Here is a 72,089-nt window from a genome sequence, read left to right on the forward strand (position 1 = left end):
ATGCGGGTGTGTTTGTAACAAACATCATACGTTCAAGAAATGTTTTTCATTCATAGCGTGCATTCCATCTACGTTAGACAAACGCCAGGCATACGCAACCATACGTTTCTTGAACGCCCAATAAACGATTAGGTATGCTTCTCGTACGCCCAATACACGCTTTAAGCTTGATTTGCACAAGTTAGAGATATTATTGACAGGTTGAATACATAAAAAATTAATAGCGTATTGGCAGGGTACATGAGTTTTTGACACGCCCGGCATACGTCGGAGCTATACGCTGATGTGTGACTCCCGTACATGACTCATCAGTGACGTTGCAGATCAAAATAGTTATAATGTCAAGCAAATATAAAGTTGAAGAGCATTGAGGACCCGAAATTCCAAAAAAAAAATATGCCATATACGGCTAAGGTTATCTATTCCTGGGATAAGAAAATCCTTAGTTTTTCGAAAAAATTTAAGTTTTGTCAACAGGAAATTTAATAAAATGACCATATAATTGATATTCTTTCAACACCGAAGTGCTTCTCAACTACTGAGCTGGTGATACCCTCTGGAACAAAACGTCCACCAGCAGTGGCATCGACCCAGTTGTGTAAATAGTTATCAAAGGTATCATCGTTTACATAAGACTCATCAGTGAAACTCAGATCAAAATAGTTATACAGCCAAAAAAGTACAAAGTTGAAGAGCATTGAGGACCCGAAATTCCCAAAAAAGTGTGCCAAATACGGCTAAGGTAATCTATTCCTGGGATAAGAAAAATTAAAAGTTTTGTCAACAGGAAATTTATATCTAGACAGAATCAAATCTCTATGCTTTAAATTACTCGTTCAACTGTAATTATAAATGTGTTAAAATTTTATTAAAAAGTCTTCTATTAAAAAAAATAATGATAAAAAAAAAAAAAAAAAGATAATAATAATAGATTTAAGAAAAAGGTATTTTTTTAGAAAGTCAGTGTTTGAACTTAGTGGAAAATCAGGATATGTAAATTTGTAAGAGCCATCTTTAAATTAAACTTACCTGTTACTATGGAAACAATATATCAGAGGTTCAAAGTTTTTGCAAAGTCCTAGAATTCATTGAAGTCTACATGCACATGTTAATATTATGAAGTCCGTAGAGTTTTTATCCCAACATAAGTTATCCTCAAACAATAATTTCTTATCAATAATTAAATTTTTTACAAAAAAAATGCAACATGTGCTTAAAATATGGAGACTAAAATGCAAAACCGGTTCAAGTTACTATGGGATAATGTTTAAACATAAGATCATCAACAAATATTCAATTATCACCGTCAAATCAAATTAACACAATGCCGGTAGTTTGTTGTATTGACTGATATCTATAATACACTGACAATAGACTTGATGATAGGCTTTGATATACAAGAAGTATATACAAGGTTGTCACGGTATATAGCCTATTTGTTTTCCGATTCATTGTTCATTTTGTATAATTTAAATTTGTGAAGATTGTTATTTGTACATACCGTAATTCTATTCTTGCTGAGGAAACTTTTCACATATATCCATACAATAGCCCAATGTAAAGCATACCGTATATAGGTGTTCACAATGGTGTTTTTTTTATTCATGGTATTGAAGTAATTCATTATTGTAAGAATTGTTTAGATATGAACGAATTTTCGATTGTAACTGCTTTAAAAATTTAAATTTTAAAACGTTACAAGTGATAGAAATATATATTTAAAAAAGCAATAGATTTTGTGTTTTAAGTTTTCGGGACTTATTTACAAAAAAACAATTTACGATACTTTCCGATTCCAATATGCTCTAAAGTAGAATGTATGAATTTGAAAAGGAAAAGTATCATTGGCTTATCTATCATATCAGTGATTTTGTAAAATTCCCGATAAAAACTTACGAATAATTTGATATTGTGTTAATATTATTGTTCAGAGTTTTGTGTAAAGATTTTAATGAACTGGATAGTCATTATTAAAACTCATTAGAAACACAAAAAATTAAGGATTTAATTTTGATACTATTTAAAATATTACATAAATACTATCCGACAAAGAATCTTTGACCAGGCATATCGAATTATGAATTGTTCTATCCATAGATGAAAAAAACTAAATTTATTTTGTAAGACTAAAAAAATATGGAACTTGAAAAGGCCCCTGTATATTGATATATGTAAACTCAAAACTGACATCGTTGACAATGTAATGGAATTTGATGCAACTGTCATACAAGTGAGAGGTTTAGCTAGCTATAAACCCAGGTTCAATCCACCATTTTCTACATTAGAAAATGCCTGTACCAAGTCAGGAATATGACAGTTGTTATCCATTCGTTTGATGTGTTTGGACTTTTGATTTTGCCTTTTGATTTTCAGTAAATTTAAATTCAGTGCATATTCCCTAGCAATTAAAACATGTGAAAGGGGGCGTTATAACAACCTCGAAAAATGTAAACACTTTTGCTTTTATATCCTGTAATAGAAAAGAAACTGAGGATTAATACCATTTCTTCTCAGTCTGTCCATGCTATATATCATTGAGGGATACCTATATACGGCAAAACATGTCTTAATAAAAAATCGTAATTTCAATTTTATCAAATTGCAGTCAGGTATAACATTGAGGCATATGACCGGACTTATCAAATCAAATCAAATCAAATAATTTTATTGGTGTAAATTCCTATACAGAAATGATACCAACTGACATTTACAAAATACAAATACAAAAATTAACAAACAAACAAACAAAAACAAAAAAACAAACCAAACATATTTTCTCAATGATAAGAGATACATATTTTATATTTACATTGCGTGGAGGTGTTATTAATTCATACAATATTATTAATTCAAGCCATTACAATTAGCTTTAATACTATAAAAGCTCTTAACAACATTATGTTTGCTTTAAATGAATGTTCAAATCATACATATCGCTTATTTCAGCTACATTTACAGTACTAATGTCCGTATCATTACTTTTCAAAATGAAACTAAACTTATCTTGTTCACACATATTAGCAAAAGATGGAACTATATCACTTAAATTACAAAAGAGTACATTTCTATGTAGTTCTAACGCTTTACATTGAACGAGGAAATGGAACTCAAAGACATCTTCAATTCCATCCTTACAAATTGGACAAATTCTCTGTTCTAAAGGTGTTCTAGTATATCTACCAACTTCTATTAGTAATTTACTATTACTAATTCTGATTTTTACCATTTTAGAAATAACACTTTTGTTAAGGTCCAGTAGAAGATATTTTTCTAATTCAAAATTATTTTTAACTTTGCGATATGTTCTTAGTTTATTACCATGACTATTACCATTATTAGAGTCACAAAAAAAGCTTGTTTCCAGTATTTTATGAATTCCTCTTCTAATTTCTTTTGAAATGAAAAAAGTAATTTTCTCTTTGACATAGTATTTTGATTTTCCCAGACAAGCTGAAGACCAAGTTTACTTAATAACACTTTTAATTTACTATCAGACATTCAGGGATTAAATTTTGTACTTAAAAATATTGTAGTCCCGCGTTTTCAAGACAATCCTTGACCAACCTGAGTTCAATCATGGTTACAAGCATGAATATGAATTCATGACACGACTCAAAGTCAATTTTATCAGAGTATATACATTATAAAAAAGAAGATGTGGTAAGATTGCTAATTAGACAACTGCCCACTAGAGACCAAATGACACACACTTTTAAGCAGGGAAAGTAATCATCAACCAGTTGATGTTTTTTCTGTATATAAAGAAGAAGACTGAATTAACAACTATAGGTCACCGTACTGACTTCATCAATGAGCAAAACGGGCCAAAACTTATACCGCATAGTTAGCTATAAAAGGTCCCAAAATGAAGGATAATGAATGAGTTCAGTTTTTTTTTCAAAGCAGTAATTAAAAGCATGATATGAAAATGATAAATAAAGTAATTCAAAAAGCGATTTCCGAAACGGGACGTTGTATACTCTTTATTATCAAAGGTTTTTATGGTTTTAAGTGAAACCAAAAGAATACTCTCTTGTAGAAAGGGAGAAAAGTGTATTTAAAAGAAATAAAAATAAAACCATGCAATCGTTCAAAGATTTGTCAAGAATAACTTACAGAAGAAACATATTTCGCCGGTTTGAGTTAATTTATTTCAAGAATTAATTTATATAAACACTTCTCTGTTCCAAATAAGCTGTCATCGTAGAACATTCAAATACACATTGGGAATCAATACAAATCTCCCTTAATTTAACCAAAATTATACCAAATCGCCCCACTTTTCAACGTACTCGCCCCACTTATTTATATTTAATAAGTGTGCTTGAATGAATTCTTTTTTCGTTCATCGGGCAGTAAGCAGACCTTTTACACTGAACCTTTTTCATAATAAGTGCATATGCCAGTTGACAGGACTAAAATTATATATCAAGATTTTACCCTTTTCAAAAGTGAGGGTGGTAATGCCCTTTTCCCTAAGGCCTCAAATGGTCATTTTCAGCTATTATTAGTGTCAAATTGATTAAAATTTTACTGGGATTCTTCAAAATATCCTTCTTCTGGGTCCAGGGTTGGCAAAAACTCGGGTTTTATGAGTATTGCCCAGCCTAGTCATGCTAGTGGGAAATATTTTTTTAAAAATAAAATATAACTCCTATTTAGAATGAACAGAGACATATATACATATACACATATGTGTATTACACATATGTGTATATATGTCTCTGGAATGAACAATAGCATGTTAGAAAAATTACACTAAATAGTAAGATATTATTCATATTAGATTGCAGATTTGTTTATATAACAATAATCAGCCCTTTAAATAGGGCTCTTCACGGTTAGTTCGGCCATATTGGAAAGGGGGCAGATTTTCATAATGGAGGTTAAAATGGTGTGAAAAATGCGAGAAAATATCATTAATACGAGCTGTTGTTGGAAACACACATAGGATTTCCCATACTTTCATACTATTTCCACCTCTTTCAAAAAAATCTGCCCCCTATCCAATATGGTCGAACTAACCGTGGAGAGCCCTATTCCAATACACCAAGACTTTACTATTTTGTGTTAAAATAAGCTTAAAAAATCATATCGCCCAGCAATGCCCAGTATTCCCCATTTCTGGGAGTATTGCCCAGCCCGGGAAAACCCAGGCGGGAAATACTTTGCCAACCCTGCATGGATCGTTAGATGTCTCAAATAATTATCGTCATCGTTAGTTTTGGAAAAAAATAGAGTGATTTGTCAAATTCAGCTGATTTTTTTATTGTCTAAAAGAAAGTGTACATTTTATTGTCATGCACCAGCACTTAAAACTACCATTAACGTCATTTGACAATTTTTTTTTACCGTTATATATATGTCATACAGGTACATTGTACCCCAACTATTACCCTCATAAGTGGGGCAGGTTGGCAGAATTTAAAGGGGTTTTACCCTTTTTCAGAAGTGGAGCATGTTAGTAAAAAAAAAAGGGGGGGGGCAATTTTGCAGAGGGACAAGTTGTCATAAATTCACCTTTTTGCTATTCACACAGCAATCACTTCATCTGTAACAGAAGAGGCTGATTCTATTAAAGAGTATTGCAAGATTATGGAAGCAGCCTTCTTTGAGCATGTTGAGCATGTAAATCATACTTAACATTCAATGTATGTAAAATGTTTGTTTGAATGGTTGGCATGAAGAAAGGCAACACCAAAGAGGCCTTGTAAAATCCTAAGTTGAAGAAAGGCAACACCAAAGAGGCATTGTAAAATCCTAAGTTGAAGAAAGGCAACACCAAAGAGGCATTGTAAAATCCTAAGTTGAAGAAAGGCAACACCAAAGAGGCATTGTCAAATCTTAAGTTGAAGAAAGGCAACACCAAAGAGGCTTTGTAAAATCCTAAGTTGAAGAAAGGCAACACCAAAGAGGCATTGTAAAATCCTAAGTTGAAGAAAGGCAACACCAACAGTCAGGGATATAACTCTATAGGGTTATTACAGGAAAATAACAAACATGTGTTATTGTGGACTGAAAAATCAAAGAACTGTGATAACAAATGTATGTTACATGTTTCAAAGGGACAATATACATCATAAGTTTAGTTAAAATTTATACAAGTTCTATTAATATTACTATTGTCTTTATGTATACTTAACTATTGAAAGATGTAGCAGTTCATAGTATTCCAATTTTCAATAGTACACCTATATGTTATTACAGAAAAAATATGCCTGTAATAACTAAAGGGTGTTATCACAGCTTCTCTATATCACTTCAAAGCATTTGCTCAGACATAAATCATGCTTAATTACAATGTTTTTAGATTTATTGTAAAAAAATAATGACCAGAGCATGTAATGAGGTTCTGCGCAAGTTTCTCAGTAATTCCCAAGTGTCTTACATAATAAGTTTCATTTCTTTAATAACTAAGCCTTGTTATCACAGCTAAGTTAATTCCTTAATAGCCTTGTCTCATTGATTAACCATGGATAATCAAAAATGTATTAATTCAATTTAAAAATAAATTATCAAGGCTATGCATTTAGTTTCTGCGCAAAGTCTCAATTGTTCCCTAGAGTACACTATAGTTTAACTAATTTTACAAATAACAAACATATGTTATTACAGATTTAAAAAATTTAAGGAAAAGTATCTGTAATAACACACACTAGTTATTTTCTGTAATAACCCTATAGAGTTATAGCTCTGACTGACCAAAGAGGCATTGTCAAATCTTAAGTTGAAGAAAGGCAACACCAAAGAGGCATTGTAAAATCCTAAGTCGAAGAAAGGCAACACCAAAGAGGCTTTGTAAAATCCTAAGTTGAAGAAAGGCAACACCAAAGAGGCATTGTAAAATCCTAAGTTGAAGAAAGGCAACACCAAAGAGGCATTGTAAAATCCTAAGTTGAAGAAAGGCAACACCAAAGAGGCATTGTAAAATCCTAAGTCGAAGAAAGGCAACACCAAAGAGGCATTGTAAAATCCTAAGTTGAAGAAAGGCAACACCAAAGAGGCATTGTAAAATCCTAAGTTGAAGAAAGGCAACACCAAAGAGGCATTGTAAAATCCTAAGTTGAAGAAAGGCAACACCAAAGAGGCATTGTAAAATCCTAAGTTGAAGAAAAGCAACACCAAAGAGGCATTGTAAAATCCTAAGTTGAAGAAAGGCAACACCAAAGAGGCTTTGTAAAATCCTAAGTCGAAGAAAGTCAACACCAAAGAGGCATTGTAAAATCCTAAGTCGAAGAAAGTCAACACCAAAGAGGCATTGTAAAATCCTAAGTTGAAAAAAGGCAACACCAAAGAGGCATTGTAAAATCCTAAGTCGAAGAAAGGCAACACCAAAGAGGCTTTGTAAAATCCTAAATTGAAGAAAGGCAACACCAAAGAGGCATTGTAAAATCCTAAGTTGAAGAAAGGCAACACCAAAGAGGCATTGTAAAATCCTAAGTTGAAGAAAGGCAACACCAAAGAGGCATTGTAAAATCCTAAGTCGAAGAAAGGCAACACCAAAGAGGCATTGTCAAATCCTAAGTTGAAGAAAGGCAACACCAAAGAGGCATTGTAAAATCCTAAGTTGAAGAAAGGCAACACCAAAGAGGCATTGTAAAATCCTAAGTTGAAGAAAGGCAACACCAAAGAGGCATTGTAAAATCCTAAGTTGAAGAAAAGCAACACCAAAGAGGCATTGTAAAATCCTAAGTTGAAGAAAGGCAACACCAAAGAGGCTTTGTAAAATCCTAAGTCGAAGAAAGTCAACACCAAAGAGGCATTGTAAAATCCTAAGTCGAAGAAAGTCAACACCAAAGAGGCATTGTAAAATCCTAAGTCGAAGAAAGTCAACACCAAAGAGGCATTGTAAAATCCTAAGTTGAAAAAAGGCAACACCAAAGAGGCATTGTAAAATCCCAAGTTGAAGAAAGGCAACACCAAAGAGGCATTGTAAAATCCTAAGTTGAAGAAAGGCAACACCAAAGAGGCTTTGTAAAATCCTAAGTCGAAGAAAGGCAACACCAAAGAGGCATTGTAAAATCCTAAGTTGAAGAAAGGCAACACCAAAGAGGCATTGTAAAATCCTAAGTTGAAGAAAGGCAACACCAAAAAAGCATTGTAAAATCCTAAGTTGAAGAAAGGCAACACCAAAGAGGCATTGTAAAATCCTAAGTTGAAGAAAGGCAACACCAAAGAGGCATTGTAAAATCCTAAGTTGAAGAAAGGCAACACCAAAGAGGCATTGTAAAATCCTAAGTTGAAGAAAAGCAACACCAAAGAGGCATTGTAAAATCCTAAGTTGAAGAAAGGCAACACCAAAGAGGCATTGTAAAATCCTAAGTTGAAGAAAGGCAACACCAAAGAGGCATTGTAAAATCCTAAGTTGAAGAAAGGCAACACCAAAGAGGCATTGTAAAATCCTAAGTTGAAGAAAAGCAACACCAAAGAGGCATTGTAAAATCCTAAGTTGAAGAAAGGCAACACCAAAGAGGCATTGTAAAATCCCAAGTTGAAGAAAGGCAACACCAAAGAGGCATTGTAAAATCCTAAGTTGAAGAAAGGCAACACCAAAGAGGCATTGTAAAATCCTAAGTTGAAGAAAGGCAACATCAAAGAGGCATTGTAAAATCCTAAGTTGAAGAAAAGCAACACCAAAGACTTACTTAAAAAAACAGTTCACAAAACACTACTTAAAAACCAAAGATTAAGCACTATGAATCCCAGAAAATTAATGGATGATATCAGTTAAATTAAGTAATAATTTGAGGAGCAAAGGTCAAATTTATATTGACAGGTTTTAAAAAATATTTTTCTACAATATTGTAAGATACTTATTATTTGTGTTACATTTCAGGTTTTACTGTTCTCATCCACAAGACACACTTGGACCTCCAGGAAGATTGAAGAGATATTTAGTTAACAAGTTTGTAAAGACAATTGAAAAATGTGAAAAATTTGTAGAAACTAACAATCCTGCAGCATTTAAATTTTACAAGACTTTTAAAGTTGGTAAGTTTATAATAATTTGAAGATTCACATATTAAGATGAATTAAAAGCAAACATTTTCAATGTACATTCTTAATATTAAATTCTGCTGTGTTTTCTGTTGCTTAGAGGATAAAAATGTAAAGATTATTAGGTTTTCTGCACATTGATTACAGTAAATTCAGAAATTAATGCGAGGGTTTTATTATTGCGAAAATTGCGACAGAGTTGAAACGCAAAAAAAATAAACGCGCATTTTGAAATATTTTATTTGAATTTAACAGGAATTTTCTCAAAATCGTAAAAATTAAAATCGCATTTAAGTCTAAAATGACACAATCGCAATATTAAATGCACGCAATAATTTCTGAATTTACAGTATCATTAAATATCAGCCACATGAGACAATGCAAACCTTCTTGTTGAGTTGGTATAGAAAATGACCTCGCCTCAGATTCACATTATTTGAAGTAACCAATATTACATTTACAAAGTAAAATATTTATATACAGATAAATAATTTCATGCTTGCTGAAAGTAAACTTGATAACTTCTTCTAACATAGTGTGAAGCCACTGATAAGTTCTAGCTCATGTCCTATAGCAGATTCTTACTTAAAAAATTCAAGAGTTATCTTTCTTGGGTTTTTTTTGCCTGCTGACACAAGAATCCAGTGGGAGCCATTGCTATCATGCATCACTTGCAATTTATGGTCTATTGTCTTGACAGAAATTCTAAAAATCAACAATAACAATAACATGGTAATTCAGGCCATGCATGATGATGATCTGCATAATCAATAAGCTTCAAGGAAATGCATTGAAAACAAAAACATAAATCCTTGGACAAATTCCTACTAAACCTTTTTTGAAAATTATACATTTGTGATCACCTTGAAATGTTGCTGATGTATAGAATCAATGTATTTTTCATATTTATCTGTGTTTCTTTTTTTAGGATTTAATGATTTATTAGGGGATACGAAGACATATTATCAAGTTAGTAAAGATATTTGGTATAACAACAGGGAACTACATACATTTTCCCGTAAAGAGCTTGTAATTTATCAACAGGTAAGGTTTTTTTTAAATTTTTGTATCTTTTTAGTCTGCACTAGCCTGTTTCTTATCTTAACTTTTCGTATCAATGTACACAATGTAAGACCAGTAAGAAAAAATGAATGTACAAATGTTAGACACGTACATGGTTAAGTTTCTTTATCGCACCACGGGTAACTTATCACGTTGTGATTTGTTCAAAGACGTCACATGGTGACCCCCTATGAAACCGTTGGGGGTTCATGACGTGTTAATGGTGACGTCATCTATTGATCTTGTTGTGTTTCATTGGTTATTTTTCAACATAACGCAGCAGAAAAGTCCAGGGTGCGATAAATTTGTTATACGGTTAACTACTAACCCCCTAAGGATCTCATCCCCTATGGATTTTACTAACCCTCTATGGATCCATAGGGGGTCAGTAGCGAACCGTATAACTTATAATATGAGTTTTGTTGAAGGCTGTACAGTGATCTATTGTTGCTAACATCCATTTGGTCTAGTATAGTATTCCTGAAAATTAGACAATAAACACAGTTTGATCTATTGCATAGATGATTCCTACATGTAGCAGAGGTTAAACAATACCCCATAATAATGCCCCTATAAATAATGTTCTCTAATTTTAGTTTAAAATTGCAAAAAAAAACCCAACTAATGCTTATTACTACAAAACACAGGTCAAGTTTGAATTTTGGTAGTGTTACATTTACCATTATAGAGTTATGCCCCTTTACAAATAGAAAAATTGCTGAATGTTTAATTTGTTTCTGTTTTCCAACTTAAGTTTGCCTAATTCAAATGTTATAAAGTTATATACAAAACCCTGTATTTGTACAAATTTGGGTACTGCCATTTTACAGTTCTTGAGTCATGCCCCTTTATAATGTTATATGAAAGTGTGGCTTCATCTGTGTCTCATGGACACATTTCCCATTTATTTTTTCTCTAATTTAAAGAATTATTTTTGACAGTTATGTTACATCCAATATAAGACTTGATTTTATATAACAGTTTGTTCTATATCAAAGGTCTTGGATGAAAAAAAAATAACAGTATTCAGATGTGCAAATAGTTTATTATTTTTGTAGATGCCAAGTGAGATGATAAAAGCAGCCCCTATGCTATTAGTAGCAATGATGCCTGGTGCGTTTGTTATCTTTCCAACCATATTACCTGTGGCGTAAGTAATGATTATGATTGCTTTATGATTTTATAAATGGGTTTTGATTATATTATTATGTTATTATGGTTAAAAGTTAGTAAGTCTTTTAAGTTTGTTTTCTATGAAGTTGTGATTACATCAATTTAAAACTAATAAACACTGAACATGGTATGATGTCCATTGATCAAGTCCTTGGCTATGTTAACTAGAAAAACATATTTTTATCCCCCTTATGACATGTACATTTGTATTAGATATACAGGAATGAAAATATGTTTTTATGAACAACAGGTAAAATTAGTTTAAAAAAACCAACTGTCATATTAAACTTCTTTGTCACATATATTCTACTCCTGACCTTTATAATGTATCACTTAGTGTCAGAAATTAATAACAGCCCTTGATCAGCTCTTGATATTAACTTTCCAGGTGACAAATGTTAACGAAGGGAATAAACTGTCTTGGTTCCTTTCAGCAGAAAGTGCTTGAAATAAAGGGACTTAATTCCTGATAGTGGTCAAATAAACTCTTCATAGATACCAGGATTAATGTTTTGTATTTGTGTCACACACATGTTTCATCTACAAAAGACTCGAGGGAGACTAATACCCTTTAAAAACATTTCACTCAATTTGTGGTTTTTTTTTCAGTTACCTTTATCCGAAATTATTATTGACAAGTCATTTCTGGACAGAAGAAATAAAAACAGAAGTATACAAACAAAGACATAAAGATAGAATAAAACATTTGCCAATAATTCTAGATCATATGGAAATAGCATGTAGACATATACCTCATACAGATTATAAACTTAAAATGGAGCAAATATTTCAGAAAGTAAGTACATCTAATAGTATAAATCAAATACCTATGACAGTATCTTATGCATGATATAAGTAAAAATATATCAAATATAACAAAATGTAAGTATCTCATACATTAGGAAAAATGAACTTCGATTGAATAGTAGAAACACTTACTTATATTCATATCACCGCATATTTTTTAACAACATGATAATATTTATTTCAAATATTGGCTTGTTACAATATCCTTCAGGAGTCCATGCTCCTCCTGATGTTCCCTGTTATAATCCACTAATCATCCAGGGTAGTGATTAGTTGTAAAATACATATAATACATTTTGTACATCAAATGTATATTAAATAATATCACCTACTGTGAATTCATTTATTTTCGTGGGTCCAAATTTTCGTGGATTGATGAAAACTTGCATGTTTGTGGATATTTAAATTCGTTGATTTGACATGTTTTGCATACATTCCTTTAGAAAATGTGTATTTCGTCAGACAATTAAATTTGTTGTTCCCCTGTACCAACGAAATCCACGAAAATTGGTATTCAATGAATAATAATGAATCCACAGTAATATGACTATTCATATGTTTTCTAATAGTTGCTAAAACATTACTTTTTATTTTCAAACATACTCTTCTATTGACAAGATTGAACTCATTGAGTATAATTGAGAAAATATTGTCATTCTTTGTCTTTTGATTAGATATGTAGTAGGCATGTAGTAGGCTTTGTAAATTGAAAACCCACAACTGAATTTTATTGCATGCAAACAGATTCAAGAAATAGTTTGAAAACAATTTAAGTATATGATTAACAATATTTTAGGTCAAAATAAAACAAAATAACTTAGGTTAGGGTTTTTCTACTAACCCCTTTGTTATACCTCTTAATGCCTCCTACCTGAAGACTATATTGGCACTTTTTAAAAGTATCTTCATAATTTGTCTCTGTACCATTGTACTTTTGTTTATGAGAATAAAGATACATATAAAATTTACAGGTTTCCAAAAATGATCAATGTATTGATATTGACCAATATATAAAAAATATTTACTATCAAAAATTAAACTTCAAAATTACTGAACTCAGGAAAATTTAAAACAGAAAAATCCTAATCAAATTGCAAAATCAAGGCTCAAATGAATGGACACAAATATCATATTCCTGACTTGGTATTGGCATTTTCTTATGAAGAAAATGGAGGATTAAACCCAGCGTTTTTTTATAAAGAGGAAACCCGTAACACACAGGCACTTTAGTAATGATATGATATTGTGTTATATATAGTTTCAAAATTATTGCCTTGTATCCCTGAAAGTTAAAAACTTTTTAGAACCTTGCTTTTTACATTTTCAGCTAGAAAATTCCTTGCATCCTACAGTTGAAGAAATATTAGAAGTAAAGCCAGTATTTGAGACTTATAACTTTAAGGCAGAGAAATTATCATTTGCCTTTTCTGTAAGTTCATAAAACATTAAGTACACAGTATTCATTATGCAAGAATGGTGCATAGATATAAAAAGAACTGTCAGTGGCATGAAGAACCACTGATGGGTCTTATTTCTGAAAAAAAGGGATGTCTTTCTTCAGGAACTATGTTAGGAATTTAAGTATATAGCAGTTTCATACTTTTAGCAATGATATAGCTAATAACTATTTTCTTTCATGATAATTATTGTGCTTTGAATTAGAGGTCAAACATGGGATGAATATACTATCTAGGGTTTAAAAGTTAATAGGTTTCAGGAACTGAAAAAAACCTGAATTCGTTACATGAAAGTAACATTTGTCAAGAACATGGAAATATATCAATGAATGATATCATACCTGTGTTTTTAACTGGATTTTTGTGTCAAAAATGTTGGTTATTGATTTGGAGATGTACAGCAAGCCCTGTCAGTTGGTTTTGTGGGCAGGCGCCAGCCAAATGTTGTGCATGCATTTACTCATCAACCCTTCAATCCAAAGCTTTTAAAATTTTGATATGTTGTTACTGACACCAAAATAATGATGATTTTGACTTTTACCGTTCGGGAGTAATATGGTTCTTGAAAGATTGAAAAATGGCGTTTCCAGTCGTGTCCCTGCATTTACTCATTAAGTGTTAACCCAAGTTATTAAAATTTTTATATGTTCCTGATGACAGAATGGAGGTCAAGTTTGATAATGATGACTTTTACCTTTTAGGAGTTATGGTTTTTGAAAGATTAAAAAATAGTGTTTCCAGTCTTGTCCATGTTTTTAATCATGAACCGTTCAACCTACGCTTTTGAAATTTAAATATGTTGTTACTGATGACAATATTGAGGTCAATTTCAATAATGGCGATTTTCACTTTTTCTGTTCAGGAGTTATGTTTCTGGAAAGATTGAAAAATTGTGTTTCCAGTCATATTGTTGCATTTACTCATAAACCATTCAAAGCTTTTCAAATTTTGATATGTTGCTACTGATGGGAAAATGGAGGCAAAATTTGATATTGACGACTTTTACTTTCAATGTTCAGCAGTAAGGGTTCTTGTGATATTGAAAAATGGCAGGACAAAATAAATGTTATTAAATCCCGTTTGCTGTTGCTCTGACAGCCTCTTGTTTTGAAGTGTTGTGTCCTCTCTACTTATTCAATTAGGATTTTTATATTAGAAAATGTCAGTAATCTTATAAGTGTATCTTTGAACGGATTTTATCAAATTTGTATTTGGATTCAAGAAATTTATACTGATTTTATAACAAATATACCAATCAGGGTGTCTTGACATTACATAGTCTATTTAACATGTTTAATATTTTGACAAAGTCTTTTGTATTTATATTTGTCATAACAAACAATCTCCTTACTTGTCTAAGCATAGTAACATTTATAGACAGGGAAAAAGAATACAAAGTTTCCATCACAGATCTGTAAATTCACAGCAGGCCTTTTTATGTTTTTGTAGAAACGTTGATTTAGTATGCTTCACAGATCTGTACATTCACAGCAGGCCTTTTTATGTTGTTAACATTGTGTAGAAACCCTGATTTAGTTTGCTTGGCTGAACATACCAAATACTATAAAAAAATAATATTACAACAATAACAGTAATCTTTGATAATCTATCCACTGTCTCTTGAATATGTATTTGTCATAACAAAATTTGTTTCATTACAATTTTATCTTGAATGCTTTAATTCTATTTTTGGAAAATTGTAATTGAACTTTTTTTTATACATTTTCAGAGACATCTTGCCAAAACATTTGGTTTTTCATTACGTAGATCAAAGTTAGTACAGGAAGGACTGTTATTACTGCATACAGACCGAGCTATTGTCAGGGAGGGTTTTAACTCTATGACTGAGGAGGACATCAACATGGTAAGTAGTTATATATAGTAAGATTAAATAGTGAGTAAAACTTATTATGTTGACATGTGGTTATCTAATGGCTTGAATTGTTCACTACAAAGTAATTTCAAACTCAAATACTTTACACTTTAAATATTTATTGAACACAGATGTAAGAGAAATTGTACATGGTTCATAATAAGACTGGTTTATCCATGACCATGATGACTCATTGAATAGGAATCTTTATTAGAGTTCAAATTAGCAATTTTATTTGATGAAGCACATAGAAGCTTCATGGCAAAAGCTACAAAATTTTTGCTCTTATAATCCTTTTGATTTTTTTAAGAAGGTCCCCACAAATCAGCAAATAAAAGGAATGTTGCACAGGTATAAAAAAAGATAGTATTTTGAACAGATATATCATGTTAAGGAGGGGTATTGAGAATGAATTTCCCTCACCTTACTGCTCGTGAAATTTAACATTCTCTCGACTGGTATTTTTCGCAAATACCCCTCAATAACATGATATATCTGTTTAATTACACCGAATGTTAATGTACTAAAACGCATTGATGATCGTGACGTTACAAGTGTCCAGTCGGATAGAGTATTTTTTGGCAAATACCACGGCAGAGAGGATAAAAGAGGCATATCCTTTTAGCAAATACCCCGGCGGCATTAAAAATGAACAATATTCATTTGATAACAGTAAATTGGTGAAAAATACACTGGCTATTAACCAATCAAAACCCCGGATTCTTACATAAGGTGTAATTAATGTTGAAATAATATCTATTTCTGATTATGTGATTGACATCTTCAGTCAAGAACAGAATGTAGCAGGTGAAATAGTCAACCATTAATGATAGCTAAAGTAATTAAGGCCACTGCATTTAGCTCTCAGCAATCCAAAAGTGTGTTTTTTTCTATTGCAGTCATGTCTAAGTAGGGGATTAAATCCCTATGGAATAAAGAGAGATGAAAAAGAAAATTATTTAGAATCTTGGACTCAGATCAGTAAAGAAGTAGATGGTATGTTGTAAAAATAGAGCACATATTGTGGATTCATTATTATTTAAGGGATACCAAATTTTGTGGATTTTTTTGTTAGGTGGTGCACCATGAAATTAAATGTTTAACAAATATCAGATATCCTTAGACCAGCAAAACTACAAAATTTAATATCCACAAAAATGCAAGTTTTCCTTAACCCATGACAATTGGTACCTATGAAAATTAATGAGTCCACAATATTGCAAGAATTGAAAACTATATAAGTGCAGTTAAGGTTATATTCTCAAATTACTTATAGAAGAATGATTTTTTTACCTGTCAATGCTTTTAAACATATGTTTGGGAAGGGGCTCCATTTGGGTACCCTGCTAAGTCACAAGGTAATGTTTAAACAGTGCCAGAAGTCACCAAGTGTCTTAAAGCTTATTGACAAGTCTATGTTTACCAACACATTAAAGGTCACAGTTTCTCTAAAATAAAACATCAGGCCACAAGGGTGCAGATAAAATTTGATCCTGATGGAACCTCATTTATATTGACTTAAGTTTTTTAACTTACTTGGCATTAGCAAGTACATTTGAAATTCTTAAAGGTCAGAAGCAAAAATGTTTGAGTCAGAAACAGATGCATTATTGTTATACACTAGTTATATACTAGTAAACTTAATAAAAATACAGCGAAATTTTCTAACTTTTTGTAGCATTTGAAATTCTGATTTAATACACAACTATACGACTATAGATAGAAACAACACATTGTATAAAAAGTAAACTATTATAGGTCAAAGTATGGCTTTCAACACAAAGCCTTGGCTCACACCGAACAGCAAGCTTTAAAAGGCCCCAAAATGACTAGTTTTTAACAATTCAAACATAAAATACAACAGTCTAATCTATATTAAAAACCCAAGAAACACTTACGAAGCACATCAATAAATGACAACTACTGAACAACAGGTTCCTGGACAACAGTAGTTGTGAAAGGGAGTACCATAAAGTACCAAAATATCAAATAATCAGATAATAGTATATCAAATTGTACATTTTTAATACATGACCTTTATTTGTGAAATATTGAAAACAGGCAGCTTATAAATTTATGACAATGTTTGAGCTTTTGATTTTGCCATTTGATAAGGACCTCTGTTTTGAATTTTCCTTTATAATTTTAATAGTTTTGTTATTTAACTTTTTATGTATCTTTCAGAACACAGTATGTCCTTGTTATTACACGGACCAGTATTATTAGCTTTAAATCATCCATCTAATAGACATATACTTGGCGGTCAAAAATTCAGATGGAGGCGGAAAAAGAAAAAAGAAGTAGTTTGAATCCAAACATCTAAGTACAAGACCACACGACACGTAAAAAGACCTGCTGTGACTGAAGAGATCTATGATGATGGAAGCTGTCTTATTTTGTTCTTTGTCTTTAAACATTTACATACTAAGACAACTCAGATCATGGTTATGACAAATACATATTTAAGAGACAGTGGCTAGATTTTCAAGGATTACTGTTATTGCTGTGATATTATTTTACTGTTGCATTTGGTATGTTCAGTAAAGTAAAGTAAATCAGTGTTTCTACATGATGTTAACAACATAAAAAGGCCTGCTGTGACTTTACAGATCATATTCTTTTTCCCTGTCTTTCAATGTTACTATGCTTAGACGAGTAAGGAGATTGTTTGTTATGACAAATATAAATGCAAAAGACTTTATATTGAATTTGGTATGTCCAGTCAACCAAACAAAAAACATTTTTTGTATAAAATGTTGTTTTTATTTGTGAATCAGAAAAAAGGCATTATTTGTGAAGCAGTGAGTGATAAAGAAAAACATACAAAATAGCATCCATAGTTTAAAGATATTGAAATTACCATTTTAGGGACATTTTGGAGTATTGCAGGGACTTACTAACAGTTCTGCTTTAAAAGTTGATGGACAAATTAAAAAATCATTATCATAAAGTGGTTGGTTTACTTTTAAAACAACTTTATTGTTAATCCCAGATGGCCACTGTAAATATATTTATAAGATGCAATTGAACTTACTATTAACAAATCATAATTTAAATTTTATTCTATATTCATTTTCTAGCCAGTTGATAAAGGCTGAGCTCAAATAATTGCCAAATGTGCAGATGAATAATGAAATATTTGTTTCCTTAAGATATCTGAATGTGTTGCGTTTTTTTGTTGACTCAAAGATTCAGAATTTAAATATATTTTTTTCTGCTTTAATGACAAAATCTTTTATGTTTTTGATTTTGAAACAAGCCTGATTTTATGTCATAATATTGATTATTATTTTGTTTTCATTAATGTATTTTAGTATCCTTATTTGTTTATTCTAATTCCATTAAGCATATTTTATTTATGGTAAAAATGAATGTTGAGTTTTTAAACATATATAAAATCAGACATAATAATAAATATGTTACAATCACAATTTCTCTGATATATGAACATTTTTATATAGAAATAAGAAGATGTAGTATAAGTGCCAATGAGACAACTTCCATCCAAGTCACAATGTGTAAATAGTAAAAGATTAAAGGTCAAAGTACGGCCTTCAAAAATATCTAAAATAAATAGCCAAATTCATCTAAAGCCAACTTTGCCTGAGGGAGTTGAAACCTTAGTTTTATAATAATTTCAAAATTTATAAACAGACAATTTAGTAAAGTTTGTTAAATCATGTCAGTACCTAAGCACTGACTACTGAGCTGATGATACCCTCGGGAACTGATAGTCCACCAGCAGAGGTATCTACACAATGAAGAAAAAAAGGGAAAACAGCACGTTCGATAATTATTGCGTCTGAAGCGCTTTTCTGGATTTACCTTCATCAGGAACGCTCAAAGCCAAACATTGAACCACATCTAATAAACCTGGGATGGAAATTGGGGATATGTTAATAAGACAACAACTCGACCAAAGAGGAGACAACAGACAAAGGCCACCATAAGTCTTCAACGCAACAAGAAAATCTGCATCCAGAGGTGGTCCTTAACTGGCCCCTAAATAAAATTGTGTACTAGTTCAGTAAACATGGACATAACACTAATCTCTAAAACATAAAAATGAATTAAAATTGAAAAACATATAAGACTAACAAAGACCTATTGAAAATGTAAATTTAGTATTCTCGCCCATTACTTTTAATCAAACAAGTTTTGTAGCTAAAAACAATTCAGGCAACTTTATAGATCAGAAGACTTTGTTTATCATTCTAGCCTAGTATCTTGAACACTTTAATATAACCTATAGTATTAATATCGAAATTTGAGATAGCAAAAAAAATCAGAAAGACAAAACCTTCGAATAGGTTAATTCTCTTTTGAAGGAGTTATTACCTTTAAAATTTTTTGGTTTATTGCCTTTTTTTTAATGTGATCTACGGAATTTGACTTATGAGTAACATTACAGATTCCAAATTGTGCAGCAGGATTGGCTTACCCCTTCCAGAGTCCTGTTCTTGTAATCTCAACTCCTCTGATACCAGACAACAGAATTTCACGAAACTTTATAGATAATAAGGACATACTATGTAGATGTTAATATCGACAGGAACTTATGATTATTTTTTTCTTCTATGAGTTATATATGCCCTTTGAACATTAGAACAGTGGCCTTAATATGCTACTGCAACCGCTTGTAATCGCATCTCCTCTGAAACTTCACAACAGAAGTCCATGAAACTTTGTAGTTAATGAGGACATCAAAGGTTAATGTGCATATTCACAAGAACTCTTTTATCAGTTGTCTTTTGTAGAGTTATGAGTCTTAGAACTTAGGAATCTGTTGAGATTTTGTTTGTAAAGTGACAAAGTTGTGGGGTATGTGAGTGTGCTAAATATATCCTTCAACTGTTGTTCGCTAAGAGTAACGGAATCTTAATTTTACCTGATGTGCAGGTGCATGATCTCTGTATGAGATGTATCAAAAATCCACTCAAAAGTTGAAGACGTTGAAATTGCAAATATTGAATAAATAATACAGTGTGTTAAAATAGGTAGAAAGCATTCGATATATGTGGCATCGATAGAGTTACCCTTTCACCTATATGCGGTGTAAAGATATGTAGAAATGGAATTCACTAAAGATACCAGGCTTATAAAAAGTAAAATTACAAAAATACTGAACTTACAGGAAAATCAATTCGGAAAGTCCATTGTCACATGGCAAAATCTAATAACAAAACGCATCAAAAACGAATGGACAAGAACTATCTTGGTACAGGCATTTTCAAATGTAGAAAATGGTGGATTAAACCTGGTTTTATAGCGCTAACCCTCTCAATTTAATAACAGTCTCATGAAATTCCGTTATATTTACATTAATGCGTTAAATAAACAGACACAATAAAAAAGATAGTCAAAATATGGGTACATCAGTCATCATCGTATAACAATTTTAAAAGGAACAATTTAACACTACAGAACACAAAAACATCTACTATTTACACACACATTCATTGATTTGAGTGTCTGACGTCAGATTTTATACGTCACATAGATTTGTCCTTCAATGTGCATACAAACAATTTTAAAATTTACATAGGCAATGTTAGCATACAGGGTTAAAAAATCAAAAGTGTGTAAGAATAAATTTCAGAAATAGACCGAGATATAAACTAGTCAAAAAGTTATAAATACAATTTATAAGAATCCACAAATAGTTAATTCCACGACGCGATTGAATGATTTTGATAATTTGATCACAATAGAATCGATCTTGAAAAAATGTTGGAAGGTCAAGAATTTTGGAAGTTGAGGAGCAATTTTAGCTCTAAATTTTAAAACACATATGCCAAGCACGAATTGGTAGACAGAAGCATAGTGTTGTGAGCAATTCCAAATTTTAGAACAGAAAAATTTAGATGATATTGCATGATTTCTATTTGATAAGGTACAGTCCGTTTTGTATTTTCCTTTAAGTTACTAATTCATGTTATTAAACTTTTTTTCTGGGCTGGTAATACAAGTTACCAGGCTTATCCCTAATTCATATATTTGGTTTTGATGTTATATTTGTTATTCTCGTGGTGTTTTGTCTGTTGCTTGGTCCGTTTCGGTGTTGTGTCGTTGTTCTCCTCTTATATTTAATGCGTTTCCCTCGGTTTTAGTTTGTTACCCCGATTTTGTTTTTTGTCCATGGATTTATGAGTTTTGAACAGCGGTATACTACTGTTGCCTTTATTTATCATTTGTTATACCAGACACACGTTTCGACAACACACCACTTGTCAGTGCGCGCGCGCATAAAACAAGATGAATGGAAAAATACAGAACATGAAAGCTAACCAAATATTCCTAAAAGATGGACCAAAAACGCTTAAACAATTTAGTTCTGCTGGTAGAAAAATCTCAGTGTTTCGAATATAATTTACTTTCAAAATCAGAATGTAAACTGTAAATATGGATTTCCATATTTGAACACCGGGTTTGAAATTCTATTGTGTTATATCTATTTTACGACCAGAGTATACATTCATGCTTTTCTTTCGAATAACGTCCTTTTACTTGCACCTTATTCTTTGAACATAGAACTTCTAAACATATGCAGCGTTTTTAAAAATAAATCATTGGGTTTTGATATGTTTTAAAAAACGTAGTAATCAAAAAAGTAAATTTCGAATGATTTTATTCACTTTAACATTTACATAGACACAGACCGTAACATAATAAACATACATAAATAAAGATTTTTCTATAACAGTTTATCTTCGTTTAGCTGAAAAGAATTATTTAAATTTTCACCCTTGATCTTATTTCCTTTTTACGCATTTAAATTCAAAGATAAATTTGCATTTCCAAATGACTTAAGCAATTTAAATGTCATATTTACAAATACCTGATGTACAGTTCGTTTACCCGTAAACATTCTAAACAATACACTCAATGATCACATAGATAGAGATATTATACATTTGATATCGAAAATGTAAGTATTTTAAGATTTTGATGTTATATTATATTATACTGAACGCACGACGTTGACAATATATTTTCATATTTCTTGTCAATCAACTGTTTGATGCAATACGCTGACCCCTAATTCAGTTGATCGTCAAAGGAGAGAACAGTATGTAAAACATAGCTTTCACGTGTATAGCAGACGACGCATTTGTCTCGCTCCTTTAGCATGTTTTGAGGTTCAAGCGATTTTTATGTTTCCTTGATTTGTTTCTTTCTAATCGATCTACGAGATTTGAACACTGTGAACCACTTTATTCTTAAAATATATCTATAAGTTTAAGCGCTTTATAGGCTCACCCTAATTTTCAATCAAGCCAGGTGACAATTTCGTTTGATGTGTTTTATCATTTGATTTTGACATTTGATTAGGAACTTTCCGTTCAGAATATCTGTGATTTTACTTTTTATTCTCAATTTCATCATTTATTAGAAAGGAATTAAACTAAGTAAATAACAAATGTATGCAATACTGTAAAATATCAAAATATATAGACACATAAAAAATTACTAAAATCAAAGGCGAATTCAAAACGGAAAGTCCCTAATCAAATGGCAAAATCAAATGATAAAACACATCAAACGAATGGTCAACAACTTTCACATTCCTGAATTGGTACAGGCATTTTTAAATATAGAAAATGGTGGATTGAACCTAATTTTCAATCAAATCAGGTGACAATTTATTCTCAATATCATTTTTTTTTACAGAGGAATGAAAATAAGTAAATAAACAAATTCATGCAATACTGTGAAATATCAAAATATAGAAACACATAAAAAAAAATACCAAACTCAAAAGAAAATTAGAAATAGAAAGTTCCAAATCAAATGGTACAAAAATAAGCTAAAACACGTCAAACTAATGGATCACAACTGTCATTCTTCTGACAAGGTACAAGGTATTTTTAAAGTAAAAAAAATGGTGGACTGGACCTTTTTTCATAGCTAGCTAAACCTCTGACTTGAATGGCAGTCGCATAAGATTCTATCATATTGACAACAATGTTTAAAAAAATATCCAGTCAAATTGTTATCAAAGGTACCAGGCGTATAATTTAATACGCCTGACGCGTAAGACTCACCAGTGACGCTCAGATAAAAATAGCATTAGCAAAACATGTATAAAGTTGAAAAGCATCGATTACCCAAAATTAAAAAACGTTGTGTCAAATACGGCTACGGAAATAAAAGTAGTCCACATAATGTTATGTTATGTTATAATATTTCTCACTATAAAAACATACAATTATGTCAACAAAGAAAACTCCTTTGAACGTATTTTGTATGAACTACATATTTGCTGGTTAATCAGTATATGTTACCTAGCAACTTAGCATTATCATTTATAAAGCATTCTTCCCTTCAGCTATGATGTAGTTTTGCCAAAAGGTATTTAGTCATTTCGTTTGTGTATGTGTTGTGTATTTATTAGTATATTATATTGTACCTCGTTTTATTGGAAATGGGTTGCACAAGCTTAGTATCTTCCCCAATCAAAGTAAATTTATATTTTACTTATATTGGTTACCCTGAAGTATGTTATGAATATATATGCACACATATAAAAAGCTCTTTATTAAATATTTTAATAACATTGGTAAAAAGTATCAAGAAGTAAATATTTAATTTTTTCAGGTCTCGAATGACTTTTGTGACTATTAAATTTACTATTGAATGTGATTGTTGATAATATGTATTAATAACTACAATAACCTCATTATTTTTACGCATTTAAAATATAATACCTGTAAATTCATTTATACACGTTTGTATTTTAAAATTTAAGGACACTGTCACATTCGTTCAGTCAATTTGATAAAATAATGTAAATAACTGAAAATATCCATGATTTTTGTTATGGATTGTTGTGACTCGCGACCCCATTGTACAATATGCATGATAACATGACAGCATAGCATTTACACATTTATTATTATAGCATTTGGAAGGAGGATGTTTACATTTGTATTTTGTGGTTCAAGGTAAGTTTTAATAGAATAAAACATTATTGATTATTTTTTATCAAAAGATAACAGACAAGATTATTTTAAGATAAAACGAATAGAAGATTTATTGTAGAAGACTTCTTTGTATACTCTTGTCAAGTGCTGGGTCCAACTATAAATGGTCAACGTTTCTGCTCTTTTAATCAATTTAAATAGTGTTCTTTTTATCAATTTTATCGATTTCCAGTCTAGGGGCATTGATGGGTGAGTTGTAAAATCTAACTGCTATCATACCACTGTATCGCTAGCCCGTCAACACCGAGGTTTGGAATAGCAGTTGTGTACGTATCCCTTTAGCATAGACAAAGGTTTGAGAAGCAATCGATGAACATAATTTTATATCCACAGACTGTATAGCCAAAAGTAAATTTGATTAAATATAGGCAACAGTTATATATCGGTGTTCAATAGTCATAAATCAATTGAGCGAAAACATATCCGGGCTACAAGCTAAAACTGAGGAAACACGTGAACTATCAGAGGGAAAAACACTGAAGTGCAACAAAAACAAACCCTAACATTCATAAAAACGAACTGTTTGATAGCATTTGCACTATTCCTGACTAGGTACAGGACATTTAAAAAAAAACTGGAGGGTTAACTGGTTTTATGGTTATCTAAACTTGTATCACAAGCAGACATAAGTCACCGTTCATTTACGCTCACAGTCTGCCTTCGAAAGAAGCATTCATATTTGTTAATGTCTTTTTTTTCTGTTGAAATAATATATAGGGGAAATAGAGGTATTATCGAAATTAAAAAACAACTTAATTACAGAAATCGCTAAAATTTTAATTATTTAGTTTATGTACAGCTTAATCGAAAACAACAATAAAAAATATAGGTCACCGATGAGTTAAAAAAGATATTTCAATTTTAATGCCAAACAAGAATGTGCCCTCAGTACACGAATGCCCAACTCGAACTATCATTTTCCATGTTAAGTGGACCGTGAAATTGGGAAAAAACTCTTATTTGGCATTAAAATTAGAAAGATCATATCATAGGGAACATGTGTACTAAGTTTGAAGTCGATTGGACTTCAACTTCATTAAAAACTACCTTGACCAAAAACTTTAACCTGAAGCGGGACAGACGGACGAACGAACGGAAAGACGAACAAACAGACGGACGAACGGACGCACAGACCAGAAAACATTATGCCCCTTTACTATCGTAGTTGGGGCATAAAAATGCCAAGTAACAACTACTAAAGGTAATTGATAAAATTTTAAATGAAAATAAATGTTTATTTTTTTTCTGAAAATCTTATACCCGCGAGCCTCCTTAATTTCATGCTTTACTATACACATGTTTATATTGTTCAAACAATTAAACCACAGTTGACTGAAAGATGTTTCCATTTTTTTCTTCAGATTTATAAAAGCTGAGAGCCAACCAAAATAAAATCTATACCCAGAATATACTAACAAAAGAATGAACAGTTTGGCATAAAATGGGTACGTATTTACAAAAGTAGACATTCTTTAGTAGATAAGAATCTTTATACAAAAGAATATAAGGTAAACATGACCGTAAAACATGTTGTTTTTTTCTATTTTGTTTTTATTAAAGTGTTCCGCATAAAGTACAATTCTAACCATATGAAAACACATTGAATAAACAAATCCCATAAATTATGGTTTTATGTTTTATGTTTTTGCGTAGCTATTCATATAAAACTAGGTATTCTACGAAATATTTTCTAAGCCATGAACATGCAATATTAGTCGAAGGTAAAACAGGATATTGAACACTTTTGGATTGAAATATTATTTTCGTCTTATTCTGACTTGACTGAGATTCGATATTCGTATCACAACTATAGGATTTAATAATTGTAGATATTTATGTAGGAAAACACTCAAAAAAGGTACTTAGGTACTAGTCTTATATATTTTGACATCAGACGCGCGTTTCGTCTAGAAAGGTTTGATGTTACGGCCACATATCTAAAAATAAGAAAATGTGATAGGATAGCCAATGAGAAACTCTCCACCAGAGACAATTTTACATAAAAACTAACTACAATAGGGTGCCATACGGCCTTTAACAATAACCCAAACACTTACACGTAGTCAGCTATAAAAAAGCCCCCCCCCCCCCATAAAAGGCCCAAAATGGCACATGGAAAACAATTCAAACCATACAACTAACAGGCTTATTCATTTACTAGGCATTGAACGAAAAACCTATATGATTAATAGCAACAAACTTTCAAATGTAGAGGTTGAAAATTTTAACACCTTCATATAAATTACACATTGTATTCATTTGTATTAAAATTTCTTTAGTGGGAAATATTTTTGTAGGTCCCATAGCCATTGTGTTGATCGTGGTTGCCTGTGTTGTAATTACAATTGCGTTTTGTGTTATATTCTGTAAGAAACATAACGAGAGCGACTTCCGTCATTGGACAGAATGGTATTGCTGTAGCTGTTTCGCAAAATGTTTCGACAAAGAGGACTATTGTTGTGATCGTCTGTTTGGAAAAAGAACAAGTCCGTCGTCTGCGTCCTCTGTGGCAGATGGCATAATTGACGAATCTATGTTTAATGAAATTCGAGGTGACACAGAGAAGTATGCATTAACTAAGAACGAATCATCACATGTATTACATACGGTACATTTCGCAATCACCGAAACAGACAGTCAACTTTCATTTCAAGATTGTTCGGCACTGGGGGTAAATTTAACATCTAACACCAGTACGAATTCAAGTTTTAATTTAGAAGCATCAAGTTGTCAAGATTCAGGGCTTGAAATAACTATTGAAAATACAAATCAAGAAACTGAAAGCCTACCGCTCAATGGAGCAGAATCGGACACTTCTGTAATACAGACAGAACCGCCAGCTTCAAACACAGGAAGTCAAACATGTAACCATAACGAGACAATACCAGTCGCAGATATAGCCTCCATTATCAGAGAACAAAATCTTTTAAACGAAGGTATGTTGGTTAGACATTTTGTTTTGTATTTCAAGACTAGAACAATTGATATCTGTTCTTAACACCGGCCAACGAATCTTTCGACAGTATAATACTAGAAGCATTTTATTTATTTGGCTTCCCTTACTATTTTTTTTAATTTTTCTCAAGTATCTGAATATAATTATTACTAAAACACAAATGAACACTAGAAAAAAAGTAAAATCACAAAAAAATACTGAACTCCGAGGAAAATTTTAAACTGAAAGTCACTAATCAAATGGCAAAAATCAAAATCTTAAACATATGAAACGAATGGATAACAACTGTCATATTCCTGACCTGTTACATGCATTTTCTTATGCTTAAAATGGTGAATTTAATATAGGTTAATAGCTAGCTAAGCCTCTCACTTGTTTGACAGTTGTATCAAATTCCATTATATTGACAACGATGCATGAACAAAACAAGTTCACATGAATGATTTTACACTAGTATTTTTTTTCGGGGGGGGGGGGACCTTATTTAATTTAAATCTACCTATAAAGGATTGAATGATTGTAAGTAATTAGACTGAATTTTTTCCTGACAGGCAAATGGTTATGTTTACATTAAAGCTTACGTAGATTCGCGCGTTTGACGTACATTATTAGGAATTATTTTCTTTTATTATTGACAGTTTCTTATCAATGGTAAACTACAGTTCCTATTAAGTGTGTGTAGGTGGAATCATACTTCCAAAATAGACCTCAATATTGCAATAAGATTGAGTTAAAAGTTTTAACTATTTCATAATATCATTTTCCCGATTGTAAAAGATGGTTAATAACAATGCGAAAATAAGAAGTCCATCAAAACCTGAAAAGTCACTACAATCATGTGGCAATAATTCCGAAACAAATAGTCCACATCATTGGCTTTGAGATGTTTGGGTCTTAAACGTTGCTGATTTAGGTGAATTAAGAAAAGCGACCCGTCATCATTGGAAGAAAAAAGTGATATGTTCAATCCAAAAGAAGGATCAAACGTAAGAAAACTAAAACAAATAAAAAAGGGAAGGAAAAGTACTTCCCTTAATCCCTGTCCCAAGTGTTTTTATGAATATTGCCATTATTTTCATTATCAATGTATTAAAGAATAGAATGAATAAGTTACCATTAATGTTGGATTAAACAATGATGAGTAGGTCTGGATTAATATGGAATTATTTACCGAAAATATATCGTCTAAATATGTGAATACTTTGTATACATTATTTTGAAAAGTCTTTCTGATGTTTTATTTTTTTGCATTGATGGAAACAGTGTGTTGATCTATTCAATGTTTGCATGATTCGATGTAAGACACAATATTCATAATTTGATGGATATTGTTTTAATCACGATCAGAACTAACTTGTGAATATGGTTTTAGAAAAAATTCACACACCTAATTAAAGAGGGACGAAAGATACCAAAGGGACAGTCAAACTCGTAAATCTAAAACAAACTGACAACGCCATGGTTAAAAATGAAAAAGACAAACAGAAAAACAATTGTACACATGACACAACATAGAAAACTAAAGAATAAACAACACGAACCCCACCAATTAAATGGGCATTTAAAAAGTCAGAATGTGAATATATATGTTCAAACTCTTTAAGGTCATTTTTTAGTAGCAATAAACAAAAAAACTATGTCAATTGGACATGCTTTGATACTATATATGCCCTTGAATTTTTACTAGATAACATTTTTGTTCGCTTTGGGGATTCCGTATATCGTCAGGTTATCGGAATTCCAATGGGGACTAACTGTGCACCACTTATTGCGGACCCGTTTTTGTATTGCTATGAGTTACAATTTATGACAAAAATAAGCAAAGACCCATCGAAACAACATCTGATACACAAATTTAATAATACTTTTAGATATTTGGATGATATTTTGACTCTAAATTATGACGACTTCATTATGTATATTAAAGAAATGTATCCTGTTGAACTTACTTTAAATAAAGCTAATACTAACAATGACCACTGCCCTTTCCTCGATCTTGATATCTATATCACTAACGGAAAGCTGAATGCTAAAATTTATGATAAAAGAGATGATTTTTCATTTCCTATAGTTAATTATCCATTTTTAGATGGTGACGTTCCCTTGTCACCATCTTACGGTGTTTATATATCTCAACTTGTACGATTCGCTGGTGTATCTAACAATGTTTTAGATTTAAACGAGAGAAATTTATGTATTACTGAAAAAATATTACATCAGGGTTTTCGATATCACAAACTAGTCAAACATCTACAAAATGTTATCATCGGTATAAAGACATCATTCGTAAATATAGCTCAACATGCAGACTTCTTATACGTTCAGGTATTTCGCATCCAATTTTTTAAGGAAATATTCTTTATTAAGCACAAAGGTGTCAGTATTAACCTCAGAAACTAACAAAACCTTTGAATAGACTTATTAAAAAGGGATATAGTTACGATACTGTTGTCAGGTCATTAAAGATTGCATATTTTGGCGTTAATATTGATTCACTTATAGGGTTTTTGCGTCGGAACTAAAAACATTTATTCAAAAACCAGTTGCTGGCATGACACGGATTATGTTCTTCTCATATATGTTATGATGGCATGATACTAAACCCCTAAAGGGAAGGATTGTGCCTGATTTTCATATGATGAAATCATAATCTTTCAGTCAGTTTAATTGAAGTCTGGATCTGGCATGTCAGTTAACTTCTAGTAGTCTGTTGTTATTTCTGTATTATTGTCATTTTGTTTATTTTCTTTGGTTACATCTTCTGACATCAGACTCGGACTAGTACTTCTCTTGAACTGAATTTTAATGTGCGTATTGTTATGCGTTTACTTTTCTACATTGGCTAGAGGTATAGGGAGAGGGTTGAGATCTCACAAATATGTTTAACCCCGCCGCATTTTTGCGCCTGTCCCAAGTCAGGAGTCTCTGTCTTCTGTTAGTCTTGTATTATTTTAATTTTAGTTTCTTGTGTACAATTTGGAAATTAGTATGGCGTTCATTATCACTGAACTAGTATATATTTGTTTCGGGGCCAGCTGAAGGACGCCTCCGGGTGCGGGAATTTCTCGCTACATTGAAGACCTGTTGCTGACCTTCTGCTGTTGTTTTTTTCTACGGTCTGGTTGTTGTCTCTTTGACTAATTCCACATTTCAATTCTCAGTTTTATTTAAATTTTTATCAGTGATTGTGATAATTGTTTTTTTTTAACAGGTGAAAATAAAATGATTGATTCTAACGTGATACAACCGCCAAGCTATGCAGAGGTCACATTTGCAACATTGGATTTCTCAGTACAAACACCCCCGTCAGCGCCCCCTCTGGAAGAAATGAAGCCTTGGAATACAACATAACTTGGCGAAGTTCGCAGCAGGATTACATTGTCTGTCTCTCCGAAAGTTAACGCTTCTGCTTTGTGTTATTGAATTGCATTGCATTTTGATATAAGATGACACAATTATAAGATTCAGCATTATAAAGTGTACATATCTCAGGTGTTTTTGACACAAGGCACGCTTAAAACTTTCACGAGATGTAAAGGGTGTTCACCTCAATAGAACAATTATTTATACATGTAAGGTTTCTAGATTTAATTTACTAGCAACCGCTAAAGCTTGATTACTTTCCATGATCTACGGAATAACCATTTGGAAGTGGTATAAGAGGCAAGTTGTTGGTTTTATCAGTCGTAATAGAGCTTTCTTACAAATTGACGAAAGGTACGAACGAACGCAAAGGGAGCACGTATGTCATTTCTACAATAACAGTTAAAAGAGTCTTTGTTTTATTCACTAAAACAGCATACTTTTCTAAATCAAGTTTTGAAAAAAAAAAAAAAATATCGCAAAAAATACACGATTTTAATATAATCAAACAAAAATAGTGTCCAATACACTTACGTCCGATACGTTAATTACGTAAACCACGAGTACACACATTTCCGCGGGAATTTTTTACGCACGAGTTTCACGATTAACATTTCAATGACATTATTGCAGTACGTTAGTCTGAATTTAACGACAAGATTCACATTTATTTTCATTTGTTACAGTACACTGTGGAATATCCAGATTTGCTAATAAATTATGCTACAATGTTTTCAAAAAGTAATGCTGAATAAATCTATAAAAAAAGACTTTGTTTATCAAGAAAGTAAATCTGCAATTTTTCACCATATATTTATTGTGGATTTTATAATGACGATTTAACAGTACATATTTTTGGAAGATAGAAGCAAAGTTGTCACTTATCGTCCAGTGGCTAATATTTCATGAATATTCAGGACTATAGGCAAAACGCAGTTATACGCTAAAATAAACGTCCCATTGCTCCGGTGTATCATATTTACACATTTAAGGGGGGTGCAATGAATATTACCAGGGGAGAGGCGATGATTCAAAGGTTATGAAACGAGCACCAGCATATGGCATAATATGAAGATCATCTTTTTCTACATTTTCGTTTATTATTTTGAGCGTTGCAAATTTTGAATCAAGGAAGTATTTGTGTTTCTGTTGGGGAAGAAGACAATGCATTTGCTTTGACATTTTATTGGGTTAAACAGTGCAACATTGTAATATTGAAGAGTGGAGGAGGGGCCAGTTTTTAGTCTTCTAGGGGCTTTTTTTCGTCTGACTACTCTATATCTATAATATTTTGTAGTGTTATATCTCCTCCGACCTGGTGGTATCAATAATCATAATATTCTATCATATCGTACGTCCCGAAAACCTAAATATATTTCAAGAAAAATCCAATTTAACAAGTGTCGTTGCATGTACGATAATTGTCCGAAGTTCCACGAGTATAATTTAAATATGTCAAAATAAAGGATCCTTAAAACGAGTCTTACGTATGATTAGTCAATCATACGTACCTTTCGTCAATTTGTAAGAAAGCTCTAATACAAATAGTTATATCTAAAAACAAGTGCGAGAATACTATAGTATTAAAAGGTTAGATGTGTTTCCATTCTAATGTATATAATTTTTCAATTTTTAAACATTTTGAAAGTATGTTTGGAATACATCTTCATTTGAATTGCAAATACAAGCTTTGTGAATAAAATATTACAATTTAGTATGACATAATTTATATATTTAGTAGACTGGATATGCTCATGATGAGATGATTTTACTCATCCATGTGTCTAGTAAACTCAATGCAATTACAATTAAATTACTTAAAATTTGAGTGGCTGAATACTTTTATTAAACTTTGATCGTTGAAAATTATTAAAGTGCTATACATGTTAATTCTATACCAGTGCAAGGCGTGATACTTTTCGACTACATCTCAACTTGTATTAGGAGGTCGAAATATGATCTTTCGCCAAAATAAACAGAAAGTCACTAATCAAATGGCAAAATCAAAAGCTAAAACACATCAAACGAATGGATAACAACTGTCATATTCTTGGCTAAATACAAACAATTTCTTATTAAGAAAATGGTGAATTAAACTTGGTTTTATAGCTAGCAAAACCGTTGTCAAGTTAAAACATATTCCTTAAAATACAGTCAAATTTTTTTATTTATAAGGCTAAATAAAACATTAGATTTCCTAGAAATATTTTTTTTATTTAAAACATCTTCGAGCGTCTAAAATGGTATATATAATGAATTAATATATGCTATAATACATATAAGTACAATTTTCTTCATCATTTATGTCGTTGATATTAATTGATTTCTGAAATGTAAAAAAAAATGAACATAATAAAATAATGAAAATCGCTTCACATAATTTTAAAAGATGTTTACCAAACACATATTGTTCAAACTTCACCGACGTTGTTGATCAGCGATAATAGTGCCCACATGTGTTTCTCTCTCAAATTTCTACCATACACCACTGCATATAACAAACTTTTTGTGATAGTCATATGTTTTGATGGTTTAAATAGATGTTTTTAAGGTTGTTAGTTCGGTTACATATTATTTCTTCTTTTTGATACCGCTTAATGGTTAGAGATGTTACTGAAGCTAAAAGCTTATAAAAATGTTTGACAACAAAGTTTTTGATCGTTGGAATAAAACAGAATAAGGTACACGGGGCACTGACGGACTCCGTAACCTTGCATCTTCAAACCCTTGTACTACGAGTTGATATTCTCAATTTGCAAGCTCAAAACTTTGTAATATAAAGAACTAACTACTAAAGTAATAAAAGCTAACCTAATATTAACAAAACCTCTATTTTTGAGGAGATAAGTGGTAAAACGATACTGAAGGGTTTATTGAGGCCATACAAAGCTCTCGATATAATTCAAAACTTCCAATACATGAGATAAGAAATTTCGAAGTTGCCTGATATTTGTTGTTGCTATAACCTTCATACTAAATACATGACATTTAAAAAAAATTACCCAACAAAAGATAGTTTTGATTTTTGCCTGACAGCGTGACAAACAATAGTGCTATTGAATGAATTTGGAAAGGTTTACAGAGATCAGTAGATAATGTAAAATCACAAAAATACCGAGCTCCGAGTTAATTCAAACTGGAAAGTCATTAATTTAATGGAAAAATTACAAGCTCAAATAAACAAAACAACTGTCATATCTTGACTTGGTACAGGCATGTTCTTATGTAGAAAATCATGAATTGAACCTGGTTTAATAGCTAGCTAAACTTCTAACCTGTATAGCTGGCGCATACAATTCCACTATATTGGCAAGGTGTGTAAACAAAACAAACGGAAATAATAAGTTAAAATGTTAAAAATAGAAATTATACACAGAAGAAATGGGGAGTTGTGATCATTATGGGTATTCCAGACGCAATCGATGAATATATTGCTACATTGCATACTATTATTGAAACACAAAATGTAGAAAATGTAGAAAGACCGTGGTCAGACGTCAAACGACATGCTCAGCTCATTAAGCACGAAACTTAATATTGTGCAACATTGGGGTCAATGTTGTTCAAAAATAATTTCAATTGAATGTATTGTGTGCTATAAATTATGATAATTTTTTTCCTTGAATCTGCAAACCTTTTTGTAACGTACAATTTGACTGCCAGTTATTACCATCTTACCTTGCTTTAATATTTGGAACCTGATCGCTGATTTTGGCCTAAAAAAGAGGAAATTATACAGAATTAGGACATTTTTCACATGTTTTGGTGTAACTGTTTTGTTTATTTTATTTTGTTCCTCTATTATACAGTGAGATAAAACACTAAGGTACACTTTGGTTAAACTCCTAACGTAACAGTTATCAAAGGTACCAGACTTACATATTTATACACCAGACCCGCGTTTCGTCTACATAAGACTTACCAACGTCGCTCATATCAAAATAGTAAAATAGCCAAACCAAGTGTATAGTTGAAGAGCACTGAGAACCCGAAATTCAAAAAGTTGCGCCAAATACTGTTAAGGTAATCTATGCCTGGGATAAGAATATCCTAAGAATTTCGATTGATTCATTCATTTGTAGACAATTTATTTTTGAAAATGACCATTATAATTGCTATGCATGTCAACAAATATTGAAAAAAACATTTGCAGTTTCTTTTTTAATTGACATAACTTGTTACGATTGACAGCAATAAACGCCATGTATAAGCATTTCATTTTGCTTATTTCTAAAGTATTTGCTGGATTGAATCAAGAACGATTAATGCAAATGAGAAGCTTTGTGCTATGAATCCGAGAAAGTCACTATCGATGAATCATAAAAGTTCAAGTTTCGCGCATCAAGGAATGAACATGTGTATGCATGATACCAAATTAACTAAAAAATTGAAGCAGATGTTTTAATTGTTGTACGATTTGATTCGATGATGGCTGAATACATCATCAATTAGCAACTTTGAAAGTCAAGAATATTTCAGTATATTTTCCGAACATGTTTAATCGTCAATTTTAGTCAACAGAGCGTGTGTATGTTTACTTTATGATACTTTATTCGTATTCGTGTGGAGTTTTATGTTACAAATGTTTCTTGAGAATGTGATCTCTTACAACTTTATTCCTGATGCAAACTTTTGACTCTATTTGAAAGCCTGATTATTAGAGGCTCTTTTATATATATTTCCATATACATGGACTGTGTATTATAAGTTTGACCATATTTTTAACTATAGTTTGCACTCTGTCTGATATATGTCTTACCGTAGCTTGTATCTTGACCACCATATTGACCGCCGTAGCTTGAAGCTTGTCCACCATAAGTGACACCATATCCTGAACCCTGTCCACCATAGTTTGCTGCTTGTCCACCATATTGACCGCCATAGCTGGAAACTGGTCCACCGTAAGTGACTTCATATGCTGAACCCTGTCCACCATAGTTTGCTGCTTGTCCACCATATTGACTGCCATAGCTTGAAGATTGTCCACCATAGGTGACACCATATCCTGAACCCTGTCCACCATAGTTTGCTGCTTGTCCGCCATATTGAACACCGTAGCTTGGAGCTTGTCCACCATAGGCGACACCATATCCTGAACCCTGTCCACCATAGCTTGTTACTTGTCCGCCGTACTGTCCTCCATAGCTTAGACCCTGTCCACCTCTTCCTTTTCCACCACCGCGTCCACCTCCGATTCCAGCTCCACGTCCACCTCCTTGTCCACCTCCGAGACCTCCGCCGTATCCAATTACAATTCCACCTCTACGTCCACCTCCGTGTCCACCTCTGCGTCCACTTCCGTGTCCACCTCCGCGTCCACTTCTGTGTCCACCTCCGTGTCCACCTCTTTGTCCACCTCCAATTCCACCGCCATTACCACCTCCATGTCCAACTCCACGTCCACCTCCGAGTCCACCACCGATTCCACCGCCAGATCCAATCCTTACAAGAGGGCTATCTACTGCGAGTGCAAATGCTTGTCCACGTAAGTGTTGTGGAAGACCAGTAAAGTATGGTATAGGTTTGTCCTGTTCATTCCAGGATTTACTGTACTTCGCCGGTAAAAATCTGGTAACACCAAGATCAATGTATGTTGGTCCTTTGTATTTAGAGCTTCCATTGGCAACTGCCGCATAACAAACACACAGGACAAGGATAAATATATTCATGTTGAAACCTTTAAAAATAAGTATGCAATTTCAAAACTGACCGTTCAAATGTATATATACTTTCTCACTTTCAATACTTACTAAAGTAAAAAATGATAAATATATTTAAAAAGCATTACAAAATTCTGTCAGATGATCTTCTTTATTTCGATAAAAATATCTAGAAAAAGTACATTCTAAGACGTTGAGCTTCATCCTGACAAAGTTTCACGATGAGAGTTATTTAACGATATATTTATACAGGTAGTGTTGCCACGAATATCCTTATGTTGGTTTCGATTTCGCGGGGGGGGGGGGGGGGGGGGGACAATTTTTTGCCGATCTTACATTGGTGAGCTAAATTGAAGACCAAATATATATACATAATATAGATACGTATAAAAATGTGATAACTTTACGTCTATCGTTGGATAACCTGTGACTAAATAGGATTAACACCATAATTCATATAATACTTTCTCTTTAATCAAACCCACCAATGTCAGATCTGGACATTTCCGTTAATAAAATTTTGTATTTTCCTCAGTGGGATGTAAACCCATACATCAAATACATCTTGGCAACACCACATTCGTTGTGTCTATTGACCTATACCACCACTGTAACACTTCCAGAATAATATTTATTGAACATATATTGAATTTTTGGAAAATTGTGACCTTATTGCAAACACCAGATGATCTAATCAGTGTATTGTTAAAAATAGCAAGTCACAATGTCTATGATTTAAAACAAAAAACAAAATTTTAAAGAAAAAAAACAAGATTTTTAAGGTTAATTGAAAAAAAAATAGAGTTACAGGATCACTAGATTAATCTTACCGTACTAGGTGAATGACTGTAAGCACAGAATGAAAAAATACATGAAAGATGTTTCTTTTAAACTGATACACACAGCCGCTCAATTATTATTGACACATACCTAAAATTAAAATTGATTTGAAATCACCTATTCCTGTTGTCCCTCATTAGATAAATTGAGATTGTACTATATGAGTCATTAGTCGCAATTCATCAACTAAAAGCCTTACTTTAAAGAAATAAAGTAATATAAATTATAAAACGAAAAACATTTAATTTTCATCTTAATCAATTTGACATGTTTTTTGCCTTGATTTTAAAGCATAATAAAGAAAAAGATGTATTCAAAGAGGTAAACGTGTCTTATAATTATTTTTGTAGACTATGTAAGCACTTAATTAAAATAAGGTTAATAGATTTAGGTAAACTCGGTACATGTCAAGTAATGAGGAAATATGTTACCTTCCCATTAAACACATGCTAAGAAATCCCGGAAATAAGTAAAGGTTTTCCATAGTTTTGTTACATTTCATTATTAGAATAAGGACATCTAGTGTGGTGTTGTGATGTGTTGAGAACAACAAATTCCCGCGAAAAATATCTGATACAGTTAAGTTGCATGAATAACCAAAAAGTATGAAAAATCTGCGTTTCTATTATTGTCTTAGCATCGTAAATTTAAAAAAATAAAAATAGTCGAAGATGAATAGAAAGATTGACGGGAGCGGAACATGTACACTTATAGTTTGTAAGATCAGACGATTTTATAATGAAATTATTAATCGTAATATTTGGAACAAAAGACGTATATTAGGTCCCGTTATATAAAAATACTGACAAATGAATAAATGTTTAATTACTTAAAGTCTATACGAAAAACAGACACCAATTCATATTGAATAAGTAAGCTCTGTATCTATGATGAGTTTATTGTAAAGATTTATTCTTATACATGTTATATGAGCTTACATTATTTGGAAGTAATAGGAGAAGCATCTTACCTTTGATTGTAGCTTTAATGGTAGGGTAATTACAACGAACAATTAAAATATTGAAGTTTTTATTTGTAATTATCAACTGGCAATAAGGAATAGTAAAAAATAAAATACAAGCTTTTTTAGCACAATTCCTTGCTTTTAGCTTTTTATGAGAAATTATAATTGTAATCTTTTTCTTTCAATACGAAAATAACCATGTATATATTCGAAATGAAATTAATAGATTCTATAACCCTTGTCTGGCACAACATTGATTCTTTTTATTTTCTTGTAACGCAGTTCATTTACACACTTATATATATATAGTTTTATGCAAAGCACAAAAACACGTTATAAGTGTGAAGTCTGGAATAAATCTGAAAAATAATTTGTATAACCAATGTTTTGATGATTAATCGCAAACTTTTATGCTTGATTAGACAAGACCTAATTTTTATAATATTCTTGAACTCTTTTTGTTTTCTCTTCTATAATTCGCCAGCGTCGGCGTTGGAGTCTATATATGAAGATCGATCAAAAAGATTGATATTAAGTTAGAAAGTGGTTTATCTTAAATTAATAATGAATCTGTGTTTGTCTTGTATCAGTCAAAGTTTAATGATTTGTAACACACGATTTATTTCGTTCAAAAGACCTAATTTATTAGTTCCAATTCGTCTTGTATACTCATAGACATCAAATGCATTACGCTCATTAATTATGTGATATTACGTATCACTATAAAAGTAAAGTTCACCTGAAAAAAGTAGCAGAGCAGTCTAAACAATTTGGAATTTTAAAAAGTGAGTATTTTTTTTTACATTGTTAAATTTTTCTGTAAACAGAAAGGACTACGCATTCCGTTTACCTGACACGTTTTTTTCTGGATAAACTTTATAAAAATATTCAGAATTGCCAAACCGACCATTTTTTCACAGAGATTGACAATGTACCGTAGCATAGTCCATGTACAAAAAAGATAATCTGGAAATTTAGACAAGATGTTTCATTTGAATTCTGCAAGTACAAATGCATTGGTTTTGTGGCGATACCTTCGGAGACTGCTATTCATCAAGCATCAGTTATAAAATCAATACCATGTACACGATATTTTCTATTAACGTTATTTAAGATTTTTGTTGTATGTATGCTAGATATTATTACATATTTCAAAACTTAAATAGACACTAAAATAATTTGTATAATAGCAATATTAATAGAATATCGAGTTATTTCGACATGTATTATTGAAAGTCAGCATTAAATAAGAAATTTTCAAATACATCCAATCAAATAAAAGGTCGTTACATATAATATCTGTTTTGTACAGGTACTAATAATTATACCGATATCAATCTTTGTCGTACAAATAAATAAAAAAATAGGTAAACACAGATTTCAACCTGACATGCCAGAAATGGAAACGCTTAGACATCTTCAAGTTCAAGTCCAATACATACCCATTCGAAGAAAAGGAATGCATATACCAAAGAAAAGTTATAACGGCCCTTAAATCATAAATCATAAATTATATAACTTAATAAAGATTGTTTTTTCTAGCAGGTTGAACAATTATTTAAACGATGCTTCTGCTCATTATTGCTTGTGTGATAAGTGCTAGTTGTGCAACCAAGCTGAACTACAAATTTGTTGGCGAGAAATACGACCCAAACCCTTTACATGAAAGTGTGTGGAAACAGGCCGGAGGCAGCGCTGGATACTTCCCACATCCAGGTCCAAGGAATATGCCATCAGTAGTTTTACCGAGACCAGGCATTGTTAACCCTAGAAACACATACGTCGATTACTACAACCGTAATCTCCAAAACGGTTATGGTTATGGCAATGGTAACGGTCACCAAGGAGGAGGATATGGAGGGTATGGAAACGGTGGAGGTCAGAGCTATGTAATTGTTTCTGGGGGAGGTCAAGGTTATGGAAACGCCTATGGAGGAGGTCAGGGTTATGGAAATGCCTATGGTGGTGGTCAGAGTTCTGGAATTTCCTTTGGTGGTGGTCAGAGCTATGGAAACGCTTATGGTGGTGGTCAGAGTTATGGAAATGATGGTGGACAGAGTTACGGAATTACCTACGGTGGAGGTCAGGGTTATGGAGATTCATATGGCAGAGGTCAGAGTAAAGGAAATTCTTTTACTTATGGAGGGTCTAGCAGCAGTAACTACGGACAGGGATATGGTTACGGTAGCCAGGGGAACTCACGTGGGGGCGGTGTAAGAACTGTCTTTGCTCCACAATTGTCTGGTATGATGAAGAACATGCGTATGTCTGGTATGGTAGGGAAAGTTATGGACGTATCAGGCGGAGGAAAAGTAAGAATAAATAATATGCGACGTGGACATGGAGCAACTATTATGCAAATGGACATTCTTAGACAACCAAGACGAGGCGGCAGACATAATAATAATTATAGAAATAACAAGTACTGGTAGGTTTATTTTAACGGTCCGCGTTTATTTTATTTCACAAAAATATCAATTCTGGCTTAGGGTAAAACAACATTACCTTGATTCGTCTTGATTGACTAAAAAGCAATAACCATAACATTAACAAATGTACAATATACTTGTTTTAGAAACGAACAAAACCAATTCTTAACCAAACGTGTAATCAAGATATAAAAATATGAAAATATGATTGAAAATATGAATATTTGATTTAAAAATGTACGCTATCTTGGATTAAAATATATATATATATATACATATATGATTAAATCTTTGATTTGAAATATTTAAAACCTCTGTTTTAAAAATATTTAGAACACCTGATTTAAAAATAATTAACACTTCTGATTTAGAAATCTTAAAAATCTATGATTTGAAAACATACCAATTCCATAATTACAAAATTTGGATTAAAAATATTGTTTACTTCGTCTGATATAGCTGCCATTATTTGTTTTATCAAACCAATGAGCTATTACACATGTGCACTAAACCATATCGATTTATTTGAAAAACAAAGAAAAAGGTGGCAATAAAAAATAAATTATTAAACCGTCATGGTTAAAACCAAAATTCATCATTTGTCGAACTAAGTCAAAAGTTTTTGCACTTGCTTCAAGTTTGCGTGGTCTTCCTTTATTTTAATTTTTAAACTCTTATAATACATTCATATTGTTTAGACTACAAACAGTGACATATGCATGAACATCGTTTAACTAGTTATCTGAACATATCTATTAACCTTATTGAAGGACTTAATATTTCAATACATTTATGCTAAAATATTTCTGTTTGTAGAAGCATCAATAAAGAGGAATAGCCTGATTTCCTGACTGCGAGATCTAATTTTAACATTCGAAGCAACAAGACTCAAAGAGACAGCTTTATTATAATGTAAAATAAAACTTTCGCTTACCTCATATTTTGCATCAAAATAAATGTTCTAAACAATAAGTTTTTGTGGTTTTCACTTTTTTGTTTTAGAGTTATGAGACTAAAATAATTGCAATGTTGAAGGTTACTTTGTAGCTAGAAAAATGTAATACAACAAATGAAAAAACTGCAATAAAATTTTCCAGGTTAAAAAAAATGCATCGCCTCTTTTTATTTAAGCATTTACTTGTTGAAGTAAACCAAACAGAAAAAAAGTATTATGCCATCGGTTTTCAATCAAAAGTTAAACATTTTATAATGTTTGCAAATAGTTGTCAAAGGTACCAAGATTACAATTTAGTACAGCAGACGCGCGTTTCGTCTACATAAGACTCATCAGTGACGCTCATATCAAAATATTTATAAGCCAAACAAGTACAAAGTTGAAGAGCATTGAGGATCCAAAATACCAAAAAGTTGTCCCAAATACGGCTAAGGTAATCTACGCATCGGATAAGATAATCTTTAGTTTTTCGTAAAATTCAAAGTTTTGTAAACAGGAAATTTATAAAAATGACCACATTATTGATATTGATGTCAACACCAAAATGTTGACTACTGGGCTGGTGATACCATCGGGGACGAAACGTCGACCAGATCTCTTAGATATTCGTGTGTTGAAAATTTAACGAATACTTAAAAATTGCACGTTGCATAATAAAGCGCATTTGTTGTTTATCTAATTAGAACTGCTATTAAGAATGAAATCTAAAATATCGTTAAACAAAGATATCCAATACCACTGAAAAAAGGTAAAACAAAAATACACAAAAGAAAAAAACAAACTTCAAGGCAAATTCAAAAAGGTAAAGTACATGAAATCTGACAAATCAAACAATACTAACAATAAACACATCTTAGATAATAAACTCATCATTGATACCAGGACTAAATTTAGTATATACGCCAGACGCGCGTTTCGTCTACAAAAGACTCATCAGTGACGCTCGAATCTAAATCTCGATACCAGGATTGAAATTTTGTATTTGTACCAGACGCGTGTTTCGTCTTTAAAAGACCGATCAGTGAAGCTCAAATCTAATTAAGTTAGAAGGACCAAATAAAGTACGAAGTTGAAATGCATTGAGCAAACGAGTGAAAACAACTTTTATATTCCTGATCTAGTACATTCATTTTGTAGAGAAAATAATTGAATTAAACTAGTTTAAAAGTTAGATATATTTCCAATTAGTATAAAAGTTGTGTTTAATTTCTAAAAATCTAATGAGCAACCCAATTAGATATGATAGTTATATATTACAATAATTGGGATTTAGCAGCCACAACTGTCTTAACACAATCAAAGTAATACAACACAACTAACTAGACAATTCAATTAAACATACAAATAAATTTAACAAAAACTCAAATAAGAAATTTGACTGAAATGCACTTATTTACAAAATGTTGGAATAAAAATTACAGTTTTGTCGATACAGCTTACTATAATATACGTCAATTCGCGAAATATTATATACCGGAGGGCCAATATCTATGTTACAGACGAAAACAAAACATTAAATTGAAATTTGTGTCACAAAGCAGACGCAACAATGTCATGATTTAGAAGTTCCGGTATAATTTAAGTTCTATAATATAATTCCGCTTGAATAAGTATAAAATAAATTGTAAATTTCGTAGACAATGTATCGCAATAACATAAAAAAAGGAATATTTATGTAGCTACTAGTATTCAGTTAATAGTATATTGACTTATTTTTCAATGAACTCGATCTCTATTTGATTGTTTTTTCACAGAACTCCTACCGAAAATATCCCTTCCAATATTCAAAATTACATCGTTTCAACCATTAGGCTAACAATCCAATTTTAGCTTCAGTCATACACATTTTATCATAGCATTGAAAACTTGGAATTACAACTATCAGTACACAATAATGAACGTTTGAAAACGAATCTGTATGGTTCATATAATGCGTTCAATTTTTGAATATCAAACTTGTATTGAGTCTAGTGTTTGGACATAGATTTATATGTAGGTTTCTTCAACACAAAACACTTTGATCGAATTAATATTACAGTCGGCATATGCCATTTATTATGTAACAAACTCATGGATTTGATTCATGAATCATTCTCCAAAAGTTTTGGTTTCAATTGTTTAAATTAAAAATCATTATTACAATCAAAACATATGAATTCCAAAAGAAGTAAGACCAGATGCGTGAGGATAAGCGTCTACTTTATGCATACATAATTCCGCCTTGCGAATGCATACTGATTAACTGTCACAATCTGTAATACATGTAATAGTACACAATCGGTAACATTACAGATCAGGCATCTACACTTGTATCTAAAGATATTGATAGTTAAACTTAAGTGTCAATTCTGTGTGCTCTTTCTCATATCTCTTTTTTATTACGTTTTGTTTGTTTAAGTAGCACCCCCTATAAATAAGGTCTATTATGATATTAATAGCACAAACACACACGGACGCAACGTGGATTTGTTAAAGCCATATTATGCGCTAGATGGTATTCTTAATAAAGGCGAAAGACATAAATCGATTGAGAGAAAACAAATCCGGGTAACAAACTCCAACCGAGGAAAACACATCAACTATAAAACGAAAACAACGAAACAATAGAAACACTGAAGTGGAACAAAAAACAATAGACAATGCTACACAAACACAAATGAACTAAGACATGGGATATATTACAATTGATATAGTGAATACATTATGTGTGTCTTAGGTTCTTGTTAAAGTCGGCCATCGTTGTCAATAACTGAAATTGAAAGAAGTTTGCAAGGTACTTTTTCTTTTGTCTCTAGAAGATTCGGTTTAAATTCGATCAAACAGTAGGCATGGACAGACTTATTCAGAAAGGGTATAGTTATGATACTTTTGTCAGATCATTAAAGATAGCATATTTTGGTATTAATATTGATTTGATCATAGGGTTTTTGTACCGAAAATAAAGACATATATTCTAAAACTTATTGGTGGGCATGATACGGTGTATGTTCTTCGCATATATCTAATAATAGTAATAAACTCCTAACGGAAGGGATTGTGCTTGATTTTCATATGATGAAGATATAATCGTTCAATCAGTTTAATTGACTCCTTGAGCTGGTATGCCTGTTACCGATAAGCATTTTGCCTTATTTCTTTGTGCTAGTAGCTACTCACTCACCAGTTGCAAGGGTCCATCTGTATGTTTATAAACTTTATATTAAGAAGCTTTATAACTAATAATTCCAATAAAATTCAATTCCAAAATACAATATTTTATAAACAATTTCTCCGGAGAACGAATTAGTTCTTATCACTTCATGACACTGCTTAAAAAGGTATTTGTAACTACACTGTATTATAAAATGTGTTCATTTATAGTTTATGTTTTAGAGCGCCACATAAATATGACCAGGATCTTAGCATTTCATTATTTTCGGATATATGGAGTTACTTACAATCGTTTTGGATATCTTGTTTAGTTTGTATCTAAAATAAATAAAATCGTCCAGTTGATACACATACGATTAATCAGCTAGAGTTATCTCTCTTTGTATTCGGTCTTTTCTCTCGATTTAATATTTTAACAATTAGTATGAATGTTTGATTGCATGTAACTATGTTTATATATTGTATGATTGTGCATTTGTGATAAGCATTGAATAAGTTGTTCGAAATGGATCTTGTCATAGAAAAACAGATTTTGAATTTAATTTGATTCGATTTCATGTAGTAAGAGAAATTTAAGTGGATAACAAAGTAAAATAACAAAAATACCTAATTCTAAGGAAAATTCAAACGGAATGTCCCTTAACAAATAGCAAATTCAAAAGCTGAAATAATTCAAAAGAATGGAAAACAGCTATTTATTTCTAAATTTTTACACATGGTGAAAACGATGAATTAAACATGGTTTGATAGCAAGCCAAACCTCTGACTTAGATGACGAACGAGCAAAATTTCATCATGTTGACAACAAACAGACATGGCAGATAAAAATTTCAAAAATCTTGGTGGGTATATATAGCTTTCTGTTCGGTGTGAGCCAAGGCTCCGTGTTATAGGCCGTACATTGGCCTATAATGGTTTACTTTTATAAATTGTTATTTGGATGGAGAGTTGTCGCATTGGCACTCACACCACATCTTCCTATATCTATATATATGGAAGTGATATTTTGTATAGGATTTACTAGTTTAGTTGCAGCAAAAAGATTTTGAAAGCGTCAAAAATAATTAAACCTATGTATATTAACCAACAAATTAAAATACATTCTTTTTGTTTAACGTTGATAGGATTATTTGGAAGTGTAAAAGATCGATTAGAGAAATCAAAACCGTCAATGCTTAAAAAAAAAAGACCATCAAAGGAACGTTATGATGTTCAAGCTTTTAGAGAAATCAGATAAGTCAATGCTGACAAACTAACCCACAAATGAACGTAGATAAAATTAAAGCTTTTTAGAATACTCCTTGCTGGCAAAGCAGATACATTCACCCCAAAAGGAACGTAGATGATATTCAAGCCTTTTAGAGAACTAATAGCTGGCAATTCGGACACATTGACCCCAAAAGGAACGTAGATGATATTCAAGTTTTTTTTTAGAGAACTCATAGTTGGCAATTCGGACACATTGACCCCTAAAAGAACGTGGATGATATGCCAGCTTTTTAAAAGTTTCATAGTTGGCAATGCGCAAGTCGGACACATTGACCCCTCAAAGAACGTGGATGATATGCCAGCTTTTTAAAAGTTTCATAGTTGGCAATGCGCAATTCGGACACATTGACCTCTTAAGGAACGTAGATGATATTAAAGCTTTTTTAGAGAACCCACAGCTGTCAATGGGGACACATTGACCTCCTAAAAGAACACATATGATGTTCAAGCTTTTTAGAGGTATTTTTAACTATCTAGAAATAGTTAAGTTATACAAATGATTATATTTAGTGTTTACGGAAATTGTTTGTCTTATCCGACAAGCATCCATTCCAAACCGGACGACAAAAAAATAATAATTGAGAAATACAATGCTTTATGAATGAACTGATTTCTCGCAAAAACTATCTGCTTCAACTATGGTAATGGCTAATCGACAAATAGTTTTTGTAATTTATGTTTTCTCTGGTTAAATTCAAGATAAGATAAGCTAAAAATTACTACAAAACTCAAGTTCTTACTCCCTCATGCAAATTTGTTACCTTGTCTGCATTTTGTCTTTTACCTGTATACCCCTTAGGTCTTAAAACGCCCTTCGTTTTAACGTTGTTAGACATCCTTTATTTCAAATGTTTTAATTTTAGCTTTCGGTTAGGGTAAATAAAAAAATTCGGACGCACATAGTTTAAAGTTTTATTTTCATAAACTTTCATAAGAGTTTTTTACGAGTATTTTGGAAATTCAGAAGTCGACAATATTTTGGGCTTTCGTGCAATTAAAGAAGAAAAGATATGATTGCAAACGACATTCAAAATCTGTATGGAGATTTTTAGAGTTAGTTCCTAGTTCGATCTGTACTTTGGGTAATTCTGGATACTATAAATAGACCTATTGAAATGTTTGCAAAATAATGCACATTTTAAGATCTGTAATATTTTGGATTCCATTCCAAGTGTTGAAGTTGAAATCATCCCTTTGATTTTTTTGCGGACGCCATTACGAACTGATTGACTGCTACGGAAAATCTGTTTCGCAGATGACTTAAAATGTGTTCCAATCGTCGTATACAGTAAAATTACAAAATACTGAACTCTAACGAAAATTGAAAACGGAAAGTTCCTTATCAAATGGCTAAATTAAAAGTTCAAACACATTAAAGGAATTGATAAAAACTGTTATATTCCTGACTTATTACAGACATTTCCTTATGTTGAAAATGGTGGAACAAGCCTGGCTTTATAGCTAAATAAACATCTCACTTGTATGACAACCGCATATTTTTTTTATATAGACAACAATGTATGACCAAAACAAGCATACAAACACAATAGGTAACATTTTCGAATAGAGTATGTAACAGTCAACAGTGTGTTATAATCTAACCACTATGAAAACAAAACTTCACGTACGGTGATCAATACTTGTAAATTTCTGTTTGATCTCTTAAATGTGAAGAGTTGTCTCATTGGCAATCATACCATATCTTCTTTTCTATAGATATACCAACAAAGAAAAAACAAAATGGCACGTAGACAACGCGCATACGCAAAATGAAAGACAATAATACAAAAAAATGACCACAGATCAATAACACAATGACGTGACAAATAAGTATCGAGCCACGCAAAGTTATATTACCAAAAATGGACTATTCGGTAGATAATAATTTACAAAGACAAATAATGGAACTCTTGAACACGTTACTCAGGTGATAAACAACGTCAGTACCTAAAACAAAAGATTATGTTCGACTTATGAGTATTTATGTCCCTTTGTTATCTGTCGCCTCTCTTTTATCTTGTTCCCTCTATGCACAGTCTTTGCAGATTACTTAAGATGATGATTTTCTTTTTATCTTTTCTGTCAGAATATTATAGAAGTCGTGTTTAAAAACAATGAGATCTTCGGTATACTAAGTTTAACTAAGTAAGGAAAGATATCCATCTATTGTTAGTCGCTGTAGTAGGGTTATTACACATGCGTGTAAATGAATGTTTACAAAGAGAGAAAAAATAAGCAGGAAAAAGAATAGTAGATCAAATAAAAACCTTGGTCTCAATTTACTTAACAAAACAGTTATTGATATTCATTCGGGAGATCTTGAAATTCAATAATTCCATAGGTGAGACTGAGCGAATTCATTAGTGGCCTTAAAATCTAACAACAAACACTACCTTTTCAATTTTTATTTCGTTTGATCATAGAAATTATAGCAAAAATAGACAATATAAAAATTATTAATTCACTTTATTAGCTTTGCGTAAAAAACAAAAGAATAGTGATTTTTGAATGATTCATTATGTGAAGCGATGCCGAACAAGAGATGGTTAAAAAGAAATATAGCTATCTTGTTGATATGTCAGCTATTAAGATAAAGATAAACGTATTCTATGTTAGGAGATAAAATGCGGTTCTACATAGACATAGAACATTGCAATATTATTGACGTTGCCTGATATAGAAGATTCGCAGTATGTAATTATCATTTTTTGAAATCCTGTACAAGGAAACTAGTTTTAACTCGACTTTTGTAAGATATAAGAAGATGAGGTATGTGTGCAAATGAGACAACTCTCCTTTCAAGTCACAATTTGTAAAAGTAAATCATTTTAAGTCAAATTATTGTGTATGGTTCATTTACATATTTAAATTACTTTACTTTTAAGTAGTTAGTTGTAAGTAAAACCCTTTATTACTACGTGACTTTCCTCCGTCGGAATGCAAACAAATATTATATTTGCCAATCAAGACCTAAAATTCACATTGATGAAATTCGATTTATAATCTAAACCAGGCATCTCGTCAGACTCTTACCAGGTTTATTTCAACAAACCATGTCTTACGTGCATGCATATTTGTTTACACCTGTCCTAAGTAAGGAATCTGATGTTCAGTAGTTGTCGTTTGTTGATTTGGTTCATAAGTGTTTTTACCATTGTTTTTCCGTTTGAATGGTTTAACACTAGTCATGTTTGGGCTCGTCATAGCTTGCTATTTGATGTGAGCCAATGCTCCGTGTTGAAGACCGTACTCTGACCTAAAATGGTTTACTTTTAAAAATTTGGACTTGGATGAAGAATTGTCTCATTGACACTCATATCACATCTTCTTATATTTATATTTTAAATGGATATCGAGACTTTCAACAGTCCTTCCACTCGTACAATAAAACATCATATTTTGAAATGTTACTTGCAAGACTACTCATACTGTGTATTTTTTACGGTACAAATGTGGTAGACAATATGTTGTTGAGTCAAAATAGTATGAGCGACTATCTAAGTGAAAATGAATGTGAGCCAAACCTTTCTCGAAGTCGAAATTTGATATGCCCTGGCTATATACTAACACAATTCTCAATCGACCGAAAATTACTTATCTTTGATCACAATACTACTTGGTCTAGGTAGGATAGAATCACTCGGGACAGAATGTGGAGAGGAAAATTAAAAACGTTGCACCAAATGGGAGCAATGAAAAGACGTAGTCCCAATGTTGTTAACCACCATTGCTAAATGTGCTTGGTTCATTTGTGATAGTAAATAAGAAGCATCTGTTTTTATATTAATTTTCCTTTACCTTGAATGTTTTGAATTATACGATTGTTGTTCGGTTTTAATTTTGTATTATGTTCACGAATTTGTTTTAGTAATTTCAGAATAAATTGTTAGAATTAAATTTGTCATATTTTGATGAAGCTGATCTGTTAATTATCAGCATTGGTGTTAGATTGTAAACTTTATATGCATATATATGAAGTTATTTATTTCACCATAAATGTCATGTTCTCTTATGTTCAGTGTAGCAGTTTAAACGTCACCAAAGGGGCTATTTTAAGTTTCGATTGCTAACCTTCGAATACCAGGTCATCCTAGGGCCATACATTAACAAACCCCATAACCTTCAGTTAGCTGCATTTCTGATAGACCTTGTACTTCAAAGAAATCTGAAAGAGCAAAACTCATATTTCAAAGAAGTCTTTCTCTGGTTTGGATCGCAATTTTTGTTTTATGATTGCATACGAAACCCTAATTCGTTTAGACCACACATCTTAGATTTGAATGGTTAAGATTTGAAGGGTTTAGATTTGAATGTTTTAGATTTGAATGGTTTAGATTTGAATGGTTTAGATTTGACTGTTTTAGATTTGAATGGTTTAGATTTGAATGTTTTAGATTTGAATGGTTTAGATTTGAATGGTTTAGATTTGACTGTTTTAGATTTGAATGGTTTAGATTTGAATGGTTTAGATTTGAATGGTTTAGATTTGAATGGTTTAGATTTGAATGGTTTAGATTTGAATGGTTTAGATTTGAATGGTTTAGATTTGACTGTTTTAGATTTGAATGGTTTAGATTTGAATGGTTTAGATTTGAAGGGTTTAGATTTGAATGTTTTAGATTTGAATGGTTTAGATTTGAATGGTTTAGATTTGACTGTTTTAGATTTGAATGGTTTAGATTTGAATGGTTTAGATTTGAATGGTTTAGATTTGACTGTTTTAGATTTGAATGGTTTAGATTTGAATAGTTTAGATTTGAATGGTTTAGATTTGAATGGTTTAGATTTGAAGGGTTTAGATTTGAATGGTTTAGATTTGACTGTTTTAGATTTGAATGGTTTAGATTTGAATGGTTTAGATTTGAAGGGTTTAGATTTGAATGTTTTAGATTTGAATGGTTTAGATTTGAATGGTTTAGATTTGACTGTTTTAGATTTGAATGGTTTAGATTTGAATGGTTTAGATTTGAATGGTTTAGATTTGAATGGTTTAGATTTGACTGTTTTAGATTTGAATGGTTTAGATTTGAATGGTTTAGATTTGAATGGTTTAGATTTGAATGGTTTAGATTTGAATGGTTTAGATTTGACTGTTTTAGATTTGAATGGTTTAGATTTGAATGGTTTAGATTTGAATGTTTTAGATTTGAATGATTTAGATTTGAATGGTTTAGATTTGACTGTTTTAGATTTGACTGTTTTAGATTTGAATGGTTTAGATTTGAATGGTTTAGATTTGAATGGTTTAGATTTGAATGGTTTAGATTTGAATGGTTTAGATTTGACTGGTTTAGATTTGAATGGTTTAGATTTGAATGGTTTAGATTTGAAGGGTTTAGATTTGAATGTTTTAGATTTGAATGGTTTAGATTTGAATGGTTTAGATTTGACTGTTTTAGATTTGAATGGTTTAGATTTGAATGTTTTAGATTTGAATGGTTTAGATTTGAATGGTTTAGATTTATATGGTTTAGATTTGAATGGTTTAGATTTGAATGGTTTAGATTTGAATGGTTTAGATTTGAATGGATATAGGAAGATTTGGTGTGAGTGCCAATGAGACAACTCTCCATCCAAATAACAATTTAAAAATTAAACCATTATAGGTTAAAGTACGGCCTTCAACACGGAGCCTTGGCTCACACCGAACAACAAGCTATAAAGGGCCCCAAAATTACTAGTGTAAAACCATTCAAACGGGAAAACTAACGGTCTAATCTATATAAACAAAAGTGGTTTAGATTTGAATGGTTTAGATTTGAATGTTTTAGATTTGAATGATTTAGATTTGAATGGTTTAGATTTGAATGGTTTAGATTTGAATGGTTTAGATTTGAATGGTTTAGATTTGACTGTTTTAGATTTGAATGGTTTAGATTTGAATGTTTTAGATTTGAATGGTTTAGATTTGAATGGTTTAGATTTGACTGTTTTAGATTTGAATGGTTTAGATTTGAATGGTTTAGATTTGACTGTTTTAGATTTGAATGGTTTAGATTTGAATGGTTTAGATTTGAATGGTTTAGATTTGAATGGTTTAGATTTGACTGTTTTAGATTTGAATGGTTTAGATTTGAATGGTTTAGATTTGAAGGGTTTAGATTTGAATGTTTTAGATTTGAATGGTTTAGATTTGAATGGTTTAGATTTGACTGTTTTAGATTTGAATGGTTTAGATTTGAATGGTTTAGATTTGAATGGTTTAGATTTGACTGTTTTAGATTTGAATGGTTTAGATTTGAATGGTTTAGATTTGAATGGTTTAGATTTGAATGGTTTAGATTTGAAGGGTTTAGATTTGAATGGTTTAGATTTGACTGTTTTAGATTTGAATGGTTTAGATTTGAATGGTTTAGATTTGAAGGGTTTAGATTTGAATGTTTTAGATTTGAATGGTTTAGATTTGAATGGTTTAGATTTGACTGTTTTAGATTTGAATGGTTTAGATTTGAATGGTTTAGATTTGAATGGTTTAGATTTGAATGGTTTAGATTTGACTGTTTTAGATTTGAATGGTTTAGATTTGAATGGTTTAGATTTGAATGGTTTAGATTTGAATGGTTTAGATTTGAATGGTTTAGATTTGACTGTTTTAGATTTGAATGGTTTAGATTTGAATGGTTTAGATTTGAATGTTTTAGATTTGAATGATTTAGATTTGAATGGTTTAGATTTGACTGTTTTAGATTTGACTGTTTTAGATTTGAATGGTTTAGATTTGAATGGTTTAGATTTGAATGGTTTAGATTTGAATGGTTTAGATTTGAATGGTTTAGATTTGAATGGTTTAGATTTGAATGGTTTAGATTTGAATGATTTAGATTTGAATGGTTTAGATTTGACTGTTTTAGATTTGAATGGTTTAGATTTGAATGTTTTAGATTTGAATGGTTTAGATTTGAATGGTTTAGATTTGAATGGTTTAGATTTGAATGGTTTAGATTTGAATGGTTTAGATTTGAATGGTTTAGATTTGACTGGTTTAGATTTGAATGGTTTAGATTTGAATGGTTTAGATTTGAAGGGTTTAGATTTGAATGTTTTAGATTTGAATGGTTTAGATTTGAATGGTTTAGATTTGACTGTTTTAGATTTGAATGGTTTAGATTTGAATGTTTTAGATTTGAATGGTTTAGATTTGAATGGTTTAGATTTATATGGTTTAGATTTGAATGGTTTAGATTTGAATGGTTTAGATTTGAATGGTTTAGATTTGAATGGTTTAGATTTGAATGGATATAGGAAGATTTGGTGTGAGTGCCAATGAGACAACTCTCCATCCAAATAACAATTTAAAAATTAAACCATTATAGGTTAAAGTACGGCCTTCAACACGGAGCCTTGGCTCACACCGAACAACAAGCTATAAAGGGCCCCAAAATTACTAGTGTAAAACCATTCAAACGGGAAAACTAACGGTCTAATCTATATAAACAAAAGTGGTTTAGATTTGAATGGTTTAGATTTGAATGTTTTAGATTTGAATGATTTAGATTTGAATGGTTTAGATTTGAATGGTTTAGATTTGTACTAATTTAAAACATAACAAATGAGCTGCGTCGGATATAACTCAACTTTTGCTTACATGTACATGTATATGCAAATTTATTTCAATACATGTCAGCTGTTAACTTATTTCGGGTTGAAAAAATCATTACGGAAAGTCAGTGACTGTTTTGAGTTGTGAGTAACCTACAAAACAAACCAAAAATATTTCGAAATTGAATGTTCCAAAAACAGTCAAAGTTTTGGCAGCACTCCTTTTGCGCCAATTACTGTTTTTCAGGGGTATCATTTGCGCCAAAAAAATTATTCCCAAATGTATTAATTGCGCCAGTTTTCGAAACTCATTTGCGCCCATTTACCTGAACACATATTGATCGTACATATTAAAGATTAATATATATTTAGTATCATTTTTGTCTGAGTGGAAATCTTGCACAAAATACTAATACTACGAACAGCATGCAAAAGAAAATTTACAGAAAATATATCCGAAAGACCAGCTAAGATCATGTGTACGGATCCATTTCATCATGAAGAGGGACATCTACAGAAAAATGACTTGAAGTGCATAATACAGTCCATGTACAGAGAGAGAAGATTTAACTCTACCCTGCCCAACCAAAAAGTTCAGTAGAATTTCAAGAAATTTTAAGTGAGGTAGGAGTGATCACAAATAAAGAAGAAGAGTTTGTTTTAGTAAATGATTTTGAAAGTGGCATTGTTATTCTCGGTTCTGAAGCTAACTTGAAATTTCTTTGTATGCGGGGCAGAAATGTTTTTGCCTTCCAAATCAGGAGACTGTAATAGAAAAATGTTTACTTTGATTAAGAAATGTTTTTCTTAAAATTGGCACAATCGCATATTTTATTTTTGGCGCAAATGCTACCATGTAATTTTAAAACAGGTGGCGCAAACGTAGCATTAAAGAAAAAAGTTGTGGCGCAAAATGACGCATTAATGGCGCAAATATATGGAAGTGTTTAACGACCTTGACTGGCTTTTCAGTCCTCGCACGGTCGGCTCGGTGCCCGAAGACGATTGGTGAGCATTTGAATATTTTGTGCCGTGGGTCAGGAACGGGTAGCAAAGGACGCCGAATGGAGGCCGCCATCTTGGTTTTGGTGAGTTGATTTTTCTTTTGTTGACTATTTTGTTGTTTTGTTACTTCACAACGGCTGCTTTCAGGGCCAGTTTGGACAGCTTGGCAGCCCGCTAACCTCGATGATGGAGTACTGGTAGATGATCTCGGACGTAGTATTATAGATGACAGGAAGCGTTATCAGGACCAAAGCCGTTAGGCAGTGAAATGAAAGTCGTATCACCCAACACCTAGGAAACAGCCCTCGGACGTTAATCGGCATAACACTCCCCATGATACAATGGTTTTGGAGTGCATGTTAACGCGAGTACGCCAACTACTACGTCTCTCTGTATGGCATGGATTGGTTTCTGTCATCTAAAGTAGTAAGTCGTTGAACATCTAACTGTAAACCCTCATCGAGGATAGCGGGTAAAGGAGAGCTGGCCCAGCACGTCCGTTCAGCTGTAAGGACTGAGACGTGACTGGATATGGATTGAATGAATGGCGCAAACGGATCTCTCCCAAAGTTTTATACAAGTACATGCACATGCGCACTTGCATAAGGTCGATTTCTAATGGATGCAGTTCAAATGTTGCTACAGAGATACAACTTAAGGTGGTACCTAACACTACAGTGAGATAACTCTGTAAAGTCAGCTAAACGTTTTAATTACGTTGTGTTGTAATATGAAATTTAAGCTTCTCAATGATCAAAATTGGTGTTTGTCAAATTGCTATATAACCAGTGTAATTTTTCTGACAAAACGGATGGTTCAAAATTGTTTGAATTTTATATTTTTGTCAAAGGGTCAAAGTAAATACTTTGTGAAAATTTTATGAAAATTAAACTAGCCAAATTAATTATAGTGAAAGTGTTGGATACCACCTTAATACCAAGACATTTTATTTGAACGTAGATATTTACATGCTTTTTGAATACGTTATGTTTTCTATTTTACTGAAATACAGAATACAAATTGATTCAGAAAGTTTAAATCTTTCGGTTATATAATGATAATTAAGATAGTTTAGTTTTATAAAAGAATTGATGTTGAAGCAGGATGTATGATAAGAACCGTTATTTGGTCCTTGAAATTGCACGAATAGTAAACTTATTCAACCCTTTTCAAGTTATGTAAATTTTATTTGATAAATGACCGGGTTAATGTAATATTGTTTGGACACATAAATAATCTAAGGGCACGTGTAAGGTCACTTTGATGTCGGAAACATATCAAAACTTATATATTTGACCTAAAATTGCCATTTCACGCATCATGATCAAAATATACAGAAGAGACAGCTTTGTAAAAAAAAGAGATATTTTACACACATTAACATCTTTTAACATTCATTTGTAGCTAAAAATAATGTTGGGTAAATATGATGCAAATATTTGGATATTAATGACAAGATGAACAGTTGAAAATTTCAACTAGTCATGGATTAAAATGAAGCGCAAGTCTCGAAAGAAATTACAGAAAATGATCGGATTTGTAGAAACAACTTTAGAATCCGATCGATTATGCTGCATACATACCAACTGCTGCTACCCGGCTATCGATCTATTCAAACCAGGAGAAAGCATATAAAGTCAAGGATGTAAAAAAAAACCCAACAAGGCTACATCTATAAACTGTTGTCTAATAAGAACTGTCTGCTTGGACTATAATGATTTAAATGTTATAGAAATCTAGCTACTACTAGTATAACGCTGGGTTTGCAGATACAGACCCTATCAACATGATTGCCCTACAACTCGTTCAATTTACAGAGAACACAAAGTGTCACTTTGAATTCGATATCGACAAAAATTAAGGGAAAAGTTCCAGGGCATTTGGTGGACTTAACTGCTCTTTTGAACTTTAAAACAACTTAGCCTTGAGAATGGTAACATATAGATCCAATTAAATGGAGTGTCTGAACCCTTAATTATCTTCGATATGAAAATAAACACCGAAGAAGCCTAGAGCTCCCCTTTGGGTTGACAAATTAAAAAAAAACCAATCGAAATTGCTATGCATTATATTTTTAATGACATATACATCTTACCTAGGGGTATGAACAAGTTGCTTTTCTTTTTATAATCTAAAGTTGTCTAGTTTAGTCGTTAAACCCGCGATAAGAACAGTAATATTTATGAAATAAGAAACAGAAATAATATAAATCTAGATTCATGCAAAACTCTGATTCCTTGTCCGGCTTTGGATATACTTGGGATCCTTTATTAGTTTGTAATCTTCCTTTAATTTTGATAAGTTTTGGATTTTCAAGTATTTTGGCCTCGATCATCACAGAAGAGACATATATTGTCCAAATGCGCTTTTTGAGCATATCAGTTGGTACATATAAATGGTATAACATATTTTTTCATTGATAAAAATAGAAAATTTGGAAAAGGGCAGAGCAACAATTTAATAACTGTTCACGATGTTCACATTATTTTTTTATTTTATTTTTTATGTTCCAACATTGTTGCAAAGAGTCTTTTGTTATCTCAGTTCAGATCCACAGTTAGCTGATACTTACAACTTTTCGTCCAATCAAATTGCTTAAAATGTCTTCTAACTTTCATAGTACATACTTTTCCGTATACTAAATAACTACGCATGAATAACCACAAGGGTAAGATTTCATTGAATTTGTACTGTAATCAAGATATTAAAATTCAAATTGCTACTGGCTATTTTGAAGAATTTTTTTTTATTCAAGACCTACTTGTGAATTTTAAAACTAGGCCGAACAATAAATAAATAAACAAAAGTATTTGAAATCAATCTACCTGCATGAAGATTTAGTGAATTACAAGATTCCGAAAGAGGCTGATTCATTTTTCATCTGCATCTAGATTTCCAATGGAACTAATTGTGTAAATATCTATAAATTATCTTTTAAAGTTTTACCATGAATATGAAATAGGTATATATCATTCCAACTTGATGTGTCAGCAGTAGGAAGGTTATTACAGAATGGCCATCAATTTACATGGGTTATAAACATATGACAGGCCACATATTAAATGAAATAACACGTACTTAAACAACCAATTATGTGCGAAGGTATATGTCCATAAATTATCTGATCTCGGATTTCTCCGACCACTACGGACACTACAGATTGAATATTATTTATTTCATTCAATAAACATGTCGTCAAACATATAACAAACGTACTATTACCATAAGGTAAACCAGTCGTACAGTTGATTCCGAACGTTGCTACGTATCGAGGCGAGGTTGACTAATACATTTATCAGCCTACATGTACGCTCCTTCAAAGACGAACTGCCGTAAAAGCACGCATAAAATAATTATACAACAAATCTTGACACGATCCTTGGCAGGTTCCTGTTCACAAACCACTTTAGGGAAAACGGTAGTATTACATTTTCCTAGCATTAGGTTGGCCTTTTGTGTACCCAAGACAGGGCGTAGGAAGTCAACTTAAAAGCGCAGTGATTGGATATAAGGGTACAATATATTTTTTTATGTATCTATTAATAACTGCAGTGTGTATATTTACAATATAAATTTTAAAACCTATTGAAATATTTTCTAGAGAATTATTCGAAAAGGCTTCCAAAATTTCATAAAGGTGTAAAATGACGGTGGGCATGGATAACATAAACCAGCTCCGTTGGAAATTGGTCATCAGACTATTTGGCTTCAATTTTTAAAATAGAATAATAAAGTTCTAACACCACACATAACTGTTTTATCCAGGTTTTTATTATAAAAAGTGGTAAATTTAGAAAATGTTAGTATTATCGCCTATGGCAGAATAAATAGTACCGTTTTCCCTATAGGTTTGTAGTTTTACATCTGATTTAAACAAAAAAACAAACATCGGCGAGTCTCGATTACGTAATTGTGTGAACGCAAAACGCATATTCAAATACAGAATATAACAGTGTGAATTCCGTTTTTTATTTCATTTTTTTTGCGCAAGACAATCACATGCATGTGTAATTATTTATTTCACTCGTATGCGGAATATAAGAATTTCACAAAACCACGATTTCAATTTAGCGTGCGCTTGAACAGTGTACTTTATTTTTAGAGTGGTGCTGTAATATTTTGTAGCTGACATTCTGATTTAAGTCATATCGCGTTAGTGCAAAAATAATCCGTGTTAAAATTGCACGTACATTTATATTTTGAGACATACAGATATTCAAAAAAACATATAGAAAGATCTGAGCGTCTTTTTTCTAATTGGAGTTGGAAAATTAATACTAAAAAAACCTTTTCAAAGTTTATAAAATCTGTAAAGGTCATAAAACCTAAAATAAATCTTTACAACATGAATTTAGCAACACAGCGAAACCAATTCTAACGTATTGGAGTGAAATGTGGGACGCTTTCAATTAAAAAAACTGACTAAACATTTTTTTATTTTGAAAAAAATAATCAAAGAGTAACATATTATTGAATCAGTTTATTCCAAAATCTGTATATTTTCACTTGTGGTAGACACGTAAACAAAACAAAAAACAAGAGTCCAAAATTTATACTTCTAGACTATTCTGCCTCTTTAATAATTATAGTATATATAACGTGACTTGAACTTGAATTGAACTCTACCCTGTGATTAATGATCCTGTTATTTTGATTGACACTTCTACTTTTATGACTATAACCAATGGTCAAGCATTTCGGAAAGAAATGAAAAAAAAAAAGTCATTGCGTAATTATTCCCTTTCAAAGAATGCACACATGCTTTCTGTAAATCAATACTAAATATCAAAACAAAAACTGCACGATGTTGATCAACTGTGGATTCGCAAACAAAATATATTTTGAAATGGGTTCAGCTTCTAAATATGAACTGTACTTACAAAAATGGTTGAAAATACCAAATAACTTAGAGAAGATTTTGTCAAGAAATCAAGTATCTAGAAACTTTGTATTTAAAACATAATAGTTTTTGCGCTTTTTTGCTGATCGAGAGTGCCATGAAATATTTGTGGCCTTATGTGAATTTTTTAACGTTATGTATTTTATATTCTCTTATGGTTGGGGCCTGTTATCTATTTCTCGCATGAATAGATAATTCTCGTATCACACTGTCCGGAGTGTGATACGAAAAAGTGACACGAAAAATGCGTTAATTTGATTGGCCAACGAAACCTCCTTAAACGATATTGCGGCATTTTCATTGGCTATTCTTTAGGTCATTGTTGACAGTTAAAGGTCACAATAATGTACATTTCCTCCATTGCAACGGAGATAAGCGATTTCTTCAATAATATAGAAAATACGCACACTTTTCACCTTATTATATATTCTAATTCAAAAATTATTACATTCTGAAGCGTACAAAATGTTTAAAAAAGTCTTATGTTGAAGATTGACGACGAACAGGACATATGACGTCACAATGCAGTTATGTTCAAGCGACTGGGTCGACGTTTCGCGGATTTTTTTTATTAAGCACAAAAAGTATGTTTACCATAAGAGAAATAGGTTTCACAACTCGGGAGAATTATATATCGTTTGATATCAACTCTCTTTATTTAATTTAAATAGTAATAACAAACTCGCCACAGGCTCGTTTATTATTATATTGAAATTAAATAACTCGAGTTGATATCAAGCGATATCTAATTCTCACTCGTTATGAAACCTATAATTCTCAATTTCATTGCATTATAATAGTCTGTTATAAACACAATGGTTCTACACCTTGTCAATACTTATAGTTTGGCATTGCACATGGTCATGTTTCCCCTAGACAGTTATGATGTGTTTACACTCAATCCGTTGGATGCGTGCTGATTGATATTTTAGGTTGGGAAAACATGATGTGTTCATTAGTTGAACTTTCGTTTTAGTGTTTGCCGTCATTTTGTATGTTGTTTTATATATGCTTCGTGTCGAAATTGACGAAGCATCCCGTTTCCAACTTATCAACAACTTGTTACAGCTGCGATCCACATTCCCAAACGAAGCGAGGAGCCTGCAATTCAGAGATCGTCGTTAGTCAATACTTGCCATTTTATTTTATACGTTTGTTGTTTTGGCAAAAATCAGACAGGAACTATTGTTTTTAACTTTTGAATTGTTTCGCATTAGGTAATGCTTTAGCCTTTTAAAACTGAATGATTGTCTTTCAGTCATTGTTGAAGCCTTATTGTAACATAAAGCTGTTTAAATCCTCGTGTTTAATGTCTATGTTGGATAGTTGTCTCGTTCTTTCCTTATAGTTATATTTATACCATATATTGATGGTAAATTTCTACTGCAAGATGAAATGTTAGTTTCCCCTTTTTTTTCATTCAAAACTCAACAATTTCAATGTAAACGCAACCATATAAAAATATCAAATCATACGGCAAATACATTTATCTCTATATCATTTGTCATGTGCAACAGAAAAAATGTCATTACATTGTAATACTATATATTATACATGTCATTACATTGTAATACTATATATTATACATGTCAAAACATCATCGAAGGTGATTAGAATGACATACATGTTTAAGAACACATATATTATATGTGGGGGGTCGCTATGCACTTTTAATAAGACAATTATGATAGTCATCTTATGATTGGTTTTTAAAATTGAGAATTGATTTATGAAAAAGTTTCCTTGACAAGATTTTTAAATGTCAAATCTTTAAGATGTTATTTGATTGAAAGGTTCAGGACATTGATTATTTCTTATCATTTGAACTTTTAAACGGCGAACCTGTAGAACTAGGAATACTAGCATATCCACAACCACAGTCCGTTTCAGCAAATATTAACCCCGCCGCATTTTTGCGCCTGTCCCAAGTCAGGAGCTTCTGGCCTTAGCTAGTCTTGTAAGATTTTTAGTGTTAGTTTCTTCTGTATATTTCTGGAGTTGAGTATAACGTCCATCATCGCTGAACTAGTATAATAAACTCATCATAGATACCAGGACTAAATTTAGTATACGCCAGACGCGCGTTTCGTCTACAAAAGACTCATCAGTGACGCTCGAATCCAAAAAAGTTTAAAACGCCAAATAAAGTACGAATTGAAGAGCATTGAGCACCAAAACACATTTCCCATTTCCATTCTCAATTTGATGTTTAAATAATTGGAATATACAGGCATCACGTATTTTTTTCGCTGAAATCCTTTACTATTTAAGCTTACACATTATCGTTTGTGTAGTATCTATTCCAATGACTTTAAAACAGAGACTTGAAATATCTAACCACAAGAAGAAATTAAACAACCATTAATCTATCCTAAAACAAAAAAATAATGCCTTTACCATTCGAAAGGAGCATTTATAACATATTTAAGTACATGTAGTATATAATGTGACATTAATTGCAAAAAAGACGGGTTTATAGTTATTTAACAAATAATTGACAAAGGTTGATACGGCAGTTTATTAATCGAGCGGTCATTTTCATAAATTTAGAATACTAGTATATTTATAGTAATTTTGGGTAAACGGTCTAAATTACAGTGAACTGTTAAAGTTCACATCTGGAATATTTTTGTTGAGTAATTTTCGTGAGACAATGCTTACTGATACCTAGAAGTTATAAAAAGCACAAGTCTTCGAAAAACAGACCAAAAACAACAGTTAACATAAAAAAAATGATATTATGACGCAGACATAGGAAGAAGTATTGACCAAAAACTTTGTATGGCGCTAAAGCTCTATAATATATTGAAATTTTTGCTACAAAAGTTGCGATATTTTTTTTTTTTCATCATCTTTCTATCTTTTATTAACAGAATATATTTCATTAAGAGTCATTGGTTTCCATGTTTCCTATTATACAAATATATATATATATATATATCATTTTGTTGCTTTGATTGGTTCAAATTTTACAAAAGCTATCAACAACAGTTTTCCAATATACCGGTATCAAAAGGAACAAACATTTCAAGCGTATTTCGTCTTAAAATATCCCTGACAGATTACATATGAGCATCTGCAATAATGAAAATAATTGCTGGAAAACTAGTTACCTTCATAGTATGTTAGGGTCATAACCTTGTCTGTTTATGTCATCATATTTATTTGTAGTCTGTTGAGGTCATCATTATCATTTATTTTCTATAAAGGCCATAACCTTTATGTCTGTTAAGGTCATAACCTTTATTTCCAGTTATTTATTTGTAGTCTGTTGAGGTCATCATTATCATTTATTTTCTATAAAGGCCATAACCTTTATGTCTGTTAAGGTCATAACCTTTATTTCCAGTTAAGGTCACAACCTATGTTCTGTTAAGCTCATAACATTTAGTCTTTTGATGTCATAACCTTTATTGTCTGTTTATATCAGCCGAAGATTATTGGGACCTTGTGCACCATTTTTAAATGTTCAAAATAGGGATCTTAAAATAATTTGGATAAATGAAGAAGTATGCAACAAGATGTTAGTACCCCAATAATACAATTAAACTTCAAAAGTATTTTTTATGCCCAATTTCAGTAATGGGAGAGAACCTTGGTCATTCAAGTGTAATAATAGGATATAGTTACGATACTGTTGTCAGGTCTTTAAAGATTGCTTATTTTGGCGTTAATATTGATTCACTTAAAGGGTCTTTGCATCGGAACTAAACACATTTATTCAAGAACTAGTTGTTGGCATGACACGGGTTATGTTCTTCTCATATATGTTATGATACTAAACCCATAACGGGAAGAATTGTGCCTGATATTCATATGATGAAATCATAATCTTTCAATCAGTTTAACTGAAGTCTGGAGCTGGCATGTCAGTTAACTTCTAGTAGTCTGTTGTTATTTATGTATTATTGTCATTTAGTTTATTTTCTTTGGTTACATCTTCTAACATAAGACTCGGACTTCTCTTGAATTGAATTTTAAATGTGCGTATTGTTATGCATTTACTTTTCTACATTGGCTAGAGATATAAGGGGAGGGTTGAGATCTCATAAACATGTTTAACCCCGCCGCATTTTTGCGCCTGTCCCAAGTCAGGAGCCTCTGGCCTTTGTTAGTCTTGTATTTTTTAATTTTAGTTTCTTGTGTACAATTTGGAAATTAGTATGGCGTTCATTATCACTGAACTAGTATATGTTTGTTAAGGGGCCAGCTGAAGGACGCCTCCGGGTGCGGGGGATTCTCGCTACATTGAAGACCTGTTGGTGACCTTCTGCTGTTGTTTTTTATATGGTCGGGTTGCTGTCTCTTGACACATTCCCCATTTCTATTCTCAATTCTATTTCGTAGAATTAACAAAATCAAAGGGAGAAGGCATATGATTTTGCTACAAATATTATGCTTATGTCAAAAATCGTCTGTTTCTGTTTCCAATTCCATCGTTCTTTGTTTTGTTCTTGTTGCTAGTCTTACATGCTCGACGAACGACTGAAACACTGACTACGTTTTCTGTTTACCTAATACACCTTTCGTGTCCAGGTAAAAAGAATTTCATTTTAGAAAATATTATGTGATTAAATTGAATGAAGTGAAAACCCAAAAGACCTGACTATGAGATAATCAGAAAAACTGTATAAAGAGGTTGGGTTAAGTTGGACGATAGAGTCATTGACATTGATTTCCCGCGAGGTGTTCACATTTATTTTGCAATTTTGATTTCCTTGAACTACAAAATTTTTATTTATTTTTTAATACTAAAAAAGAACACAAAAAAGCAAGTAAAACAAATAGATACTAATATATAGAAATAAGATGCAGTATCATCTTCAATACTAAAGTAATTCAACTCTCCACCAGAGACCAAATGACGTCGAAGATATCACATATAGGTCATATTCGGTCTCGGTAATCAATGAGCAAGTCCAATATTGCTAAGTGAGTCATAAAAGATATCGAAATGGAAAATGTAAAACAATGCAAACGAGAATATTAACAATCTGATGTGTATGCAAAACAATAAAAGGAAAAAACAAACATGATATACAGCAACAAAAGATAGCCACCGAATTACAAGATCCTGGCTTGTGAAAAACACATACTGAATGTGTCGGAGTTAAACATACCCTAACCGTAACCCCATCCCGTACCCTAACCATAACCCTTACACTATTACTAACCCTAACCCTTCTTACTCCTCCGATTACCTCCTGGCATTAGAAGTTAGGGCAACGGCACAACATAAGAAAAAAAACTGTACAATAAAATAATCAACCAGTACAAATCCAGCATGATTCCAGAAAGTTAGCGTTAAGGCATCACTAGTTTTAATTGAGATGACAATTTTTCTGTTTTTCTTTTGCAAAGTGATGCAATGCTATCAGAACCATTACATTTTTTATGAAACCATTTCTGGACAAAATACATTAATATACCATATGGAAACGATTTGTAAATACAACATATAAACATTTCAAATAAATATGGACAATGCGACAATTTCCTTATGCAATACATCATGTTTGATGAGCAAGGCCAATCAATCATATCCTCCTACAATCCAATCGATCTTTTTATATATACTTCATTGTCGGGGGGATTTCCCTACATTTTTTTATAAACTATTCGAGAACAAAGACTTGTCCGAGCCTATTAACCGAGACTTATCAATCAACTTTCGTTTTGAGTATGGAACATAAGTATTTCAGGCTTTCTATAGGTATAAAAAGATCAATCTCACTTCATTCTTTCACGCACTTCTAAAATAAATGAATTACAACAACCGTATTTGGAATAAAATGAATACCTTATGACTTAGTAAAATACTACTTTAAAAGGACTTTCAAAATAGGTTTAATAAGTTTTCTATCTGATAATAAATCTAATGATATATGTTTTCTCTCTGTAGTAATTTGTTTAAATTGTTTGAAATATGTGTTTTGCTAAAATAATAAATTGACACTTGAATGAGTTATAATAAATGGTTGATTTTACGAAGAAATTCGGACAATGCATATCTGCCAAATATCTATTTTTTGTTTGTGTTACATGATTACAATATAGGATTGATTTGTTTTGAACTGCACTTTCAGGCCTATTGTGCTATTCGGTCAATCAACCAATGTAACCGCCAATGTAAGGTTAATCTCATAGCGGTATACTACTATTGCCTTTATCTATTCACTCCTTACTTTGTTGATTTTGTATTTACATTGTATCATATATCAAATATATTCGTTCTGTGTGTGTTCTGTAGTGTTAATATATATTTTAATTGAGTTAAGCCATCATTCCAATTGATATGTTGTGATGTTACTCTATTGCTTCAGATAAGAGTGATGGTTGGTAACTATAAAACGTTCAAACGTTTCAAACCCGCTGCATTTGTTTGCACCTGTCCTAAATAAGGAATCTGATGATCAGTAGTTGTCGTTTATTGTGGCCCTTTATACCTTGCTGTTTTGTCTGGTCCAAGGCCCCGTGTTGAAGACCGTATCTTGACCATAATGATTTACTTTAGGTCGATGGTAGAAGTAATGGACAAGTTTGGGAATCCGTTCATGATCGAGAGTTTGTCTCTATGGTACTCATACCACATCTTTTTATATGTATTAAGTAAAAATGTTCTATTGGACCGTGAAACATTTTATGTGACAAGACACATCCAGCAGCAAAGTTTTACACTGTAATATATCATGCATATGTGAAAATTCTAATCAATATGTTGTTTTCACAGTTACAGTAATTTGAGTGTGTGTTACTAATTGGCCCAGTTTTACAGCTATATTTCATAAAATTTAAGTATTGTTTTGTCAAATTACCTTCAAGAGCGTAGGAGACAAAAAATGGAAATAAAAGAGGACACTGACTTGCTTATAGGTTTTTATACTATAATATATGTTTTTTTGTTTTTTATTTTTGTTTGTTATTGCTTGCACTGTCAGACCTCTGTCCTCGCCCTTTATAACTTTACCTTAGCTCGAAAGTAATGATTGTTACAAGTTTCGTAGCTGCCATCGATATTTTAGAAAAAAATATATTGGAAAGTATAAATTTTGTGGGTTTTTAAATGAAAATATCTTTCTTTTCGATATTTTTAAGTCAAACGTACAAAGGGTTTTTTCCGACTCGGATAACATAAGTTTTTCTTCTACTTTAACGTTACTAAGGATTCAAAGTATTTGTTTTATTATGTTGATGGCATTTATTCCATTGAACTAGAAACAAAGGTTAAAGATATACGTTTTTTTTTTATTGTGTCTGTGTCTTAACTAACGACATTTTTACCACTTCTAGGATTGTGGTTAACCATCTACGTCGTCTGACATGCTACGTACCAAATGTGACCTGTTCCCGAATATCACTATTTTGCCGAGTGTGAATTAGCATTGCTTTTTACGGCGTGCATCTGTAGTTTTTCATCCAACATTAATGTATTTAGTTCTTTTGTTGTACGGTTTGATATTGTGTTATTTCGTATCATCTGCTTTTTCTGTACATTTGAAATAGGTCTTGTTTGTCAGTAAAGTCGATTTGATTTTCATTTTCGAAATATTGTGTTAGTCCAATTATATAAGACGTCGTCCAATTATTGATTAAAAAAACTTAAAAGGTTTTCATAATCATGATAATTATTTGAACTAGCGTTGTGAAAATAATTGTGCATTTTTATTATATCGTTCTATAAATCTGTATAAATTTATACATAAGTCACAAAATACTTTACGTTTTGTTGCGTTGATTCATTCATTTGACGTGTTGTTTGTGGAATCCTGTACGCTGTCGTTAATGTGAGCTTCGGGTGTAAATTTGCAGTTTACATGTTATAATGTAATATTATATTATTTGATTATGCATTTCTCTTGTTTGTATTTCTTGTGGATGTTTGTACTGTATTCTTGTGACACAGTGTTGTCATTTTAACGATATTTGTTCTACTTTTCTATGTATAAGCGGGAGGAATGATTGCTAGCCATTTAACCACCACATTTTCTTAAAACTTCTCGTACCAAGTTTGGAACATGGCAGGTGTTATCAAATAGTCCGTTTCTATGCATGTTGAAGTTTGTGTTGGTTTTTTTTAAGTTCAGTATTTCTGATGTTCCTGTGTTTCCACTTATACTTAATATGTTTCCCCTTCTTTTGGTTTATAATCCGGATCTGTTTTCTCTTTATTGATTTATAACTTTTGAATAGCGATGTACTATTGTTGCTTTTATTTACTGTATAATTTGACATTCTCACATAATCAACAGAAAAGGTAATATTTTATGAAAACAATTCTCTGACTATATATTTGATATTAAAAGGTAGCTAGCCTATTATAACATTTGGTACTTTTAGTTGATGACGTTCTTTAGTGGAAAAGGAGTTACAAACAAGTTCAATTTGTATAATATATATTAAAATACCTCAGTATCTTTTTTCTATATGAAAAATAATGAAACAGTTGTGCTATTTCATTCTACAGGCTATTTGCCAGCCAATAGTTTCAAAGACTATTACCCCGGTTAATAGTTTCATAATAATCTTTCCCGTACTTTTTCATGCTTATTTTTCATTTGACAATAATGATGTCAGTGACTATTTTGCTTGACAATGTCAACCTATAATATTGTAAACGGTATAATCTGTTTGCGTCGATTTTAATTTCAAGAAGCAATTATAAAAGAGAGAAAATCTTCGCGCGCATTTTTAAAGATCTGAAATACAGAACCCTATTCATGATATGGGTTCGGTCGTCTTAATCTAAAAGTGTATTTGCGTTGTTGTACTTTAGCCTAAATTTATCATATGCACGGAAAATTTAACACAAGTATTTCTAGTCTTGATTGCAATTAATGTTATATTTACAATTACAAGAAGAACTATAAAAAAAACGCGTATAGTTATCTTGTGCATGTCAAATTATGTGACATTTTTTTTTACAGATGATATATGTACACTTTTAGAAAATAAGTTAATTTGGTTTATAAAAACACGTAATGGCTGTGTTATTCAGTATAATATTACACCTAATGACTAGTTGTGCGGGTAAAAGAAAGTATAATAATACACATAATGACTGGTTGTGCGGGTAAAAGAAATTTTGTTCTACATTAGAAAATGTCTGTACCAAGTCAGGAATATGACAGTTGTTATCCATTCGTTTGATGTGTTTGGACTTTTGATTTTGCCTTTTGATTTTTGATTTTCCTTTTTGAATTTTCCTCGGAGTTCAGTATTTTTGTGCTTTTATTTTTTGTTGTCGCTTCGCATACCAACTATTGCTCTCGGCTTTGCCTCGAACAATAGTTGGTATCTTAGGGACAACAAATTTGCTATAACCCTCACACCCAGTCAATAGGTAAAATTGAGAATGGAAATGGGGAATGTGTCAAAGAGACAGCAACCGGACCATAGAAAAAACAACAGCAAAAGGTCACCAACAGGTCTTCAATGTAGCGAGAAATTCCCGTTCCCGGAGGCGTCCTTCAGCTGGCCCCTAAACAAATATATACTTGTTTAGTGATAATGAACGCCATACTAATTTTCAAATTGTACACAAGAAACTGAAATTAAAATAATTCAAGACTAACAAAGGCCAGAGGTGTATACTACTTATGTTGATGATTCTGAATAGCGTGTTTGTGAACAATTGTCAATAGAAGACATTTTCTACATCAGACTACAATCTAATATTACCAGAGAATAAAAATAACAGCGAATATATTTATCTGAATAGCTCTCCTGGATTTCCTACATTATGAACACAATAAAAATGAGAGTCGACTCGTGAAGAACTACATGACTAAAAAGGGACATAAAATTATAAGCCAAATACATTGACGTTCAGTTTTGCCTGAAGATGTTGGAACCTTAGTTCCTTATTCATTTACAGAGAATTTGAGAAAGGTCTGGAATAGATTATGACAGAATCGCAACGTTTTCTACCGAGTTAGTGACACCCTTGGTGCTTGTAGTCAACCAGCAGTGATATTTACAAAATGCTTAAAGATGAAAATGATACTTTAAACATTACGCGTCTATAAAGCTTTCCTGCATATACCTTCGCGATCAAAGCTTAAAGTCAGAGTATTTGTATTTGTATTTGTAACACACATCTATCAGGTTTACAATCAGCTTCATATTAAGAAAATGTCTGTACCAAGGCAGGAATATGACAGTTGTTACCCGTGCGTTTGATGTGTTTGAGCTGTTGATTTTGCCATTTAATTAGGATCTTTCCGTTTTAAATTTCCTCGGAGTTCAATATTTTTGATATGTCACTTTTTATCAACACGATTTTCACGGAAATTATTTGAAAATTGAATTTGCTACAAATGTTCAAAGGCAAACAAGACCATACCGATAGATCAACTAGGTGAGAACACACAAATCCATTCATTTATTACGATATCTTATTATCTGACTTGTACAACGATACTCAGTATGTAAAGAACCAATGTACTCAAATTCTAAGTCGTATGATAGAACTATACTTACGTTACCTATACTCGTTCCAATATATTTTTTGCAACTTGCAAGTATTTCCTTGTGAACAAATCACGCAATGATATATGAGAAACTGCTGTCTCACTTATTATAAATTTTATAAGATCCAAGCACATTTGAACTTGATCGAAAGTACTTGATTAGGTTTTTCGATATAAAAGAGGGACGAGAGATACTAGAGGGACATTCAAACTCATCAATCATGAATAAACTGACAATGCCATGACTAAAAAAGAAAAGACGAACAAAACACAACATAGAAAAATAAAGACCAAACAACACGAATCCCACCAACAAGTTCTTAATTTGTTTTACTTTTCAGTTATAGGAAGTATCAAATCTATTTATAGAATTTTAATACAAATTTCGATGCTTTTCGGATTATATTCTGCTAAAAGGGCATCTTAACAAAGTGTTGAGGTACAGTTATACCAAGCTTTTCGGATTATATTCTGCTAAAAGGGCATCTTAACAAAGTGTTGAGGTACAGTTATACCAAGCTTTTCGGATTATATTCTGCTAAAAGGGCATCTTAACAAAGTGTTGAGGTACAGTTATACCAAGCTTTTCGGATTATATTCTGCTAAAAGGGCATCTTAACAAAGTGTTGAGGTACAGTTATACCAAGCTTTTCGGATTATATTCTGCTAAAAAGGCATCTTAACAAAGTGTTGAGGTACAGTTATACCAAGCTTTTCTGATTATATTCTGCTAAAAGGGCATCTTAACAAAGTGTTGAGGTACAGTTATACCAAGCTTTTCGGATTATATTCTGCTAAAAGGGCATCTTAACAAAGTGTTGAGGTACAGTTATACCAAGCTTTTCGGATTATATTCTGCTAAAAGGGCATCTTAACAAAGTGTTGAGGTACAGTTATACCAAATTATTAAAAAAATAAAATGTAAAAGGCAATGGTTTTATTTTTATCAGATTAAATACAACTTAACACTCATTTTGGGTTTCTGTCGTAAGACATCTTCTTTTCTTCTGTTGTTTCATTCATATCTAACCTATAAATTTACAAAGGTTATAAAGGAAGTGTTTTACATATGTTAACAAGACAATTAACTGTCACCTTATAGTGAATATGTACACAAATATATTTAATCTTTCACCTTTATATTATCCTTTGCTTTAGGTCATTAAACTTTTGTCTTTACAACATACTACAAAATCTTTAAAATGGCATACATAATCTAATAAGTAATAGATCTTTTTGTAACACGATTCCTGTTTAAAGATTGTAATGTGTCTGAAGGTTCCTTTTGTGTAGGTAAAGCATGTATATAATATTAAATTTATTTATTATTTGACCTTTTTTGTCAATTATGTCAGTTATGACTTGTTTGTGTTGTCAAAGTGACATTGCACATTTTTATTTCTTCAAGTAAAAGTACAGAAAAGAATCTTATTTGCCATTCATTGTTTGAAAAATAGTAGTAGTGGATTTGATTTTTAATAAAAACAGACCGAATATGTCAATGAGTAGGCAATGTAAACTTTAAGTCGAAGAAAACACACAAAATATCATTCAAACGAATTAACGATTAGGTAACAAAAAAGATCACAAAATACTTCACTGAAAACTCATTAATGACCAGCATGAATCTAACCATGAGTACCGGGTAAATTCGGGTGCTCCGGATGTGTCTGCAGTTTCTGTCATCACCCTCCAGTGTTATTTATCGAAATGCTCAAGGCAAGCAAATATTTAGTGTTAAGCTGCACATGATAAAGTCACAATATAGGAAAAGTGGACGGAGCTATGGCTATGTCGAGTTTTAGAGTGTGATTCAGACATTTTATTATAGAAAAGTAAATCATGATGCCGTCCGACAACCTCTGGAAGAGAATGTTATTTTTATGACCTTTTTGTTTCTATAGCTCTTCAACGGTTCTTATACATCATCGGATTTTAAATATTCGGCTTAGAGAGTTCCTGGTCAAGAAATATTCAGAAAAGAGTGGCATGCATGATATTTATAACGTTTTGTTTCTACATATTGTTTTTTTTTTTAACTTGGTAACTTTAATTCAAAAGCTTACTTATACGCAGCGACAGTTCTTCTAGGAAATCTCGAAAGAAAATGCATGATCTAGAAAATTGTGTCAACCGATATATATATATTTTTTGTCTGTATGTATAAATATAAATACTGTCACAGTGCAATGCGATTTAATGCCACGATATCTCAGTAGCATGAGTGATGTGAGGGA

General features: G+C 31.8%; 5 protein-coding genes across 8 annotated transcripts in view; 3 read left to right on the top strand and 2 right to left on the bottom strand.

Annotated features, from left to right (window-relative positions):
- Nucleotides 1-1,297, bottom strand: part of LOC134716356 (lim and transglutaminase domain protein ltd-1-like) — a 9,798-nt gene extending 8,501 nt beyond the window's left edge. The window contains exon 1 of the mRNA XM_063579314.1: nucleotides 1,030-1,297. The gene's annotated coding sequence lies outside the window, so the exon portion shown is untranslated. The remainder of the gene's footprint in view (nucleotides 1-1,029) is intronic.
- A 2,737-nt stretch (nucleotides 1,298-4,034) lies between these two features.
- Nucleotides 4,035-18,656, top strand: LOC134716357 (LETM1 domain-containing protein 1-like). 2 transcript variants are annotated; one of them, XM_063579316.1, is made up of 9 exons: nucleotides 4,035-4,136; nucleotides 8,837-8,991; nucleotides 9,926-10,041; nucleotides 11,118-11,209; nucleotides 11,842-12,028; nucleotides 13,367-13,468; nucleotides 15,226-15,360; nucleotides 16,269-16,365; nucleotides 17,554-18,653. In XM_063579316.1, the coding sequence occupies exons 1-9, from the start codon at nucleotides 4,081-4,083 to the stop codon at nucleotides 17,676-17,678; spliced, it is 1,065 nt and encodes a 354-aa protein (XP_063435386.1). In that variant the 5' UTR covers nucleotides 4,035-4,080; the 3' UTR covers nucleotides 17,679-18,653. The 2 variants fall into 2 exon arrangements, with proteins under 2 accessions (XP_063435386.1, XP_063435385.1); XM_063579315.1 differs by having other exon boundaries at nucleotides 4,039-4,142; nucleotides 17,554-18,656.
- A 5,411-nt stretch (nucleotides 18,657-24,067) lies between these two features.
- On the top strand, nucleotides 24,068-31,358 carry LOC134716358 (uncharacterized). Of its 2 annotated transcripts, none has more exons than XM_063579317.1 (4): nucleotides 24,068-24,314; nucleotides 25,715-25,798; nucleotides 26,633-27,289; nucleotides 30,521-31,358. In XM_063579317.1, the coding sequence occupies exons 2-4, from the start codon at nucleotides 25,795-25,797 to the stop codon at nucleotides 30,658-30,660; spliced, it is 801 nt and encodes a 266-aa protein (XP_063435387.1). In that variant the 5' UTR covers nucleotides 24,068-24,314; nucleotides 25,715-25,794; the 3' UTR covers nucleotides 30,661-31,358. The 2 variants fall into 2 exon arrangements, with proteins under 2 accessions (XP_063435387.1, XP_063435388.1); XM_063579318.1 differs by having other exon boundaries at nucleotides 26,651-27,289.
- Nucleotides 31,359-32,897: 1,539 nt separating this feature from the next.
- Nucleotides 32,898-57,433, bottom strand: LOC134714308 (uncharacterized). 2 transcript variants are annotated; one of them, XM_063575542.1, is made up of 4 exons: nucleotides 57,309-57,433; nucleotides 35,432-36,349; nucleotides 34,351-34,388; nucleotides 32,898-32,998 (listed from the first exon to the last, which is right to left on the bottom strand). In XM_063575542.1, exons 1-3 carry the CDS (start codon nucleotides 57,355-57,357, stop codon nucleotides 34,357-34,359), a joined length of 999 nt encoding a protein of 332 aa, XP_063431612.1. In that variant the 5' UTR covers nucleotides 57,358-57,433; the 3' UTR covers nucleotides 32,898-32,998; nucleotides 34,351-34,356. The 2 variants fall into 2 exon arrangements, with proteins under 2 accessions (XP_063431612.1, XP_063431613.1); XM_063575543.1 differs by lacking the exon at nucleotides 57,309-57,433 and adding an exon at nucleotides 37,163-37,256.
- Nucleotides 39,418-41,459, top strand: LOC134714307 (eggshell protein-like). The gene is made up of 2 exons (XM_063575541.1): nucleotides 39,418-40,564; nucleotides 41,382-41,459. Coding segments are annotated over exons 1-2 (864 nt in total). The 5' UTR covers nucleotides 39,418-39,701; the 3' UTR covers nucleotides 41,383-41,459.
- Nucleotides 57,434-72,089: the final 14,656 nt, after the last annotated feature.

The sequence above is a fragment of the Mytilus trossulus genome, chromosome 4, assembly GCF_036588685.1.
Source record: "Mytilus trossulus isolate FHL-02 chromosome 4, PNRI_Mtr1.1.1.hap1, whole genome shotgun sequence".
NCBI lineage: Eukaryota > Metazoa > Mollusca > Bivalvia > Mytilida > Mytilidae > Mytilus > Mytilus trossulus.

Bases quoted from the DNA above. Each gene is read 5' to 3' on its own strand.
- LOC134716358 (XM_063579317.1), top strand. The intron at 27,290-30,520 runs GTATGTTGGTTA...TTTTTTTAACAG, and splicing joins ACAAAATCTTTTAAACGAAG to GTGAAAATAAAATGATTGAT.
- LOC134714307 (XM_063575541.1), top strand. From the start codon at position 39,702: ATGCTTCTGCTCATTATTGCTTGTGTGATAAGTGCTAGTTGTGCAACC.
- LOC134714308 (XM_063575542.1), bottom strand. From the start codon at position 57,357: ATGAATCAGCCTCTTTCGGAATCTTGTAATTCACTAAATCTTCATGCA. The intron at 36,350-57,308 runs GTAGATTGATTT...TTATTTTTAAAG, and splicing joins TTCACTAAATCTTCATGCAG to GTTTCAACATGAATATATTT. The intron at 34,389-35,431 runs GTAAGACATATA...CCTCTTTTTTAG, and splicing joins TGGTCAAGATACAAGCTACG to GCCAAAATCAGCGATCAGGT.
- LOC134716357 (XM_063579315.1), top strand. From the start codon at position 4,081: ATGCAATCGTTCAAAGATTTGTCAAGAATAACTTACAGAAGAAACATA. The intron at 4,143-8,836 runs GTTAATTTATTT...GTTACATTTCAG, and splicing joins AACATATTTCGCCGGTTTGA to GTTTTACTGTTCTCATCCAC. The intron at 11,210-11,841 runs GTAAGTAATGAT...TTTTTTTTTCAG, and splicing joins CCAACCATATTACCTGTGGC to TTACCTTTATCCGAAATTAT.